Raw genomic sequence first — 61,704 nt, forward strand, 5'->3', positions numbered from 1 at the left:
GGCTGTGTTTGTGCTCACACGGTGTGCTCTACCCATCAAGCGGCCATGCACTCAGCACCACAAAGCAATCTTCCATCCTTGGGTCCCCCCTAGGGACCGCCCATCTTCTGGAGACTCTCAGTCACATGTCTCACTACCCAGCTCAAGGCGTGCACAACTTCTGACAGGAAGGCACTATCGCACGCTACACAGAGAAGGGAAAACACACCAGCATCCCTTCTGAGAGTGCTCTGCCCTCAGACCGTTCAGCCTTAGCTTCATGCCTGACTACCCAGGACAATTAAATAACATCTCGATTTCATCTATACTCTGTCAGGTCTCTGCCTGAGTGTCAAGTATGTTGCATGACTTTTTTCTGGGAAGCCTGGCCAGGTATAAAGAAATGTCTGTCCACCACAGACAGGCAACTGACAACAGATCAAACTAAGGATTCCACCAAAATGGTGAATCAGCGAGGTTATTGGTGTCACTGGGAGCATGGGTAATAAGAACAGTAGACAAAAATTTACCCTCAGGTACTAGTCTTACAGACACAAGCAGCTACACCTAGCTGTTGACCTGAATATTGGGGATTTGAACTCACGTCTTTATGCTTGCTGAGTAGGCTCTTCATTGACTGGGCCATCTCCCCAGTCCAATACTAAGTACTCTTGTTAAGACTTTCCCACGTATGTTCCTCGAGAAGACCAGCTTTTGTTGTTGTTACCATTTTTGTGTCTTTATTAATATCTACTCTGGGGCAACCCCGGCCTCACATGATGAGTCTGGAAGTCCCTGCCCTTTCTATGTGAACTCTTGTTCACATAGATCCACTCATGTGAACTCTTCCAGGCAGTGGCAAAGCCATCAGTGACCCTGTCTGAATGAGGCTTTTCTTTTTTGTGTGGTTTCTGTTCTTTATTCTGTTATTTCAATCTTATTTGTTGTCACTTATCTGCTTCGGTATTCCATGTCCTAAGGGTTAATTCTGGACTGTCACTTATGTCTAGAAAGTTACCCATCTGTTTAAAACCTTCCAGATAGTAGAGTATACATTTTCAAAATATTCCCTACTGATCTCTGGACTTCACTGACACCCTGTCCTATCGCCGTCCCCTGTGTCTAAGGCTAGTAAACTTATGTCTTCTCTTGTTTTTAAAATTATTTTTTGCCACAAATATGACAGTACTTCTTATGCTTCAGTTAGCAAACTCCTTTTTCTATTGATCATTGTGTTCTTGTGGATGGCATTTCATTACTTTCAATTCTGATCCTTATTACTTCTCTCTACAGTCTCTGGGTTTGATTTGTCCTTGTTTTTAGATGAGCATCAAGTACATCATTATGTTGTTTATTTGAGATATCTCTGATTTTTAATGTAAGGATTTACAGATAAAGACTCTCCTAGATCTGAGTTTAATTTTCTTCATCTGCCTTCTTTAGCTGTTGCTGCTACTAAATATTTCTGCCAAGGGGAGGGGTGGTGATGGAGGAGGACCTTAAGGCCAGCATCTCAAATGACCACACCCTTGAAGACTATTATCAGTACTGGGCCAGGGAGCAAAGGATAACTCATATGACTATGGATCAGAAGATTTCAGGTTTGATTCCTGGCTGGTTTGATATGTGCAGATTACTTGCTGGGCAGTGGAGGTGCACACCTTTAATCCCAGCACTCGGGAAGAAGAGGCAGGCAGACCTCTGTGAGTTCGAGGCTAACTTGTCTTCAAAGAGTTCCAGAACAGGCTCCAAAATTACACAGAAAAACCCTGTCTTGAAAAAAAAAACAAACCAAAAAAACCCAACACTTTTGTCACAAAACTTGCTTGGCCCACGTGCCTTTGCAGGGGTGAAGTTGGCCTGGTCCTCCTCATAGAGACATAGGTAGCAGTTTGTTGAAACATGGTCAAAGGAATGAGCCATGGTGAACAATGACTTTGGGAACTGTTAGAGAGGCTTCAAGAAAAAGGCAGAGGACATTATTACCGCAGAAACATTTTGTTCTTGGATGTGATTTTGTTTCCCCTGTATTAAACATTTACATCCAATTTACAAGACAAGTTTATTCTTGTTGGATGTCGGAACACAGCTATGGAACCAAATCTGGCGAAAGGATATGTTGAGTGTCGTCCTCAGTATACCCTCAATCCGGATATGGCCTTCAGTCTTTCTTTTATTCTGTCCCAGATATAATCTATAGTACACGCCAGGCAACTGTGTTTAAATCGGTCTGTCCTGGGAAAGTTCTGGGAAAGGGCTGCTCTATTAATATTTAACATGTGCTTCCTGACATCTTTGCATGTCTTTTAAATCAAACAACCTTCCCTGAATCGTTGCATTCTTTGCTATATTTGTGTATAAAAGTACACTGGAAATAAAGTAAGGTCTGTCCCGTTCTTTCAGGTTCTCAGGCCCCAGGTTCAGCAGACAAGATCTGCACAGACCAGCATAAGCTGACAGCAGTAAAATCCTGACATGGGAAAGAAGAAAGCCTGCTTTGCCGTGTGTGAGGTTGAGATAGTGAGAGCTTTAGACCATCCCAATGTTGTCACACTCTACCACACCACTGATCCTACACAACACCTGGATCGTCCTGGCGCGTGCCTCGTAGGTGAGCCAGGTTACAGAGAGTCATGGTGTCAGTGCAGAGTGCCACAGCGGATGAACTATGCCATCGTTTGGATTCTGCAGAAGGATGAGGCCTATAGACTCATAAACTATTTAAGCAGGTAGTGTGCGTTCTCCAGTACTGTCACAGAAAAGGAAATAGACACAGGTAATTAACAACACAAAACATCATGGTGGACAACCAGGGGGCATGAAATAAGTAATTTTGGTGCTCGCTCCAGCAGCACACACACTGAAACTGGAACAATACTGAGAAGCTTAGCATGGCCCCTTGGAAGGATGGCACTCAAATTAGTCAAATTCGCAAAAGGTTCCATATTTTTTAAAAAAATAAGTGATTTTGACCTGAGTAACAAACTCAGCACTGGGGAGAAGCTGATGGCCTTCTGTGGTACCATTGCATGCTGTGCACCTGAATTCTTTCGGAACGGTGTATGATAGGTGAAAGACCCCAACCCTAGTCTCCATCTTAAGATGTTTTTGTGATCAACTAGGCCAGGTAAAAACAGGATATCTGTGGGCGGCAGAAGCAGCCTTGAGAAAAACACCCAGTCCTTTGTGTATCGAAACCCAAGGGGGCAGAAACTGGCTGAAACTGGCTTAATCTAGACTTGTTTTTGGCCTGATGTTGACCCACCCCATCTGTTAATTTGAATTGACCAATGATATTGCTGTTGCTATGCTTCCCCGTTATGTAACCCTGAGACCCTATAAATGCTTGCTGGAAAAATACACAGGGGGCTCAGTCTCACTGGAGTACTGAGTCACCTGTTGGCGCCCTCGACAATAAAGAATCCTCTTGCTGTTTGCATCCATTGGTATGGCTTATTGAGTTTGGGGGATCCTTCCTGAATTAGGGTCTTTCAATAGGCTTGTTGTGGACATCTGGGGTCTGGGAGTAGTGGTTTACTTTATGGTTCCTATGTCTTGTCTCCCTAACTTAAAAAAAAGGAAATGCATGTGTAGGTAGAAAATATTATAAAATATTGTATTATCCCTTCTTAACTTTCTCTAGAACTTTATGACATGATCAGTCAGTGACTGGCCATTGACCCTGGACAGAGTCCCAACTAGGCCACATAATAAGACACCTGTGTATGAACCACGTGATCAACTTTATCTGGGTTCTTTAACAAGCAAATTCCCAACCAACTAGAACCCTACATGAATTTACAAATAGGTTTGTGGTGCAGCCTTCAAAAAACCCAACCTCTTTAAGACGGAAAAGCAGGAGGAGATAGCACTTAACTGTGCAGCAGTTGTCTCTGTGGAGAGGACAAATTGACAAGCATTTTAAGACTTGGAAGCAGGGTAGCACCATCGCCTCTGCAAATTCTCCCACCTTCCTTCTCTGCCTGAGGGGACCCAGTTTCCCTGCCCACCCCACTCGCACCTTGCCCACTAAAGGCAAGCTTCCATCATGACGGGAAGGATGAAATAGTGCACAGCATATCTGCAACTCTGTGCTGCCAGAGAGGAGCCATCCGGCATCATACTCTAACAGAGCATTCCCGAGGCTAGTCAGGAGGCCTCGCGGTGTGAGCAGCAGCTGGAGGAAGATGGACAGCACCACCATGCTTAAGGACCTGTCCATCTTCAGAGAGTTCATTATCATAAACCTCCTTCATCAAGTCACCCCAGAATGTGACCAGAGCTGGAGCTTAACACCCAAAGAGTAACACAAACTCCTAGGATACAACACCTCCCATCTCCAGGAAGGAAGCCCAGAATAGAACATGAGCACACAAGACACAGACAGCAGTTCTCCTCACAACCCTTTGCAGATATCACCTCAGGCACAGCTCCATGGCCAGCCCCAACGAGTGACAGAGTCTCTCTAAAAAAGCAGAAGGTCTAAAGAATCAAACTGCAAATTGCTTGCACAGATTGTCACTGCCCTCTGACCCCAGAGAGGCAGCGCTGACCAGGAAGAGACACCTGTCAGTGAATCAGAAAAACAGTGGAGGCAGGGGTGGGAACAAATAGGTAGAGTGGCCACATGTATGTCTGCATTTTCTCTGGACACTTTTAATATCCTTTTCAAATATGCATATTTAGGGAATGGTTCACTTAACATACCTGTCACCCAAGAAGGCAGTTCCCACAGCATCTCCCTTCTGAGGACCGTGAAGTAGACTAGACAACAGAAAATGGTGATTGGAAGCTAAACAAGAACGGTAGAGAAGGGCTGGTGAGAGAAAAGAAAAGGCCACCCAGGAAGAGTCAGCCAAGGAAACCGTCCTACTGCAGGGCCTGTACAGTCAAAGAGAAAGGCCATGTATTTCAATGTCACCCAAAGTCCTCCCCCCCCCATCTCTCTGCTTTTAAGTGTTGATAGATTGGCTGGGCCCCCTGGTGGCTGACGTCTGGTATGGATACCGATAGCCACAGCAGAGAACCCAGCCTATGTCCAGGCAGCTGAACCCTGGTCGAGAAGATCCTGTCTAGCATGAAAGGAATACAAACTACCATATGCTTGTCCGCCCAGAATCCCACTCACAAAATCATTGCCTCAGTACTGAACCTCAAATGTGTCCTCTTGAGAGTAGAGGTTAAGTCAAAAGAATGTCCACAGACATCAGGTCCAAAGGGCCCCTGTGAATCCCTGAACAGAGGCGCTGAGACATGTCCACCGATACTCCTCTGTCCATTCTGTATGTTTCTGGGTAATGGGAGATAGTTTCTGCATGAAATTATCCTTCCCAGTCAGACTATCCCACCATGGACAAGAGAGGCTACAGGCGATGCAGGCTGGCTCAGGCCATGGAGCTTGTAGTTGTTGGTCACAGAGTGATAGACAATTGCACAGATTTCATCTCTTTGTGCAAATCTCCATCTTCAGATTCCCATGAGCAGTAAAGCGTCACTTTACTAAGGGAGGAAGAGGATCAGAACTAGGGAGAGAGAAGGTGGACAGGCAGGGAAATGGAAGAAAAATGGCCATCGATCCCGAGAACCCTCATCACCTTGCATTGGCGCTTTATGTACAACAATATGGTCCATGTTACCATCATGGAATCACACATAGTGGCCCGAAGAGAACATTCCAAGCTATACATGCCTCTGTGACACAGAAACCATTTTTTTTTCTGTAAGGGAAATTCCCAGGAATCCACAGGAATGACCCCAGCTAAGACCCTAAGCAGTAACGAAGAGGGTGCCTGAACTGGCCTTCCCTCCTGTCTGTAATCAGATTGATGACTACCTTAATTGTCATCATAGAAACTTCATTCAACAACTGAAGGAAGAAGATGCAAAGATCCACAGCTAGCACTGGACTGAGATTCCAGCATCCAGCAGAAGAGAGGGAGGAGCAATAATATGAGCAAAGGGGTCAAGACCACGATGGGGACACCTACAGAAAGCTGACCTGAACTCATGGGAGCTCACTGATTCCGGACTGACAGCGAGGGAACCTGCAAAGGCCCAAACTAGGCCCGCTGAATGTGGGTGACAGTTGTATGGCTGGGGCAGTCTGTGGGGCCAGGATTTATCCTAGTGCTTGAACTGACTTTGTGGAGCCATTCTCTTTGGAGGGATCCCTTGCTCAGCCTAGATATAGCAGGGAGGGCCTTGGTCCTGCCTCAAAGTGATGTGCCAGATTTTGTTGACCCCCTATGGGAAGCCTTATCTTCTCTGAGGAATGGATGTGGAGGTGGGGTGGGTGGAAGGTGGGGAGCAGGAGGTGGGGTGGGTGGAAGGTGGGGAGCAGGAGGAGGGGAGGGGAAGGGAACTGGGATTGGTATGTAAAATGAGAAAAGATTGTTTTAAAAATAAATTTTAAAAAGATTATTTTCTTCCTTAATTTCTTTTATGTATTTAACTACACACTCACATGATGATGTGCTGATATGTGTGATAAAATACATGGCAAAATATTTGATGCCAGAATATGCCCATAATCTCAATGTGCCATTTGCCCTAGGAGACAAAAGCATTGGTAACTCACTATAATTTACTAGTCTTCATTATGAATATTTAATCTCAGACTTCTTTCTCCTTCTTGCTTATCTACATCTCCCCATCCTATGTTCATTTTTACATGTGTATCTAATATTAAGCAGGTTTGAAATATTTTTTCTCATGCACTTATTTTCCTTAGCAAATGTGTTCAAGGTTTACTGATTTTGCAATAAAAGACAGAACCCTCCCTCGGGTTTTCTAACACAGGTTGTTGCAGTGTGGCCCAGGCTGGCCGAGAATGAGAGCTCTTTCTGCCTCTGCCTCCAGCGGGCTGAGCTTACAGGGGGACTTCCCCTCCATTTATGTCTCAATTATGACCCTATTTGCTAGACATGTGGATGCCATAGGCGAGTATTCTAAAGATTTGAATCCTGCTTGAGTGGGCTTTGATTTGGTGAGAACATTTCTGTGGCTGACGGTCCTCTATTGTTCTCCAGACTCATTGTCTTCAACTGCTTCCGTGCTGATTTTTTGAAGATTCTCACAAGGGCCTAGGTTATGTCCCCAAGGCACTGTCCCTGAAATATAATCTTGCTTTCACCTGGTTTGCAGGTCTCCCTCTAGAAGAGGAGGCCTGGGTGGTCATGCAAATCCTGTTGAAGCAGCCCTTCTGTATTAGTCAGGGCTCTATCTGTAGGGGAGCAGAATGAATAGACTGGATACATAGACTGAATCTATTAGAGTGGCTTATAGGTCAACTGGTCCAACAAAGGCTGTCTACCAACTGAACATTCAAGAATCCAAGCAGTTGTTCAGTCCATGAGGCTGGATGGCTCAGCTGGTCTTCTGTACATCCAAATCCCAAAGAAGTAGGTTTTAAACATCAGTGAAATGAGAGTGAGGGCAAGTAGGCAGGGAGCACAAACTTTCTTCTTCATTTTTAGTTAATTTGATCATTTGAGGTATGAAGACTCACCTTAAATTTAGATCACTAGCGGTGATCCCTCACAGATATGCCCGGTGATTTGAGTTTTTAGTTAATTCCAGATGCTGTCGAGTTGACAACTAAGAAGAACCATCACACCTTCCTTCAAGGACACAGTGGGGTCTGAGGTTAGGTGGTCTTGATCTCCTGATGTTCTAGAGAGTCCTAGCCCTACCTTCTCATGTCAAACAATCCCTGTGGAAAGTCTCTCTGCCTGGAGTACTCCCTTATCACCAGTCCAGAAACCTGCGACTCAAGATCATAGAGTGGTACACGCTTTAAGGGAGGTGAAGAAATGGGTAGAAAACATCCCCCCAATTTCCCAACTCCCTCTATCATACTCAGTCTGTTACCACCAGGATGTAAGGATTACATAGTACTGGACCTGAAGGGCACGTTTTCCCCCATCCTTTTTATCAAAATTAAGTCGGCCCATCTTTGTATGTGAATGGGTTGATCCTGAAATGGGGAGATCGAGGCAACTAACCTGGATCTGATTATCTCAGAGGTTCAAGAATTCCCCTACCATCTTTGATGAAGCTCTCAACAAGGAATTCAGCCATTTTCACAGTAAGTACCTAGGTTCCCAGAAGTTACCCTACTTCAATGTGTGGATGATTTCCTGTTAGTAGCCAAGGACAAGGAGGACTATTTAAGAGCTACTCAGGGTCTCTTAGAAACTCTGGCTCAATTACAGAGTGTCCACAAAGAAAGTTCAGATTTGTTCACTTCAGATTACCTATTTGGGCTACAATTTTAGAGAAGGAAAAAGGATTTGGTCTAAAACATGCCTAGAAGCCATAATGAAAATCTCAATTCCAACCACTAAGGAAGAAACTCCTGGGGGCTGCTGGATATTGCCACTTCCAGATTCCCAGGTTTGCTGAAATTGCCAGGCCTACACCTGAGTACAAGGGCAGCACACACTTGAAATGGACTGAGGAACACAAACAGACCTTTCAAGAACTTGAAAGAGGCTCTTGTACAGAACCTCTGCCTTAACCTCCCTGACATCACAAAGCCCTTCCATCTTTACGTACATGGAAGAAAAAGCATTGCTAAGAGAGTCCTGACCCAAACCTTGGGTCCCTGAAAAGGACAAGTAGCATCTATCTCAAAAACACAGATCCTGTGGCCTCAGGATGGCCTCCTTGTTTACAAACCATAGCAGCTACTGTGATCCTTGTGAAAGAGGCAGACAAACTTATCCTGGAATAGACTCTAACCACAATGGCCCCACATCCTACAAAAACCCTATTAAAAGATGCCACTAACTGTTGGATGTCTAATGCCCACCTAACCCAATACCAGGCCCTTCACTTGGATAAAGACAGATTGACTTTTGACAAATGCATGACCATTAATCCCACCACCCTGTTCCTGGACAACTGCCCCGAGGAACACATCCATAACTGGAGATGCCTGAAGATGCTGGATGTCGTCCAAGAGACCTGACCAGACCTGACGGAAACTCCCTTCTCCATCAGAGACCCTGACCTCTTCACAGATAGCAGCTTCATCTGTGAAGGAATAAGGTACACAGGAGCAGTGATATTTACAAGTTAAAAGGAAATAATTTGGGCACAAACCCTACCCAGAGATACATCGTCCCAAAACGCAGAAATAATAGCCCTAACTTAGGCACTGAAATGGGCCAAGAGATAGAATTTAAACACTTACACAGACAGCCAATACCATTTTCCATGGCTCATGTTCATGGACAAATAAACAAAGAGGACTGCTAAACTCAGAAAGAAAAGGCACTAAAAACAAACAGGAAATCATCTAACTGTTGGAGGCCATTTCATTGCCCCCTCAGCTGGCTGCTTATACACTGGCCGGGACATCAGATGGACGGTAGCCTTCAGACCCAGGGAAACAATTTTACAGTAAAGCAGCAAGAGAGGCAGCTCTTGGGGACCTTTGTCCCCAAACCATCTTGGAGCCATCAGGTGTCCCTGAGACCTCACTACACTTCCATAAAGATACCCCCAAATACTCTCCAGAAGAGATGGAATTATACTCCAGCATAGGGGGCTGTCAATATTGCCATGGATGGTGGATCCTACCAGATGGAAAAATCTGTATTCCTATGCTTATTATAAGAAATTAGCCGATTGCTCTCCACACCCACTTCCCATCCAGAAAGTCTCAGAAATTATCTCCCATTATGTTTGGCTGCCTGGACATTGAGAGATACACAGAGACATTTCAGATTCCTGTTTGATCCACACTCGGGTAAATGACAGAAAGCACTCACTCCCATACGGACAGCAGAGGGAAGGTATAGTATCTGGCAAATGAAGAGGCAACCTGCAGGCAGCAAAACCCCACAACTCTCTGTGCAGGGTGGTCAAAAGAAGAGCGAAGAAGGGTGGAGAGATTACGTACAAGGCATATGCAAGGAGGTCAGAGAGGCTAGACTCCATAATAAAACACATCTCGTCTATGAAGCTATCAGATGGACAACTGCCAGATATGCTCCTCAGATTTGGGTGATTTTAGATGGGCAAGGTCATTTATTAACAGAACCAGGGGGAGTAAAGCAAAGATGGAGGCAATACTTTGACACCCTGTACAATGATCCTAATGCTGTCAATGTAGACTACAATGAGAAAGACTTCAGCAGCCACTCAAACACCAGAGACGATGGGGAAATATTAAATATTGACAGGAGCGAGATAGAGGAAAATATAGAGAGAGCGAACTGCAGGAAGGCCCCAGGAGTGGATGGCATCACGGTGGAGAAGGTGGAGGCGGCTACAGTAGGCTCAGGGGTGGAGGCTTCTCAGGCTCTTCAGAGAGATATGGGAGCACAAAGTGATTCCCATGGAACGGAAGCACTCGGCCATAATTCCCGTACAAGCTGGACTGCTCAGATTACAGGGGCATTAGTTTACTGTGCCATAGCAGCAAGATCTTCTCTGCAAAGGATCAAGGGCAGAAATGAGGAAATCCTAGTAGAGGCCCAGTGTGGATCCAGCGCTAACAGAACAATTGATCAGTTCTTCAGTTTGAGGCAACTGACAGAAAAATGTGAAGAATGTGGAGAAGACTTATATGTCCGTCACATTGACTTTAGGAAGGCATTTGAGAGCATTTGGAGGAAAGGACTTTGGAAAACAATGAGGTTCTACAGGTACCCAGAGAAAATCTTAAGAATACTAGAAAATGCCTATAAAGACACCTTTGCATCCGTCACAGTCTGGAGAACTAAGGGGTCAGAGGAAGACAATCGTGTTGCAGGGGTGCATCCTCTCACCTCTGTTCTACAGTACAGCCCTGGAATTAACAACAGCAACAGCCCTGGAGGACGAGGAGACAGGTGTGAGACAGGCGGGGTGTGAATCAATAGCTGTGTTTCGCCGATGACACAGCACTAGTTGCTGAAAGTCCAAACGAGCTGCAGGCCATGGAAAACAGAGCGAGTAAAATGGTAATAGCAATGGTGGTGAAAGTAATAATACTAGTAATAGTGAATAGTAATAGTAATAGTGAATAGTAACAGTGAAATAGTAATAGTGAATAGTAACAGTGAAATTGTAATAGTAATAGTGAGTGAAAACCTTGGTATGATGTAAACATTGAGAAGACTGAGATACAACACATGGGAAGGGCGCACAAGGATTTTAACACTGTAATAAAGAATCAGAACCTCAAGCAAACAGTCAGCTTTGTCTATCTGGGAAGAAATGTCCTCAGTTCAAAGGAGGGAGCTATTTCCGATGTCAAGAGGTGGATAGGGACAGCGAGGGCTGCATTCCAGGCACAAGGAAAGGTCTGGTCAGCAGGAGACATAACAACAACAACACAATTACAAGTCTATGAGACGCTTGTCTTAAGCTGCCTTCTCCATACCTCTGCAGCCTGCACAATGAAACACAGTAGCTGAATATGTTTGAGGTGGCATGTGTCAGGAGGATTCTAGGTGTCACATGAAGAGACAGACTGAGCAACAATGACATAAGAAACATCTCCACCTACAGAAGGAATCAAACTACAAGATACAGCAATGGCCATGGTGTGAGAACAAATGACGGCAGACAGCTGAAGACAGCACTGCTGGGAGGAGGGCCTGGGACAAGGTGAAGAGGAAGACCCAAAAAACCCGGACAGACAGCATAAAGGAAAACAGTGAAACCTTGGGTATGACAGTAACACAAGCAATGAGGACTGCCCAGGATAGGAACAACTGGAGGACTGCCATAAGCGCTGCCCATGCATGCTTATCATGGCTGGGGCAGGCAGATAGATGATAGATAGATAGATAGATAGATAGATAGATAGATAGATAGATAGATAGATAGGAAATAGATAGATAGATAGATAGATAGATAGATGATAGACAGATAGATAGATGATAGATAGATAGATAGATAGATAGATAGATAGATAGATAGGAAATAGATAGATAGATAGATAGATAGATAGATGATAGACAGATAGATAGATGATAGATAATAGATAGATGATAGACAGACAGATAGATGATAGATAGATAGACAGACAGACAGACAGATAGACGATAGATAGATAGATAGATAGATAGATAGATAGATAGATAGATAGATAGATGATAGACAGATAATAGATGAATAGATAGATGATAGATAGATAGATAAGATTAGATTCTGATGTTCTGAAGTTACTGTTTACTGTACAACTTAAGTTTCTGTTTCTCAGAATTAGACTGTGCCCCACCCCCATGACCACAGAATGTTCTATAGCAGATGTTCCAGTAAAAATTCTTTAACTTCCTGATCTCACTTCTATAACCATGTTTTCTCCCGCCCTATGAATTTGCCATATAAAAGAGATATGGGCTCAGGGTTGTTCTCTAGAACCCCATCAAAGGCAGAGCCTGAGCTGCCAACCTAGCTCAAGCATGTGCCAAATAAAGCTTTCTTTGATTTGGCCATAATTTGTAGTGGGTGGTCTTTCTCCTTGTATCTCTGGTATGAACAGCACCTGTGCACATCCTAGTGGCAATGCCTGTCTGCAGAAACTTGACTAGGAACCAATCCCCTGACAATCAGCAGAGACTCTGGCACACCGGAGAGAAAATCCAGAGATGCTGCTGCAAGTCCTGAGCCAATGTCTGAAGAGCCCTCAGTATCTGCGGGAAGCAGAGGGTACAAGCAACTTGCCCTGAGAGACACCTGGCCTGCAGCTGTCTACGAGGTGCCTAAACAACCGTAAGGGCTGGCATGGCCCCTCACAGAATCATCACTGTAGATACTCATGCCAACAGACTATGTCAGGGCTAACCCAAAAGGACACCCAGGATTCTGGCTACCACTTTAAGTTATCCAGTCAACCGAGGGACAACTCTAACCCCAAGAAACTGTCCGCCTATTTCAGCAGTGTTCACCGTGCAGCAGGGTGGAGATGGGCGGTTAGTAACAGTCCCTCTAATCACTGAAAGGCATCTACTGGAACTAAAAAACCTAGGCTCAGAGCCCTGGAGATGAGGGTCCCTTTAGAAGTTAAGGAGACTTCTGGAAGGGTCTGTTGCATTAAAAACACCGGCTTTCACACAACTTCCTGAAATCAAAGCTCCATGAAATGAACCCTTTGTTGAATCCCTGGCACACGGGGAACCAGGAACAGTAGATGCAGCTGGGAGGGGAACATGGCATGAGCTTCCAGTGTCTGCAGGGATGAGAACAGAGTCCAAGGTGTCAGGAGCGGAGCTGAGTGGTGGAAATTTAGTAACAACTGAAGGAGCTCGTTTTTGAGACAAGGCAAATAAGAGAAAAGGTTCAGGGGATGGAAACACAACTCAGCAAAGCAGAAGCTAACTGTAGGTGTACACATGGGCCCGTGAAAATCATTCAACAGTATATCCAACTTCTCTGAAAAAGACTTAACCCTTTCTAAAAAGAAATGTGGCAAGAGTTCAGTGAAGAACTGAGTCAGGGGAGCTTCCTTTCAGCTGGAAACAGGAGGGTGCAGGGATATCGAATGACAACTGAGAGCCCAGCCATCCAGCCAGCCCTTGTGGCTGAGCAAACATTTAAAATGGATAACTTTGAAACCAGAGAAAATGGCCCAGGTGTGGTCCAACAAGGGAAGGTAGAATCCATGCCTAAGCCTCTTAGAAACCGCTGCTCAAGGACCAGGGAGGCCCTCGAGCTACAGGCTAGAAACTTCACAGAAGGACCACTGAGGCCCTCGAGCTACAGTCTACAGACTTCACCAAAGGACCCAGTAAGGCCTTCAGGCTGAAGTCTAGATAGAAACTTCACAGAAGGACCAGTGAGGGAGGAAAATTAAATGATACTTCAGATTCCCCCAGGTCGGGCAATAGATTGGGTTATGTATACTGAAATGAGTGTCGATCATTGTCAACGTGACCAGACTCGACAAAGAGACCAGGCAAGTGCAGAGCAACCCTTGGACAACCCTGCCCCTGGCTCAACATCAAGTTCACCTGTCGGTTGCTCCCAAACAACACAGCAATTATTGGTCAGGCACTGTGACAACAAGTGCCCAGTCTCTCTCCCTCCCCTGCCTAAAGACATTTGCCCCACACTATGACTTGGGAATCCAGGCAGGAATGACTTTTGTAATGAAGACCATAAATTAGAAAACCTATCTGATTATACTTTGCTTTTATTGATAGCATGGCAAAGTGAAACCGCTCAAGATGATCTTACTTCAGCTTCAATACCATAGAATGAATCTCTGCCCTATGGGTTAATAAGTACAAGCAGAAGTGATGCAGCTCAATTTTCTTGCATTGCCGCATTTAGTCCATTAGCTACTATGGTAAGCCTCATGAATTTCCATTCATTCGATGACATCTTTGGGGGCTGCAATAACGCTTGCTGCTGTTTTAGTTCGGAAGTTAGCCAAATCTCGATTACCATCCTATCCTGATTGTATCTGGGTCATAAGAAGCTTCCTGGTGATCTAGAGCAGAGAATTCATCAAGTCTATTTTGGGTTGCATCAAGACCGAAGGGCCCAATTTGAGTGAGTGCTGTGGGTCAAGTGGGATTGGAATGCCTTAACCACACTTTTAGGGCAGCATTTACGGTTCTGAAATCTTGCCCCCGTGAAAGCTCACAAGCAGTGCAAGCAGCGGTAACACATCTCACTCAAGCACTGTGTCAGGCAAAAGACGATTCAACAAAATGTTCAGGGCATAAAACCTCCTCAACACCTGAAAATGTGCCAGTAATTTAAAAAAAAACTAACCTAGGCTCAATATCTGTGAGGTTCACTTTTAATATTTTAATCAATTTTGGTATACTTCAGATTAACCTGTTGACCAGGTTTAGAGTAAGAAAAAAATAGAAGGACCAGTGTGGCCATCAAGCTACAGCCTAGAAACTTCATTCAAAGACTGCAGAAGCTGCTGATGGGAAGGAAGGAGGAAGACACAGCCATTCGTGGTTAGTGACAGCACGAAGCCAAGTAAACGACACCCAGAGCTGCAGGCGCTCCCGGCAGAGACATCCTAGCCTTCCTAACACTCGGGTCCTCAGACAGAAGGGCACTGAAGTGGAAATGCCACCTCCATGAAATGCAGAGTCTCTGAGAATGAAAGAGCCACGATGAAAAGAAGGTAGAAGACACATCTGCCAGAAGCGGAGGACACTGAGGCAAGCAATGAACAAAGGGTTTCCCGGTGCTCAGAAGCTTTTAACTCCCAGGTCTTCACCAGAACTGTTGTTCCTGGGGTCATGGCAACCTGGGGGCCTCAATTTTCCCAGAGAGCCAGTATGGACACAAGGAAGGCCATCAGCAAAGGCACACAGGCACTGCTCCTGGTCTTGCACACCCAGTGTCTGCATGGGGTCCAGCACTCGCTGCTGGAGGTTCCTTTGCGACACCGGCCACTCTGCTTACAGGGGTTGATATGATATAGCTACTAGCCCTGAAGGGAACTGCAGAACAGTCTCCTCCAAAACCATCATTTGTTCCGCCTCAGAGTAAGTCTTCCAGCTTAACCACTGACCCACAGATCCAGGGCAACATGCTGGGGCCTAATGGCTCCACTGCCAGATCGAGCCATATTATAGAGCAGCCCTGGCATTCTATCAAGCAACACCCTGACACCTACATGCTACAACCTTTGCTCATAGTTTTCTCTGCCTGTGCTTCATCTCCCTGCCTTCCTGGAAAATGCTTTTTCTAATATTTCTCAATACCACACCAACATATCCTCTCGGATATTGCACCCCACTCAAGGCCAATGAGTAGGCAAGCAAACATGGCATCCTGAGAACAGGAACCTGAAGGGATGGAGTTACAGAAACTCTGGGGCTCCCATGGGCCTGTAGAGATGTTCTGCCATGAGCAGGTAGTCAACAGCTCAAGAAAGCCTATAATCTTGAGTCAGCTAGCTCTTTTACAGCTAGAAGATTCCTTCCAGTGCCAAGTTTCCGGTAAGGAGTTAGCAGAATCAATGCCAATGATGCCAAGTGCCAACCAATTAGCCTAGGCAAGAGCAGTTCTGCTGGTGACCTATGAGTGGCACTTCTGGCTGAGCCTTGGGCATCTTGAATGGACTTTGCTCCCTGCTCAGGGAAGGCACAGAGAGGCTTTCAATAAAGATACTACCACCTTTAGACTGGTGAGAAGCTGCTGTGTCCTTCCTGGTCTCTCAAAGAACAAGGTTGGAATGATACATCAGAAAGTCAAGATAGCTGGCCCCAGATGACTCTAATAAGACAGAGCAGAACCTCTATGGCCACATGTCAAGCCCAGAATCATGTCTTTGGGCAGGACAACATGACACCAGGGACCCTGAATAGGTTTGAGAGTCACAAATTGTAAAAAGTGAGATGAGCCAAGAACCACCCTAGATAACAGGTGTGGCCCCTGTTCCAATGACCAGGAAAGAACAGCACTTGCTGTGTGGTCAACTTCATTGACCAGAGCTCTGATCAGGGAGTTCTTGGACCTCATTCTCTCCACTCTGCTTCTCCAGGACACCAAAGCTCACATTTGCCAGATTTAGAAGATAGTCATTTAGCTTTCCTGCTAAACACATTGTACAGTAAAGTCACACACTGGAAACCTTAAATAGCAAGGATGCTGGAGCCCCACTATGCTTCGGATACCTCTGAGGAAGCCCCATAGCACTAAGGATAGGTAGATAGGTTTGTCAAAAGACAATTCCACTGTGGCCTGAAAAAAATGAACCACGTGTGCCCACATAGATTCTGGCACCTGGAAAGCTTCCTTCTCTGGGAAGCCATGTCCAGCTTTTCTGTTTCCTTTATTTTTAAGCTATTGCACAGGATAACATAGGAAAGATGAATCCTGGTTTGGGTGGATGAGTCTCGTTGCCTCATAGTATTTTCGGACTTGTGATAGAAACCAGTATGGCTTGAAAAGGGATAGCTGATACCACGAGTTGAGTCGCTATGAAGGCGATCTGAGAGAGCAGAAGTCAAACTAGTGCCGAGCTGTGTGATTTTCTGGAATCTGGATGCTTCAGAGAGGTGCTGTTGGCCTGGCCCACCAGCACACAGAGGGAATTAGGTGATGTGTGTGAAGCAGAGACCCTGACCATGGGTTAGTCTCCAGAACTTGCATGGCCTCTGGGTATCTCTGTGAGGAAGCCATTCAAAACCTTCTAGAGCAGCCTGGACAGAAGGCCTGGCGATGGACAGAACCCTTCGAGGCAGTATTTGTCAGCCTGTCAGTCCTTAGCCAGGTTCCAGACTTCTGTCTCCTGATCAGTTTGGAAGTTAGCAAACTAATCTGAGGGAGAGGCATTCCAGGACATTCCTTCCCAAGAATCTGGGACTACCTCAGGGTCGTGAGACTGCCTGAAGAATTTGGAAGTGGAAGAGGGGTTTTGGTTTGGAAACGGATAGGTAGATAAGTGGAACACGGGGGACAATTATCCGAGAAGTCCTGGTACCATCACCTCCTCACCAGACACCCATCTCCCTTCCCAAACCTTCCTCATGGGAATCCAGGAAAATCGCTCAGGGTACTTTGAAAATCTATGAAAATAATAGCTCTGAAATGAGGTCCGTCTTGCTGATGACAAACCAGGAAGGAGTATTTCCACATGCCCACCACCCACAGTCGGGCTGGTTAGAACTCATCCCTGGTAATGAGAAACAATGATTTCACGGCCCGAGTGGACAACTATCATTAAAGACATTTTCCTCGGCATAAAGATATGTCCGACTGCGGTACTTAGGAGTGGGAGAGCATTCACACTGTGCGTGTGTGAGTAAAGGCACGGAAACTAGCAAGATGAAGAATTACAGGAGTAACTGGAAGAACGGTTGGTGTGTCACTGATGGCTTTCTTTGTAGTTGCAGCAGGGTTCCATTTTTTGAGGCCAAAGAGTAATTGGTAACCACTGACAAGTTAGGTGTGCCCATACCTTCTGTACTTAGTTCTATGTAGTTGCCATTCCTGTGGTCTCTATTGAAAAAATAAGCACTTGTAACCTCATGAGATCCATGACAGAATGCTTTGCTTATTAGTCTTTCAGTCTAGAAAACCTTTGGTGCATTTACACATATAGCTGCTGCCCCAGTACAGGGGGTGAGTCTTATGGAAGTGGTGTGTCGTTCTGCCACATCGACTAGAAGTCAGTACACAGACAATATAAAGAATGAGTATGTTAAGACCTATTAGAAGAAGGGTGTCCTAGGATTAGGATATCCACAATCAAATGACAAATCACTCACCAGTTAGAGTACAGCAGGTGTGAACGTTTGACCTGTAAGACTAGCTGAGAAAGGGATGAAATAGATTGCAGTCCTTGGGCCAGAGCTGCGGTCAGGCTCTACCTGGGGTCATACTATGAGTTAGCAGAACGACAGGGATGAGGTCAGAGCATGCACTGCATTTATCTGGCTGCTGCTTCTATCAGGCTGCTGGGTAGCTTCTGCAATACGTTTCCCTCAAAAGATGGGGCTGCTTTGGGGATAGTGTGTGTGTGTGTGTGTGTGTGTGTGTGTGTGTGTGTGTGTGAGTGGAGTAGGAGTATCTCCTATGGAGGTTGGGTAGACTACTGACACCAGCCTCCTCCTGGGTACTGTGCTGACAAGGCAGGGAAGGTGGATGATGGTAGCTGAGGTGGCAGTACAGTTGCTGCCTTGACAGGTGTCTGTGAGTGACAACTGGTCATTTTCTTTTGGGGGAGCCTAGCAAGCAATGATCACTACCTGCTCCAGGAGTCTGATAGCTTCCAGTAAAGCCATGATATTAGGTGGGGCTCTGGGTGGGCTATTTGGTAATCCTTTTCTGAGTGGCAGCATGAACAACATGGAAGCAAGAGCGGAGTGGTGTGTGACACACAGTGTCCTGTTGGCTTGTGGCTGAAGCATAAGGCAGAAAGATAGTCAGATTTTGGTGCCACTATGGGTCTGGCTAGCTAGGGAGGGGGAAGAGTTACAGGGAATCCAACTCCAGTAAGGCTCAAGGTAACCAAGTGTAGTCCAGGTTCTGGCCTTGGCCATAGGTGAAGCACAGGGGCTCAGGACCAGGGAGGATTGTCCTGGAAGTTCTGACCTGGTTTCATTGGTTTCCAGATAAGGATTCCAGGCAGCAGTGTTGGGGTGAGGGGGCATAGCTTGAGTCTGGTAATGAGACAGCTGAATTCAGGGTCCGACAAGGCCTAAGGCCCACTCCTCACACACATGCCATCCCCAAAGCAGCCTTTTTTCTTTGGTATTTTAAGACAGGGGTCTATCCTGGAACTGACCAGGCTGGCCTTGAATCATAGAGATCCGCCTGCCTCTGCCTCCCAAGTGCTGGGATTAAAGGTGTGTACCGCCACTGCCTGGTGGGGGTCTAGGGATTCTAAAAGTCAGGTCTGGTGTTTGCGAATGTGGGTATCCAAAACCCATGGGAAAGCCTTGGGCTTTAGTGGATCTATTACCCAGCAGAGTGTGAGAACGAAAATTCTTTGAGTTCCTACTACTTTGGAGGTTCTAGACTATGAAAGAAGCTGTGGCCACGGAGACTCAGTATATTAAGAGCCATCTCTGTGATACTGGGTCTATTATTTTTGAAGGGTAAGCTACTGGGCAAGAAATTAATGCCAGAACTTGAATGAAGACCCCCAAAGCAACAATCCTCAAGGCATGACAACTCCTATTCCCAATACTGACCTTTATAAAACTTCTGTCAACTAGGTTCTTGTATGCAGAAAAAACAAAATAAAAATCCAAACCCAATCTTAATGACCTTAACAGGAAGCTGTCTGAAATCTCAGGCACCTGAACAGAAAGATGTGAAGTACAGCTGGACACAGTAGTATGGCCTACAGTCCAGCTAGTCAGGAGGCTACCGCAGAGGGATCACTGTTGGCCAGGAGTTTGAGCGAAGCTGGGCAACAGGGTAAGACCCTGCTACAAAATGAAACAACACAACATACTGAACAACACTGGCAATTAGGGAAGAATTACATCCAAATGCCTGGGAGCTGAGGGATGTTGTAGGTGGAATCTCAAGTGAGGGCCCTGTGACCCCATCAACCCCTCTATTAGAAAATGACTAGAGTACACGACCCTGGTACTGAACACCTGTTGCAAGCAGTCGCTACTGTTCTGATGATAGCACTGGCGGAGATGCTAAGAAGACAGCATTCTAAAGTGACCAGAAGTCTCCCAAAACCTTGAAGACTGCAGATTCTTGATGCAGAAACCAGCATCACCTCTCTCCCGGCCGCCTGGCCACTGAGCTCACAAACTCATTTGTGTAATGACGGGGTGGGGGCAAGGATAGAAAGCTGACTAGCAGCCACAAGTCAAATCATTCTATTCACTCAATTATTAAATTCCTCTTCTCCCTACTAAGGCCACTTTTAGGGAACCAGTCATAGGGAACACAAGTAATTTTATATCACTTGCCACTCAGAGAGGTCTATACAGCATCTCGTCCTCAAATGTCCTTATCATGCATACAGAAATCAAGCTGAAACTGACCTAAAAACTTCCCCATGGCAGACCAGTTTTCATGGTGCCACAAGTGCAATGAAGGTCAGAGAGAGGAAAACAACAATGGCGTCCCTGAATGGCTGCAATGCCAATCTGCCAGGCAAAATGGGCCCACTGGTTCAATAGTGACATAAAGGTTTTACAGGTTAACCAAAGACTTTTAGCTTGGATTTGAGGTCTGCTCCACAGGCAGGAATTCAGGCTTAGTGCTATAACTTTGTCAAAAGCCCATGGCTTGTGAGTGTATAAGATAATGGCTGAGCCTACTTCTATTGTTTTACTAAACAATGTATTATCAAACTGCTGTCTAAATAGTTATGCTTACACCCAAATATTAGGGCTGCCTTCCCTCAGCCGGAGAAGCTCAGTAGTTAATGCAGAAACTCCTAACTGGCCAAAATGCTGAGAATAAGAGTCAACTGAGTGCTCAGCCCCAAAGGAGACATTTATATCAACTCCTCCCCCAGTTGCAAGGCTCGGGGAAGATCACAGAAGAAGGGAGGGAAGTTGTAAGTGCCATAGGCTGTCCCCAGAGTGCTGGGAAATGCTGTGTCTTTAGGGCACTCCACCACTCAGCTAGTGAACTCATTTGCACAAGCTAAGTGTCAACAAGGTCTGTCAGCACAGCAATAGGCAGCACTAATCAGACTCTGAGTTGTCAAACAGAAAAGGAGGGGACATGGAAGGGGAAGGGATGGGTTGGGAACGCCAGGGGGAAGGGAAGCTGTTGAGGTGCATATGCTGAAGATGCATGGTGTGTATGCATGGAATTTTTGAAGAATCAAAAATCCCATTAAAAATTTCCCTGTAATCTACATTATGCTCATGCAGTGGAGTCTCTGACCCTCCAGAGCCCATGAATTTGGTCATTTCTTCTTACAAGCCAGTTGCAAACAGCTTGTATCTACTGTGAGGAGAGAATAGCCTAGGAAGGACATATGCCAAAAAAGGAGATGCTCTAGAAAAAAGGCAATTCCAGAAATTGGCCGTGAATCTGCAACTGACTGCTTTTTGGTGGTGCCCAACTGTTCTGTCACACAGAACAATTTGTAGACAGGACGCAGGACTCTCTTCCTCTGTGAGATGGGGATATGAGACAGAAGGGAGTGGCATGGCATGTGTCAGGTTAACAGACCCCGTGGCTGCCTCCTACTGTAAGGTCTGTCTCACAGAGAGTAGCAACTGTACTCTCCATGGATGCTGGGACTCCACTTATGAGTCATTCCTACAACAGTGGTGAAAGCTTTGTCTTTCAGACCCTTTATGTGGGCGGCTCTTAAATGACAGTCCCCCTTAGACAACTCTCTGCCTGAGTCTTCAAACCCTTAAACCACAGCATGGTAAGCATTTCCAACTCACTGACTAAGGACCAATCTTGTGGTCTATGTATCAACCAACCTAATCTTATATCCAGTGGCCTGCTTAGACTTCTGCTGTACACCTAGAAGGAAAGCAAGACTGCAAGGGTGCTTCTTGAACACAGTCAGCACGGCCTTGCTTGGAGCTGCCTTAGAGAAGGCACAAGAGCTTCCCTAGGACGGACGGGAGACTCCTCTGATGGTGCTAGGCAAAATGCATCACTACTAAGGGAGGATGCTTCTGCCATCAAGGGAAAGAACAGCTCTCCCAATGTGGGGGAAAAAACCTCTTTCACTGGCAAAGATTCATCAGAATTCTTCTCACTGCCTGCAATGGTCAATTTCTTGATTGACAACTTGACTATATCTGGTATTAACTAAAACCCAAGTGGCAGGATATACCTGTGACCAATATTTTTTGATTAAATCATTTAAAGTGGGAAGATCCACTTTTAATATTTAATAGAGATCTCTTGAGGTGAAAAGATACAGCTTAAAAACAGATCTTTTCAGGTTTCACATCTCCAGCAGCCTATGTAAACGACATGGAAGAAGGAAGCATTTGCTCTTTGCCTGTTTGCTCTCACTCCCACTGGATGTCCATTCCTTCACTGGCAATAGAGCCTACTTATGTGGGATTCTGATGGACACTAAAGACCCAGCCCCGTGGACTGAACGGCTACTGGATTCTTAGATTCTTAGAACATCTGTGGGCAGACAGTCATTGTTGGACTATATTATCATGGAAGCTTTAGATCATGGAAGCTCCCAGTGTTTCACCACAACTTCCCAGGAGGGAAGTGAGACACACAGGTTGTTCCTAAGGTCATCAAGCAAAACCCAGGATTGCTACCTTCATCTGCTACACATTCTATGTTTTTGCCAGAGATCAAAAGATGAGTGAATATTTCAGAATTGTTATGTTTTTTTTAAATTCAAAGTAAGTAAAATAAATTTAAAAGATCTGGAGAATAGTGGGAAAGTGAAGAAAAGTTTTGAACTGAAGTGTAACATTTAAGAGAAATTGGTATCACCAACAAAATATCCATTATTTAAAAAAATCATTTTAAGTTTACATTTCACTGCATTATTGCAGTGTACATTTCTACCTCTGATTAAGATACTTATATATTGTTTATGTATTGATATATATATTTGCAATTATCCATATTGGAATGTATACTTGTACATTGTTTACATTTGGAGGGCATTGTCCTCATTTATTGCACAGTTGTTTATTGTCTTAGTTTTTAAGTTAGATAGGTATTGAGAATTATATAGATCAATAGTCATCTATGTTTGTCATTTATAATTAGACTAATAAGGTTCTTTAGATACATAGAAATTATATTCAGTATAGATAGATAATCTGCAACCTCTTCAAAGACCTGTAGAAAATGGCCTTTAATCTAACTCAGAGTTCCGTGGTAGTGAGACACAATTGCTCCGGACAACACCGATCTAGTCCCGAGAGAATGTTGAGCACCAAAGACACTCCACCTGGAGCCTTTCTTCTTGGCAGAACTGGCCTTTGGGCAAAGAAATGCCCATACCTCAACCACTGACCGAGATACAGAGTATCCGTAAATGGATAAAACAGCACTGTCATGTCCTGCCAAGACAGGGTAAGATAGGTTTGAAAAGTTTCTTGCCTTTGAAAATGGTGTGTCAGTTACGTTAGGCCTTAGCCAAAGTTGGCTGCTTCAATGCTGCAAACGTGACTTTGGGTGATTGCCCAGATAGCCAGTTGTCTCTGTGATTTGTTGCATGTTTTGGAAGTTGTTTGATTGTACTTCCTAATTACTCAGGTAACATTATTTCCCTTCTCAGTTCTTCAATGGGGTTGAAGACTATTTAAATGTAGTTACTTTCCTCTCATGACTTGGCAAAGTTATTTATGTTATTTATTATACAAGACTTAAGCTAGTTAGAACAGGATATTTGTTCCTATTCTATATAATTTCATAGTAGGTGTAGAACTCTCTTACTTAAACCAAAGGGGGAGGTGCTGCAGGAGCTCCTTCTGCTCCTTCCACCAATAGTCGCTGAGATACCAGCCCACCACAGTGTGGTCTCCCTCTCTTTAAAAAAGCAGCGGCAGCCCTCTGCTTGCTCTCTTGCTTCCGGCTCCACTCTGGCTCCTAGACTCCTTTCCTGATCGCACAGAGAGCTGTTGTCTGTGACAGTGATCTGTAAGTTTTTCCCCTTTAAATAAATAACCATTCTATTAACCATAATTCCAAACTGGTGTGGGATTGTTTGTGACTTATGCCTTCAGTGTGTATCCTATGAAAGTCCCTATTCTGGAAACTGAGGCTCTGAACATCCTTTCCCTGTTTGAACTGGCATTATGTTTAAGGAAGACAAATGATCCTCACTTCGGTGTGGATACTCATGAATTTTAGTTGCCAGAGTTTGTGTAACATTGGCCCAACACAAGGCTCAAATTCCTTTCCTCACAGCAGATGCAGTGTTGCAGGCTTCCAGACCTTAGTAGTTCCCCAGACATTAACATAGCTGATGCCATGATGGAACTACCATCCAGGCCTTGGAAGCCAGCGTGTAGGCAGCAGCACCTGCTAGAATAGAGAACAAAGACGTAATCTATCAAAGTCCAAAGTTCTGGGAAAGTTCCTAAATACACGAATTTTGCATTTTGGCTTCTTCTGTTTGATTTCTGGCTAAATTTTCTTGCTAACTGTGGATTGTCAACCCAGGATGTGGTTTTCAGGCTTAAAAGCTCACCCTGAAAAAGGCTTAAGACTGCACTCAGATCTCCAACACCCAGTGTAGTTGCTGGCTGGCTAATAAAGGATTCTTATTGGCTTGAACCATGCCTGAGAGGTCTTTCTGGCAGATACCTCACAAATGTAGCATCAGGAATTCCACATGCACAGACTTGAGTGCTGGCCCTTGACTCCACAAATCAACATACCAATGTAAAATGCTTATCACTGTCAGTGACCAATCATATCATTTCCTCTAGTGCTGCTGGTAATAGGCTGGTCTCAGTGGGTATCTCTCTCCATATCTGTATACCCAGGAAGCAGATAATTGTACTGTCCCCTTGTCACTCAATGATGAGGCCTCACAGTGTTTACAGATGTAAACAATTCGTAAAATGGAATTGGCAAAAAAGATGAAAGTTCAGAAAAGAAGCAGGAAGAGCTACTGCTGGGGTCAGATGCGATCTCGACCAGCATGGAGTTAGGGAAGGGTAAGTAAGTGACTGTGCAGTGTGGGCACCAACCCCCTTCAAGAGACTCTACTTGGGCAGTCAGATAATTTCATGAGGAATGTGGTAGTAGCAAAAGAAGAAAGATGACACCATCTAAACCTTCACATTAAAGAAACTATTACAGAGATCTCCCAGCACCAAAAGTACATACAAAGGGATTAGGTGTTGACCCAAAACACACAGAGGATGACGATTAACTACATAGAAAAGATGTCTGCCTTACAGAGCGATGACATAAGAAGTCAACCATTGTTCAAAGTATTCTTTGTATGCTTTTCTCCATAAATAAAGGTCAAAACTCACAATGTCTAAGATTTCAAACTGCAGTGTACTATACTAAGAATAATTGTTTTGTGTTGTTCTTTATTTACACATTTATTACCGACAGTATGGTTTTTAAGATTGATTTTTTTATTTAAAAATTTTATGTCTTTATGTATGTATAAAGTGTGTGTGTGTGTGTGTGTGTGTGTGTGTTTGTAGGTGCACAGGGAGTCCAGAAGTGCGAGTGGATCCCTGGATAGCTGTAAGCTATGTAGAAGTGGGTACTGGGAACTAAACTCGGGTCCTTTGCAAGTTGAGTATGCACTTTTAACTGCTCAGCCATGTCCCCAGCCTTGAAGGATTTTAATGTTTGTAGAACCTCATAAGGTTCACAAGGGGCTGAGATGACTCAGGGGGTAAAGAGTCTGATGGATAACTGTGAGGATCTGAGTTGGTGTCACCAGAACTCACATAAAGCAGCTCATGATAGAGGGAGTCAGTAAGTTCTGCTGTTCCTCCAGCAAAATTGAACCCAGTTGTATAAAGATGAAAAAGAATGACTTTTATTCCTAAGTTAGGATGGGGCTTATTTGAAAACAGCAACAAGGTTTGAGAGTTTGGTTAAACAGGAAACCAGAAAACGGTGTAGCTATGGAGCAAGAACTGTTGTGACAGTCAATCCCATGGTGAGCGTCAAAAGACCCCTGATGTGCTCAGATTGAGTTTATTCCTCACACTCTAGCGAGGGTCCAGAGTCAGGGCCTACAGCCCATTCCTGGGCTCCAACTCAGTACCATGAATCTAAACCCACCTCTGCAGCATCAAAGCCTATGCAGAGGAACAATCAGATATTATGGGTTAGTTGCCGTGTTGGGAGGGAAGGCATTAGGTAGCAGAAATTAAGGGTCCAATGTGACAGAGGAAGGAGAGAAAAATGAGGAAGTATGCCCCATTTAATAATTTTCTTGCCATTTGTGAATTACCCCTGAATTGATATGCATGCCCTCAGTAGACGAGAACCCCATGCCAGAGAACTGTCACTTCTGTCTCCTTCCCAAGTCATGACCATCTTTCCTTGTCACTTCTTGATCATAAGCAATAGAAACAGCCCTGAGAAAAGACCGCCTATAACTTCTAAAAATGTAGATTCCGCTTGGCCCACAGACTCCTAGCCATCCACTAATCTAGAGATGGTCTCCATGGAGACCATGAAAGTCGGTGCTCCTTCCATCACCCCGTGGTCCACCTCCTCCAGGTCATCTAGGATGCTGTCAGTACTGTTGCCGAGTCCTTGACCTTGCAAGTCACACACCTCCTGGGAGCTGGGAACTACCCAAGGTTTCATGAGACTCCTGAGTATGCAGAGCGATGTGTGATAACTCCTCCAGACTCCATAAACCTGATGGTGTGTGGTCTTACCTGACCCTCCGGCTGGCCTGGCCCCTTTTATAACAATCCTTGGACTACCCTCCCTCAAACCTACAGTCAGATCTTCTGTCTCCTGAGGACACAGACAGCAGAGACAGCAACTCTCCGCAGTACCACGGAGCTGAGGAGCAGAGCTATGAGGACTGCAGCAGTAGATGCCTCCAGTTCTGGGGAGAAAGGGGGGGGGGTGCAGAATGAGTCATTAGAGAAGCAACCTAGGGCTTACTTCAGAGACAAGGACGTTGTTCCCTGTTAACATGGACCTGTAGCAATCTATATGGGTTTGGTGTCAATGTCAGGACTGAAAGTAGGCAACCATGCAGTTCCTGCCACCAACATGCTTCCCCCATGTCATGCTGGGGTATGCCACTGTCAACTCTCTGACCCAGCGCCATAGAAGGGACACTATGGTTCTCACTGCTGCCTCTTTTTTTGTTGAATGTGGGCTTCTGCCCTACCTGGTCTGTGGGCAGGTGCTTAGGTATCTGCTGCTCCCAGGGCTGCAAGTGATAAAGGCTCCCACAGCTGAGCTCAAACCTACGGATATTAAGGAAACATCATGACTAAATTGATGGGCTGTAAGCTGTAAACTGAAACAAACGCTTCCTGTCTATTCTATTCCCTAAAATTTCAAGTTTGGCTCTTACTTTGGAACTAGGCAGTCACAGGGATGAGCAGCTCTGGACCCTCAGGGCCAGGAGGACCAGCAGAAGCAGCTGGAGGATGTAACGGTGGAGTCCTGGCTGCTCAGTGACAAGGGCTCCTGTCAATCTCTCCAAGATCCAAGATGTCAGCAAATCTCCTGTGTTAACCCAACTGCCTTAGTTAGGGTTTCTATTGCTGTGAAGAGACGCCATGACCAAGGCAACTCTTATAAAGAAAAACATTCTATTAAGGTGACTGAACTTCAGTGGGTTCAGTTCATTATCATCCTGGCTGTGAGCATGGTGCTGTGCAGGCAGACATAGTGCTGGCTACGTCTTGATCAGAAGGCAACAAGAAATGGACTGAGTGGACTGGGCGTGGCTTGGGCATATCGCCCACCCCCACAGTGGTGTACTTCTTTCAACAAGGCCACAACTACTTTAATAAAGCCGCACCAAATATTGCCACTCCGTACGAGTTTATGGGGGCCAATTGCATTCAAACAACCACACTGACCCGGGGGCAGAGGAAACTCAGAAAATCCTACAATGGCAAGAAGTGCAAGGCCAGGCTGGGAAGGGGGGCCCGGCTCTCCCCCTACACCAACCACAGAGCTAAAGTCAAGCAGCAGCTGCAGAAGGAGCACTGTGCCCATTGCACAAGGAACTGCCAAGGCCTAAGAAGGCACACGATGAAACACAAAACAGGCTGGGAAAGAAAAGTGTAGGTTTGAATTCCTGTAAATGACTCAAAAACTCTATTTGAGGGTTCCTCTGGGCAGCAACTATTGTGGGACTACTGATAATCTGAGTAAAGCGGGGTCTTCTTTACCATACTCTTCCTGGCAGACTCTCCCTACAAACCAAGGATGACTTTTATAACAAAAAATTACTACCAAGTTGTTTAATGTGTCATTGTATCATGAACTTTTACTGTTTTTAAATGTGCTACCAGGGGCTGGAGACCTGGCTCAGCAGCTCAGCTCTTGCTGCTCTGTTGAAAGACCTGGATTAGATCACCAGAGTCTACATCAGAAGGTTCACCACTCTAACTGCCTGTAACTCCAGCTCCAGGGGATCCCTGCCCTCTCCTGGCTGTCATGGGCAACTGCACATACCCACAAGTAAACACACCTGTACAGAATTAAAAATAAAACAAATCTTGAAAAATTAAATGTGTTTCTGCGGTAAGAGAAGACAAAATACTCGTCAGGCTGTGGTGAGAACACTTGCAGTTTTGTATGCTTTGAAAAGACATTTAGTATGTCTCAGAGAAATTTGCACACAAGGTACTTCAGATTACAAGATCTGCAATACGGCTGAAAACCAAGCACATTTTTTTCCTTGCAGAAACCAAATACTTTTACATGCAAAATACTACGTGTGTTGTGTAAGATATCATCACTTTTACAAGTCTGTGTTTTGGACTTAACTGTTTTCTCACTCTATAATGTGTCCTCTTTTACTGTATAAACTATTTTATTTATAAGTATATCAACTCATTGCTTTTTTTTAAAACAGTCTGGAAGCCCTCAACAACTGATGACTGGGTTCCCTTATCTTAGGATAGTCTGTGTAGACTGCGTATTTTTTAAATCAGAAGTGGTCCTCACCCTGTAATTCTCAGCTTACTGATTATAATGGATAAACACCTGCCTTGGTTTTGTTACACTGGCCCTAACCTCTACTGCAATGTGAATTAATTGCCCTGCTAAGTAGGAAGCTGTGTACCTTTTATTTGTTGTTCTTCACATTTGAATTGTTCTCTAAAGACAATACTATATTTACACCTTTTACAGACCTTACTGTAGCCTTTTCCATCCATGTAAACAAAATGTTTTCCTACTACATACAGACACACACACACACAGGCATGCACACTCACACTTTGATACAGACATGCCCAAATTCAATACTGAGATAAGGGTTGGCAGAGGATGGACAAATGAGCAGGGAAGTTTCCTAATGGGATAATTTCCACGGTTACAGGTCCATTCTGACTATATACATGGCTCAAACGAAAAATCCTCAGCCTCTCCACTTCCATTTCTTCTGTATTAGGCTTACAATACTTACAGATGAAGAAGCAAAGCATCATGATTTATCTCCGTTTTCACCGCTGAATTAACAGTTTCTTCCACCATAGAAACCTATGAAAGAGTGCAAAGCAAATGAAATAAATTCAGTTTGAAATTACATTTAACAAAATTTATATGTAAATTAATCTCTGCCATGACTGATATGTCATGACTTGTTAGCCATCAGACTTATTTCTGTCCGCACCATAAACAAACTTCCACCCCTTGTCTGTCATTTAGCTGAGGAAGAGGGCAAGGACAGTGGTCTTTACCCTATTTCCTAGTGTTGAAGGCATACTCAGGACTCTACCTGTTCTGCCCATGAATGCCCAAAGCCCTAAGTACACTCTCCCCACAAAGTCTGGCTGTTACAAAGTCGGCCTTAACCTCTCACCTGAGAAACTGGTTTTCAGGAAAGTTCCAACCATTCATGCACAAGAGTGGTGCACACCCTAAGCTGTGTGCATAATCAGTGTGGCTTTTATTGAACACCTGCCTCTGTGTGAGTCTGGGTTATTGGTACCTTCTATGAACACAACACCTATGTGACAGATCTGCAATAAACTCTTGAGCACTGCATTTGTTTCTAATGTTCTTCACGGGCTCACACATCACATGCATTCCCACAACTCAATGTCAGAGAAATTAAACAAGTTCTGTGGACTCTGGAGGAGACCTTGTAGGCTTGGCTCTCCTTTCCTTGTAGTCACCCACCCTCCACTTCTCTGTAATAAATCTTATCCAGGTGTAACTGTGTGCTGAGTCCTGTATATCCTGCTAGAGAATCACCAGACCTGGCACCACTGTGGGAACGCGCGCATCATGGGAGGCGTCGGTGTCTCACCAGATTCAGGGGCTTGACATCTGTCATCTTCCACTCATTTCACTTTTGTTGTTTCTTCCTGTGTCTTCCTAGAGATCACGGACAAAGCACATCATTCAGTGAGTTCTCCAGTGGTCCAGATGTTAGGACATTTGCTCCAATCTTATTCTCAAATGATTTTGCTCAGTGTCTTCCTTTGGGTTAGATGATGACTGTGAATCAATTAGTCCTTTTTCATAATGCAATTCTGGAACATTCTCCAGTTTATTGCTAGTGACTGATATATGTTTTACTTGCTGTAGGACAATGATATTGTACACAGTAAAGATTTGTCACTCATATTAGTTTAATAAAATGCTGATTGGCCAGTAGACAGGCACAAAGTATTGGTGGGGCAACCAGACTAGTAGAATCCTGGGAAGAGAAAAGGCAGAGAGAGTCACTCACCAGCTAGCTGCAAAGGAAGCAAGATGAGAATGCCTTATTGAGAAAAGGTACCAAGCCATGTGACTAAATACAGACAAGAATTATCGGTTAATTTAAGTTACAAGAGCTAGTTAATAAGTCTAAGCTAATAGGCCAAACCATTTATAATTAATATAAGTTTCTGTGTGTTTTTTGGGACTGATTATCTGCAGGAGTGGGCGAGACAAACTTCTGTCTGCATTTTGTGATGAATTTTGCTTCCAAATTATAGATGAAAAGTTTAATCCCTCCCTGTAAATAAAGCATTGAAAAGTTCAAAAGAAAGCCCTTTATAGTCCACAAAATTGCTATTCTGAGCTGGTCAGTGGTAGTGCATGCCTCTAATCCCAGCACTCAGGAGGCAGAGTCTGGTCTACTGGACAAGTTTCAGGACAGGCTCCAAAGCAACAGAGAAACTCTGTCTCAAAAATGCTATTCTGATTAAATTTACACACTTAATATTGTTTTGATAATTCAGCAATTTGTTCAGAGGTTCAGAGTGCATCATGTGAGTTCTAGAGACTATGATATCCTTTTGATTGTTTTGGTTTGCATTTACTTAAAATAATAAAAATTATATCAAGTTATTTAAATCTAATAATGATAACCAGAATAGTGAAAGATTCATCTATTTTAATCTAAATATGCCCTTTTATATATTTGCATCTTATGTGTGATTAAATCACATCTACAGAAGTCAGGCTGCCAATTAGTAACGATTAAGGTTAAAGTTGGAACTTAAAAACACCTACAAATCTTATTTTTATCACACTTTCTCCCAAGTGTTGATCCATTTCCTATAGGACATACACAGACTCTGTCCATGTGAGAGGGGAAATAATGAAAAAGACTTCAGATTAAAAGTGTGGATGAATTATTGCTGTGAAGATAGTGACCCCAAATTTAACTCTGGAGGAATTTCAACATGAAGAAAACATTATTGGTGACAACTGAAAACATTTTTGAGCAATACACCAGAGGACCAGGCTGAGTGTTGTGCAAAACTGTCTTCCAGGCCTAGCATGGTTGTGGCATGTTAAGTTCACAGCAACTGTAATGAATGCACAAGGTTGAGCACATCAACTTCCTACCATGGAGAGGCAATTCCCCACTTCTTCCTGAAAGTTCATAGGCAATTAATAGTTGCTATGGGGAAGGGCTCAGGAGACCACGACAGACCTGAGGATCTAGAGGCAGTTAATGGTTCTGCGAGAGGGAAATACATTTTCTTCAGCGGTGTGACCACAGGTTAAGGTGCCCAAAGTAATAATAACCTCTTACTTATGCTTCTTTGAAAAAAATCTAATGAAACTCATTTGAATACATATACATACGCTCACATACAGGCACAAGTGGGGCACATGAACCTCAGCCTTGGGGAGCAATTTACAGCTGACAGCGGCTAGGAGATGGAAACTCAGTTTTCTTTAGGAGTGTGGTCCATGGTAGTAGGCTGAGCATGCTCCAGGGGACGGTCTCACACCCATGTGTATATGGGAATCACTAATTACACTCAATGGTTATATAAAAACAGGGGCTATACTCGGCAGCAGTTAGGAGCACTTGCTCTTGCAGAGGACTGGGGTTCAGTTCTCAGCACCCACAAAGGGACTCATAACCATCTGTGATCCCTGTTCCAGTGGATCTGACCTCTGCAGGCACTAGGCACACGTGTGGTGCACATATGTACACTCAGGCAAAACACACACACCACATTTTTTTAAACAGTAAATACATCAGGTTGTGGTGGGGGTGGAAGGAGAGAGCACTGAAAGAGACTCCTGGAAAGTGGGGGCATTTCGGGGTCAAGGTAAAAACTTGGTACCAGGGAATGTCCTAGGAATCTACAAGGATTATCCTAGCTAAGACTCCTAGCAATAGTGGCTATGTAGCCTGATCTGGCCATCTCCTGGGACCAGGCAAGACTTCAAGTGGAAGGAGTGAAAAATCAACCCAGACACATAGCTTTCGATTTGCATTCTGTCCCAACTATGGGATGTGCTGGGATAATGGTGGCCTAGAGATTAAAGAAGTGGCAAACCAATGACTTGTCTAGCCAAAAACCCATACCAGGAGAGTAAGCCTACCCATGAACAGCCTGAAACACCAGGACCTACAAGTTGGGTGATGGAGAGACCTAGGATAGAACCAACCATGACTAGAGGACAAAATGTCAATGGAATGATAAATAACAATTCTGCTATATACACAGATTGGTGCCTTGGTCAACAGTCATCAGAGAGGCTTCATCCAGCAACTGATGGAAACGGATGCAGGCCTACAGTCAAACATTAGGTAGAGCTTGAGGAATCTGTAGAAGAGGGGGGGAATGGATCGTAGGGACCAGAAGGATCAAGGCCACCACAAGAAAACCTACAGAATCAACTAACCTGAGCCTATAGGGGCTCACAGAGACTGAACCAACAACCAGGACGCCGCATGGGACTGACCTAGGGACTCTGAATATATGTTAGCGTTGTGTAGATTGTTCCTCTTCTGGGAACAATCCCAACAGTGGGATCAGGGGCTGTCTCTAACTCTTTTACTGGCTTTTGGAATCTATTTTACTGGATCGCCCTGCCCAGCCTTAAAACATGAAGAGGTGCTTAGTCTTACTGCAACTTGATATGCCATGTTCCATTGCTACTCATGGGAGACCTGCCCTTTCCTGAAAAGAAATGGAGAAGGAATGGTTGTGGGGGGCAACGGGGAAGAGGGGAGGGACTGGGTGGAGAAGAGCAAGGGAAATCTACTGCCAGGATGTAAAATAAATTTATTTAATTTTAAAAATAAAAAAATAAATACATTATATTTAAAGTCAGATGTGAGCTGAGCATAAAAGGAGGCAGGAAGTTTGCAGGCAGGTGTGTGGGCAAAGACCAAAGGTCACCTGAGGTGTTTTTCAGAAGCCGTTCACCTTGTTATTGTCCACCCTGTCTTTTGTGGCAGTCTCTCACTGGCACCTGGGGATCACCAACTCAGCTAGACTGGATAGCCAGCTAGCTCCAGAGAAGACTGTCTCCCTCCTCCCAGGGCAAGGACAACCAGCACAAACTACCACACCCAGGCTTTATGTAGTTTCTGGGGATCACACTCAGGGCTTCATTCTCAAAACCAAGAACATTTTACCAACTACCACAGCTCCTCAGGTCCAAGGTATTCTTCATAAGAAAAGCTATTAAGATGGTGTGTTTTTGTAGGGTAAGTTGCATGCTCCTGAAACTGTGTTAAACTCTAACTCCAGAACCTGCTAATGCAACCTTGTTTGGAATTAGGGTTGTATTAGTTATTCAGCATAACTGGGATAAATTCCTGATGAAAGTAACAAGGGAGATGAGTTAATTATTTCAGCTTTCTAAACCAGTGTTTGCACTTACTTGGTCATGTGAGCTGAGCGCAGGGCACAGTGGCGGCAGAGAGCAGAGCGTAGCACACACCGCTGTGCGCACACTTTGCAGTGGCCAAGAGCAGAGGCCGTCTATGAGATATGTCCATGGGCTAGAGCCATTAAGAACCACTGTCCCTTGTCTGGAAGTTTCCAGAATCTCCCAAAAACCAAGGCTGGAGAGAAGAGCAAACAAGAATTCAAAACATTGAATCTATGTGGGACATAGATTCAAACCATAATACGGATTTTTGCAGATGTAACCAAGATGAGTTCATGAGATTAGAGTGGGCTCTAATCTGGTGACTTTCCTAGGCAAAGTGAAAAAAGACACACAGCAGGGTTTGATGGGAAGACCGGCAGATGACATAGCGATGATGGTGGGTCTACAAACCAAGGGACACCTGGGATTGCCAACCAGCATCTGACGCTATGAGGGAGGTGCATACTCTCTAAGAGTTCATTTTACCCAACCATGACAGGACCTTGATTTTAGACTCTTAAAGCCCCAGTCTGTGAGACAGTACATTTGTTTTACTCCACCAAGTTTGTTTCAGCAGTCCTAGAAAACTCAGTCTCTCCCTTCCTCCCCCGACCCACTCCACCCCACTTCCGCCATGGAAATGACTTCTGGGAAAGCAACATGACAGCTAGAGATTAAATTGCCCGATATCCTTCAGTAATAAAGAAGAGAAAAACACGAGTTGACCTGCTTCAGATGTGCACAAATCCAACAGACAAGCAAAGCTGTCCGCTGCTTTACAAAACAGTAATTGAAGGAGACAGAGCTTCACTGTCTCCCACACCTAGCTTAAGAAACTAAGGAGTGAAAAATAAATAAATAAAAATAAAAGAAACTAAGGAGTGAATATAGGAAGTTCACAAAAAGTGTGGGGGGGAGGGGTTTCCTGAAGTGAATACTTGTGTTAGGTAGAAAACAAAGATTTCAGACATTCACTGCATTATCCACTTTTTACCTAAAATAACAACGTCCCAGTGCCCACGACCTTGAATTTCACCAAAGTCCTCCATGCCAAGCAGGAGCACTGCCCACCAACTGCTTCATCCAGAGACCTTTGTGCCAAAGCAGCAGCTTCTCAACGGCTTCACCCAGAAGCCTTTGCGCTCGAATGTACGGTCCACCAACGACTTTACCCAGAGACCACTGTTGCTGCCTTGTGCAATGCATGCCCACTTCTTTACCCAGAGGCCTTTGGGGCCCAGTCAGCAGCAGGAACAGAAGCATGTAGTGCCTATTTCTCCCAGATGCCATTTCGGCGAAAGACTAACGTTATCACTTCCGCCAGAAATGCACTCCAACTTGAGGTGGCAGCGAGCACACAGCGAGCCTCAGTTTCCCAGGGGAGCAAGAGGAATTGCAGTGATGGCTTCCTGAAAACCTTCAGTGACTTGGAATAAAGTTCATGCCCCATCAAGAGCTGTGTATTTCAATGTAAATTCCAGATGTGCCAACTGCACAGATGTTTAGGTTCTAGGAAAGAGAGAATTCACTCATTTGTGGTAGAAAGTGAAATGTCGGCAATCTAGCACAGAAAATGAAGTCTAAAGTTCCAACAGCGTCGCTGAATAAGTGCTGGGCACAGATGAACAGTTGAACGCGTGCACTGTGCCCAGTCAGCGCTTTCTTCAGAAGAAAACCTAGTTTATCAAAAGCAGCGTTCCCAAACTGTTCAGTATAGTCTTCATTCTCAGAAAGGTTTGGAAGATCCAGACACCATTGTTATCAATTATCACCATATATTAATCATGGTTTGGAATACAAACACTTGGAGATAAAGACTGCTGTCACAGCATATTCTTCGACATCTGTGGGACCTGAATCCTGGGGTGACATTCTGGGTTGTCCACTAAGCAGCTATATGGGCACAGACAAGTTAACTGCGCTGTATTGCCTGGTTCTTCTTTATAATGTCTAAATGCAATCTACCTCCAGTGATGTTACCATATGCACAGTGCATAGAATAATGCCTCACGTCTGTATGGTAGGCCCTGGGAATGCTAACTCATTTTTTAAAAAAGAATTTCCTATATATGTACATGAATATACATATATATACACATATACATATATGCGCACACACACAAATAAATATGTAAGTACAAGCTGCTGAGTTCATCTAGTGTTACTCATATAATGTTTTGGGGGTTGACAACTGGTATTGGATACTCCATTAGAGAGACCCTCCCCGGAGAACACTGATTCTCCCTGAGAGTCATTAACTGCCTCTAACTCTTCATCGAGGGACCTCATGAGAATGCTCCCACACATGTTGGCACATCAACTGGTGTGGTCATCATTCAAATCTTTTTTAGGCAACCATATTGTTAAGAGTTCATGGGCCGAGCTTCCTAGAAGATACACTCTTTCAGCATGTAGCAGTAATAATCAAAGAAAAGGAAGACATGAAATCAAGAGGGGAGACACATAAATATGGAAAAAAAATGAGTATGGTATACATACAGGAATTTTAAAAAAATAATAAAAGCAAAAAAGTTTCTCTCATATGAGGATTTAATGGAATGTTTTCCCAGTGGATTTTAGTGCCAATAGAATCCATTTTATGGAAATGGTAATGAAAAGACCCACTGTTTTCATTTTATCAAGTAGTAGACGTAATATTGTTTCTTTTGTTGTCCTGACAGACAGAAAGCTGCATCTAAATCTATTTGCTATGATATTATTAGTAGCTTTGTTGTCTGTCTCTTCATGTCACTCTTCCTAGTCATGGTTGAATGTGTTTGTAGTGGAAACACTGTTTTTAAATAACCTAAAAACTTTATAAGCAGTAGAAATGATAACAAATCCAGAGGCCTTTTTTCTTTCTTTCTTTCTTTCTTTCTTTCTTTCTTTCTTTCTTTCTTTCTTAACAATTTTTAGTACAATCTTTTTTCATTTTACATAGCTATCCCCATTTCCACTCCCTCCCTTCCTCCCACCCCACCCTCTCACCCCATCCACTCCTCAGAAAGTTTAAGGCTTCCCATGGGGCAATAACAAAAGTCTGACACTTCACTTCCAGGCAGGACCAAGCACCCCCCCCCCCATATTTAGACTGAGCAAGGTATCCCTTCAATGAGAGTATGCTCCGAGAAGCCAGTTCAAACACTAGGAATAAATCCTGGTCCCACTGCCAGTGGCCCCATAGACCATCCAAGCCTCACAACTGTCCCCCACATTCAGTGGGCCTAATTTGGTCCTATACAGCTTCCCTCGCTATTAGTCCAGAGTCAGTGAGCTCTCACTAACTCAGGTCAGCTGTGTCTGTGCCTTTCACCATCATGGTCTTGACCCCATTGTTCATATTATTCTTCCCTTCTCTCTTGGTCTCTGGTAGCTTGGCCTAGTGCAATGTTGTAGATCTCTGTATGTGCTTCCATCAGTTGCTGGATGAAGGTTTTATGATGACAATTTAGGTAGTCACCAATCTGATTACAGGGGAAGGCCAGTTTAGGCGCCCTCTCCACTGTTGCTTTAGAGTCTTAGCTGGGGTTATCCCTGTGGATTCCTGGAAATTTCCCTAGTGCCAAGTCCAGAGGTTTTTATATAAAAAGACAATAGTTTAGATATTCTTAATAGTTTACATATTTAATGTTTGCCTGAAAGGATTTTATGGAATATCTAATAAAAATTGTTTTAAAATACTACTTTTTAAGAAATACATTATAAAATTTATACTGATGCTTTTAAGTGGAAAAGATATTCCAGTACGTAGAAAGGGAATAAGAAAGAACTTGAGGGACTGACTGTGGCCACAGTTCACATTCACACCGGAAATATCATAATGAATTCTTTTACTTTGTATAATGAATGCTACACAAAACCCTGACCCCGCTCTTTCCAGATGTATGCCTTCAAATACGTTGTCTCCCCTCTCCAAGTCTTGGTTTTCTAATCCATGAAACGAGGCCATAAGGCTAGATAGGGCAATTTTGCTGGCTACTGACGCACACAGACGCTCATCAAACTCACATCTATCTCCATAGTTACCATCTCTTCCCTTTTGTGAAATTTCACCTGGATCAAAAATAGTTTTTGGTTTCCTTTTTTGCTTGTTTCTGGAGCTGAAGGAGAAAATTTTGAAGCCCGTGTGGCTCTTTGGAAACTCCTCTTCCAGTCAGCTTGCTCTGACTCGCTTTTTCTATGCATCGTTGCTACATGGTTATAGTGTCTCTGTTCTGTCATAAAAAGAACAAGTTTTCCATTTTATTTCCTCAGTGTGATGCTTCCTGCAAAGATCGCAGTCCAATGTCAACTTACGGTCCAATGTAGAGGTGTTCCCTCCTGTCTGAAAATGCAAACTATCAAAGGTCAGCACAATCATGATAAAGTCAACTGGGCAGAATCACAACCTAGATGCCAGCTAGTGACAGCTACATGAAGTGTATAATTCTCAAAGTCATTGGAAAGTCCAGACTTCTGCCCTGCGTGTCAGACAGAGAAAGTGGATCAGAGTCCATGGCCAGTGAGAAAGGCAGCTGGAATTTGCTCTCATCTGCCTGGTTTCTGGTTGTATTCTTCACAGTTTGGGATTAAATCACCTTGGGCAAAAATGTCACCATCATAAATGGATCCTGTGATTCCCTAATGTCAAGATTCCTTTATGTCCTGGCCCACACCTCCTGTGATCACAAAGGACCTCTCCTCCAACTCAGCTGAGAGAGAGACCTTCCCAAGGTAGACGGGGGTCAGAGAGTCAGAATGGGGCCACCCACAGTGGGCTAGGCCCTCCCAAATCAATCCTATGGCAAGACAGTTTCTCTTGCAGCCATAGCCATAAGCGCTGAGGACCCCAGGCAGCAAGGTTTCGAGGCTGGAAAGCGCAGCACAGATTGCAGGCTATCCAGCACACCCCGTGTCCTCTGGTGCTCCAGGTTATGATGGTGGCTATATAGTCACGAGAGACAGACCAGTCCCGTGCCTGGAGAGCTCCTCCGGTGTGGTCCGAACGTCTTCTTCAGCCTGTACCGCAAAGGAAGGAAAGCAAGCCCACCAAGTCATTAAAGGAGAGAACCGCGCTGCTAAACCGTCCACCTACACACCAAAGACGAAGCCATAATATGTTCTATCCCATCCCGCGCACGCGCACCTTCTACAAAATGTATACTGTCCGACTCTCGCGTAATCTCTCGGCCGCACATGCTCACGAGGCCCTGGCACTTCAGGAGAGTCAGGTGACCCCGCGACCCCGCCCCACGGCTCCCCGGCCGGCCTCGCGCATGCGCGGTGCGGCCGAGGCGGCTCGCGCGCGGCTTGAGCGGCGAAGCGATGGGGCTTAGTCGGGTGCGCGCGGTCTTCTTTGACCTGGACAACACGCTCATCGACACGGCAGAAGCAAGCCGGAGAGGCATGATGGAGGTAACGTCCCCGCGCCGTCGCCCTCCGCGATCGGCTTCGCGCCCGCAGGTCCTCCGCTGCTCGCCCCTGGAGCTGCTCTTCCTTCCCGCGCGCGCGGGGCGGGGTGCTGGACTCTGAACTGCCACGACTGCAGAGTCGCCGCCACCTGCGGCCATCCGGGCTCGGACTGCCCGGGACGACACCACGCGCCCTCCTCTCGCGGCAGTCCCCCGCGGGAGGGCCTGCGGTGGGTTGCGGGGAAAGAGGCTCAGACAGGGTTTTGGCCCAGGAAGTTACATAACTCAGAGAGGCGGGCCTGGACTTAACCTACAGCAGAGTCATTTTCCCCGCACGCTTCAGTCTGACTGGCAGGACTCTCTGGTGTTGAGACCCTTGGGACGTAAAATGCTGAGTGGGCATTCTTTTAGTGCGGCGTTGCTGATCCGCATCCTTCTTGCTGTAGCTACAGATGCTGTCGGACACCTTCTTTGTCTTCTCCAGACCTTAACCCTCCCCTACTTTCCTTCCTCTGCCTTCAGCTTCAACGAGAAAGTGAAGGAGTACCAGATGTGGAAAACACACTTATAAAAGCCAGCCCTTTCAATATTAAGGGTCCTATGCTTCATCAGGTAGTGTTTGTTTATCCAGATCATAAACTTTCTCCATTTTTTCTTGCCGCATTTCACACATGCAATTCGTGTCTGCCTCATACTTTTAATGTTTTTTTTTTTTAAATTTTTGCACAACCCCCCTCTTGGACTGTGCTTTTCTGCACAGCTGTGTTTTTAGAAAACTACATCCCTTATCTCCATCAGGGCTCTCCTCTGTATTTCCAAATCCGTTGGCAGGTAGCTTTTGTCTCCACCACTTGAGTACAATAAGCTTGCCAAGTGGTTAGATTACTCGCAAAGTGCCAGCGTCACTAGGTATTTGGAATTGGTTTTGGGTGTGTGTGTACATACGTGTGTACGTGTACGCACGCACTTTCTTGGTTCTGAGGTTTGAACCTAAGCCTTGCCGTCCTAAACAAGAGTTTTTCACGGAGCTGCTTCTCCCCACATTTGGAATCAGTCTTAAAGGAAGCTTTCCACACTGTTGGTTGTCTCTTGTATTTTGACACCCTCTCCATTATCTCTACCGGCAGACAGTCAATACTTAACCCACATTCTTACCCAGCTAAGCCCAGTGTTTGGAAACTCAGTTTTTGTTTTAAGCTGTTTGTGGTTACAGACTTTGAAAACCTCACATTGAGTTTAAATCACAGTCCTCCCGGTACCAAGTGCCTCAGCAGGTCCCCTGTTTATGCTTAGCCTCAGCTCCTCGTAGAGTTTGAGTGTTAGTCTGTGTTAAATGTCAGGTAGTTTCAATACAGTGCATGAGAAGAATGTAGCACCCAGTGCTCGCTCAGTGAACCATGCCCTCATCCACTCTTGTCTCCCAGACCCCCTTACTCTTACCTTAATTGCAGAAACGCTTGACCTCTGTAGAATTTTAGTGTGATCTTGTCTCCAGGCTGACCACATCCAGTTCACCCTCCACATTCCTGCCTTGGTGAGCTTTGTTTTTTTTTTGTTTTGTTTTGTTTTTTGTTTGTTTGTTTTTTAAAACAAAAATTTACATGGGAGACTAAGGCAATAACATCACTTGAGCTCCAGAATTTGAGATCAGTCTAGGCAACACAGTGAGACTCCTATCTCAAAGCAACACCACCAACCCGCTGTATTTCTCTACGGTGGTGACGCCATGTTCATTTCTTATGCTATCTCTTATTGCATCCGTCAGAGGATGTTATCATTGATTGTTGCAACTCGTGTGCCTGTGGCTGACTCCTGAGTTTCCTGAAAGGAAATGTGCTGTCTTAATTGTCTTTGTTTGATATGAATTAAATGCTGAATGAATAATAGGTGGTGGACAAGAGTTCAAATCTCCAGTCTTGGTTCTTTTATTTATAAATCGTCTATGAAATTAGCACAGTTAAATGTTGTAAAGACTTTATAAGGTTGCAACAGTCCTTATAAATTTTTACCTATCCCTAGTCCTTACAAATTTTTACCTGTCATAAGCCATTCCGAATGTTTTTTGATGGTGGTGCAGGAAAGGCCCTTGTTCTGCTGTCAAGCGCCACCCTCAGCCACCAGAGCACAATGCCTTGCTCCCGCTTCTGAAGATCAATATTTGCTGTGGTGTGGCTGACTTTTGAAGCAGGTTGTTCAGTATAGGTAGTTGGTTGGTGGGGTGTGGGAGATAAGGGTGGGGGTGGCTATCATGAAGTATATCAGTGATCAGGTGGCTGCTGGCATGAGACGTCATTCCGGAATGACGTGGTAGAGCCTGCCACCGTTGTCACAGGAAGCGGTGAAGGTGTGGTGTTTATCCAGTCTGCCTCTTGTTGGTTGAATACTGCTCTTAGGGCAACGCTTGAGCCCCAGTCTGCATGCTGGATGCATCTGTGGATAAGCCTCTGTGGGGAAAGCGGGTGAGAAAGGGGTTTGGGCAGCATCTGTTCAAGGGCCCTCCAGCACATCCTTGTCTCCGTATGCCTTCCGTTTTGGCTCAACTGGCTTGCCCCATTGGGGTCAGAAATCCATGCCCTTGTTGCTTCTGTGTGGAATGAATTAAGCTTCCCATGTCCATGTTACCTACTTGTCATCTCTTGTTTTAGGTATGACTTTTGCCAAGCCTTATTCAGCTATTGACCAGGTGGTAGTGGTACATGCTTTTAATCCTAACATTTGGGAAGCAGGAGCATGTAAATGGAAGTTTCTCTCCCGCCTGGTTCCACTGCTTAGTACCAATGAAACACACAGAGGCTTATATTAATTATAAACTCTTTGGCCTTTTAGCTCAGGCTTATTGTTAACTAACTCTTATAACTTAGATTAACCCATAATTCTTATGTATGTTTAGCCACATAGCTCGGTATCTTTTCTCAGTAAGGCATTCTCATCTTGCTTCCTCTGCATATGGCTGGTGACTGACTCTCTGCCTTTCCTCTTCACAGAATTCTTAGTCTGGTTGCCCCACCTGTACTTCCTGCCTAGCTACTGGTCAGTCAGCGTTTTATTAAACTAATATGCGTGATAAATCTTTACAGTGTACAAGAGCATTATCCTACAGCAGAAGCAGGCGAATCTCTGAGTTCAAGGCCAGCCTGGTCTAAAGAGCTAATTACAGAACACACAAACCCTGTTCTGAAAAACAAGAAACAAAACAAAAATTCAGTTTTATTTCCATAGTCCTTGTCCACTTAACTGTTGGTGGTACTCCAACTGGCATTAATCAACAACAGTTGTCTGTCTGCTTCCTTTTCCTGTGGTCATGCCCCCAGGACAAGGGGTCAGTACGTACTATCAGGCCAAAATGTCTGCTGTGGAAGCAGGCAAGTATGGATTCAGTTCCCAACTCAGGAAAATTTTTTAGCAATTCTAAGGTTTTTCAAGACACTGCCTTGTCTTGAAGGGGAAGTTATAGAGTTATAGCAAATGTTAAGAAGGTGTGTGCTAATTTAGCCATAAAGCTAGCCACATTTCAGTCTTCAGTAAATGTTAAGATAGACCAAATGGGTACAATAGGGCTGGGGCTGTAGCTTGGTGGTATGGTATACCTAATGTAGACAAGGCCCTTGGTTCCATTCCCAGTACTTTTGTGTGCATGAGTGCATGTATGATAGAAGTGCTTTTCAGAAGTTATTAGAATGTTCCACTAAATTTAAGCAAAATTCTTATTTTTGTGCCTTCATGACCAGCGTGAAATGTGGTAGCCTACTGAACCAGTGAAAGCTTGTTTTTTGCTTTATGTGAAGAATCATCATAAAACAGATGCTGATTTTTAAATATGGGAATGAGAGGCAGAGAGGGACACAGGGTGGAGGTGAGGGACAGACAGATGATATGTGTATGATTGATTGTCTCTGGGGGTGGAGAGTTCTAAATTTGGTATCTCTAAAACTAAGGCCAGTTCCCTCGAGAGAAGGTCTGGTAGTGGGAAGAAGTCTCTGCTTCAAGACATGGCTGCTAAAGACAAGATATGCTGACCAAGTTATCTTCTTCTGCCTAGGTGATAAAGCTCTTACAATCAAAATACCACTACAGAGAAGAGGCAAAAGTCATCTGTGATAAAGTTCAAGTTAAACTCAGCAAGGAATGCTTTCATCCTTACACTACATGTATTACAGACGTGAGGACTGCACACTGGGAAGAAGCCATCCAGGAGACCAAAGGTGGTGCTAACCACAGGAAATTGGCAGAAGAATGTTATTTCCTGTGGAAATCTACGCGTTTACAGCATATGACCCTAGCAGAAGATGTCAAAGCCATGCTCGCTGAACTTCGCAAAGAGGTCCGCCTACTGTTGTTAACAAACGGTGACAGACAGACCCAGAGGGAGAAGATTGAGGCTTGCGCCTGCCAGTCTTATTTTGATGCTATTGTTGTAGGAGGAGAGCAGAAAGAGGAGAAACCAGCACCTTCCATATTTTATCACTGCTGTGATCTCCTTGGAGTGCAGCCAGGAGACTGCGTGATGGTTGGTGACACACTAGAAACCGATATACAAGGAGGCCTCAATGCAGGACTGAAAGCCACAGTCTGGATAAACAAGAGTGGAAGGGTGCCGCTGACATCATCCCCCATGCCTCACTATATGGTTTCCTCAGTGCTGGAATTACCTGCTCTCTTACAAAGCATAGATTGCAAAGTCAGCATGTCTGTGTAACACACAGAAGAACACAGCAACCAAGTGCAGAGCCAGTTTACAGGGTTAACAGAACTAATAAACGCCAAGGCATTCTGTGTTTGGTTCAGTTCCTAGAATGTGAGTGAGGGATTCACTGCCATGATGTGAAGCCTCCCAACCCTGCTGCTGTTGATAGCCATAGGCTGTATTCCTATCTGAGATCCAGGTTTTTTGTGTAGTCCAGAAAACTTGAAGAAGGCAGGGTAGCTTGCATGTGGATATGCATATACTGATTTATAGCATAGATATTTTTTTAAAAAAATAGATATTCTAAAATAGAGATTCAAGCAACTGAATTGGGTTGGTATAAATACTAAATCATACAAATCAAAGCATTTCATAGTGAAATTTTACATATTTTAGATAAATTTTTTTGTTAAAATATTTTGCCTACTTTTAATGTGAATGTTCTTATCTATTATCTAATTTTTCTGCATGATTTTTGGACTAAATTTGGTGTGAACATGACAAATTGTTATAATTTTTTAAAAACTATTAAAAATGAACCCATGGTGCTCCTTTTCCATGCCATTTTCATACTTCTAGAGTGAGCTTGTGACTTCCATAGTCTTTATTCCTAAAGAGTAAAAATTTCCTATTTTCAGGCACACAGTAGAGAGGACTGGGCCTTGTGCTTAGGTTCAGTCCTTGCCACATGACACCGAAAGGCTCTCTGGATCCTCAAGAAGAGAATTGCCTCCATGTGTTCTGACCAGACAGCCTCCCTCCTGGTCTGACCTCTGGTGACCAGGTGACCACATTAGTATAGAAAGTTATGTGTTGAAAGCTTGGTGTGGTGGCGCACACCTTCAATCCCAGCATACAGTCCTCACACCTTCAATCCCAGCATACAGTCCGCACACCTTCAGTCCCAGCATACAGTCCGCACACCTTCAATCCCAGCATACAATCAGCAGAGGCAGGTGGATCTCTGAGATCAAGGCTGCATAGTGAGAACCTGCCTCAATAAATAAATAAACAAACAAGAAGAAAGAAAAGCACCTGGAATGGCTCTCACGGTTACCTACCTCGGTCTTGAACTATTTTCCACAGAGGAGGCACTGTCTCGGACCCCGTAGTGCTTGCTTGGAGCTTGATTAATGTTCCATGGCAGCCTTGACAACCAGAGAACGCCCCTCAGGCTGTTAATGAAGCTCTACCTGTTTAGATGTTAGACCCCACCCCACCCCACGACCTCCCACACTTCATTTTGCTCCTTTTCCCATGTCTGTTACTAACTTTTTGAGATGTTTCTTCAACTTTATTTTGCAGTCTTTTTAACCCTTCCCCTGACTACTTTCATATTTAAAGTTTTCAAGAGCTTTTTCAGATTTCCTGAATTTACTTTTCCCAGTGGACAAAAGAAGTCATTGATTCCCACCCCTAACCTGAAAGTCAGCCTTGCCTTACAGAGAAGATCGTCAACTCAATACCATTTAGTCATGGATGCTAGCGCACAGCCCTCTCCTGGATGAAGGGCAGTTCTCTCCTTTGGCTTTGGATCATGTTGTCCATCATGTCAGGGAAGGTGTGACAGCAGGAGACAGTGGTCGCTGTGCTGTCCACACTCAGGAAGCAGAGGACAGTGCGTCACAGCTGGGCCATCTGGAAGGGACCCGAGGCAAGGAAAACCTAGCCATCTCTTCTCCTCCATACCTTCTGTTCCTTTAATATTTACTTAGTGGGGGAAGCCTTCCTCCAAGGAAAACAAAACACAAACTAGTCTTCTGCTTGTTCCCAGAAAACTATGTGGTCACTTTCAAAGAAATGACTCAGCAATCTGAAGGGCCCAGCCCAAAGGATTGGACCACTCTCCGCTGCAACAGTGAACATTTCCAGAGTCTTGTCAGACCATCAAGACCAGCACTGTTGGGGGATGAAGAGTGGGTGGTTGCATCCCTGCCACACACATACACACTCATCCCCTACTGATTGGTAGGAGCAGGACAGACGATTAAGCCGGCCCCTGTCCTGAGGTAACATGTTGCACAGCCTACAGTAGCCTACTGAATATGTGGACTGCCCTTTCTAGCCAGCTACAGGAGGGGGTTGGAAGGGATGCTGAACCCTCACCTGAGATTCCAGTTATTTCTCCCAGACATTTGTATGCAATTCCGCTCTCATTGCAAGAGGCCTTAGCTATGGTATATAGGCCTGAGAAGATGAACTGAGATGGGATCCCATCTATGTGCCTGTGGGAAAGCCACCATCCATGCTGACTGAAGACTTTCTAAGTGCAGCTGCTTTGGGGCGTCACCCAGACTCCTCCAGGAACCCCTTTCCCATGCTCTGCGTATAAGCTCAGTAAACTCTCTGGCTCCCCAGGGTGAACTTGGGCAGAATAGTACTTTGGTTTACTGTTGGGACAGAAGCTGTTTCTGTCTCACCAGGGGAGGGATTTTCACAGCAGTGCCTGTATCCCAGCCTTGGGATGAAGACAGGTGACCATTGGCCAGCCAGCCTCGCTGGAAGAGAGAGCTCACATGCAATGAGAGACCTCGTCTCAAGAGAACGAAGTGAATAGTGAGAGGCCAGGGCACTTGAGGTCTTCCTTGGCGTTCCTCAAATGTACATGGGTGTGTGTGCGCCCATTTTTGTGTATGCTTGTGTGTGCACACACAAGTGACATGGAAATGCATGAAACTGAAAATCTTCAAAGCAAAGAAAGCAGTCATCAGAGTGAAGAGACTGCTCACAAAATGGAAGCAAATTCTCTGCCTCCGATGCATCTGGCAGTGGAATCATTCCTATATGAGGAACGAATGAGTAAACCAAAGAATCCAAGCAATAAGTGAGGAATTTAATTGGATAGTTTTAAAGAAAAAAATAATGGCCAGTAAATATATGCAGGAAAAGTTCAACATCCTTAGCCGTTGGGGGGAATACCAGTTGAGACTACATTTCATTGTAGTTGGAATTATATTTGAAAAAATAAAAAAAACAAGCAAAGCCAGTCATGGTGGAAGTGGAGGTTCAAGAGTTCAGTGCCATACTTTGTTTGCCTCATAGTAAGTTCAAGGCCAGCTTATGCTATGTGAGACCCTGTTTCAAAATAAAATAAAGAAAAATAAATATTTTTAAAGAAAAGAAAAAAAGGAAAGAAAACATAATGCGTGTTGGTATCCCTCTACACTGTTCGTAGGAATTTATTTTTTTGATATCTTATTTTTCATTATTCTAGGTAATTTTTTTATTTGTTTATAAAAATTTTCACTTCCTCCCCTCCTCCCCATATCCTCCCATTCCCCCCACTCCCTCTCCTCCTCTCTCTCCAGTCCTAAGAGCAGTCAGGGTTTCCTGCCCTGTGGGAGGTTCAAGTTCCTCTCCTCTCCCTCCAGGTTTAGGAAGGTGAGCATCCAAACACACTAGGAACCCAAGAAGCCAGTACATGCAGACAAAACAAGACCCAGTGCCATTGTCAATGGCATCTCAGTCAGCCCCCATGTCAGCCACATTCAGAGACTCCGGTTTGATCACATGTTCGTTCAATCCCAGTACAGCTGGCCTTGGTGAGCTCTCATTAGATCAGTCCCCTTGTATTAGAGGGTGAACGCACCCCTCGCGGTCCTGATTTCCTTTTTCATGTTCTCCCTCCTTCTGCTCCTCATTTGGACTTTGGAGTGTTCGTAGGAATTTAAATGGGTGTAGCCTCTATTTAGGTTCCTCAAGAATCTGAAAACAAAGCTGGATGTGGCAGCGCACACCTGTAATCCCAGCACTTGGGAGGCAGAGGCACGAGTATTTCTGTGAGTTTGAAGCCAACCTGGTCTCATAGGTAGTTCTAGGTGAGATATGGTCTCACACATACACAAAAACCCTAAGAATTGTGTGATCCAGCTATATCACTCCTGGATATATGCCCAAAGGAATCAAAGTCACTAAAAACCAAAAATACTTGTGCATCCACATTTGTTGCAGTTCTTTTTCTTGGTGATCAAAGATGGAACCGACCTAAATGCTGATAAGCGGATGGGGCTATAAATCATGATGTTTTGTCTTATATGTACAATGCAGATTTAATTTTAATAATATATGTAGGACATGGGAATAGAAGGGCTACTGTGGTGGGGGAGAGAGTGGAACTTGAAGAGGTGAGGAGAGTGCACAAGAGTGGTTAAGGATAATGAGGAAAGCAAATATGTTTTTCTCATGCAGAATCTGCATTTAAATATATTTACATATGATATGAAGGAACATGGATTATTTTCAAGAAAGAGGAACAGTAGGAAGAGACACATTAGAGTAATGAGAGATTGAATATGAATGGTAAAATGATATGTATGTAAAAATACAATAAGAACCATTATTTTACACACTAAGATATATAATTTTGCAAAGAATTCCTAATTAAAACCCATGGTATCATTTAAATTGTAGGCTTCAGTATGAGCTCATTTATTTAACATACAGTGTATATAGTTAGTATAGGTTGGTATGAAGAGGATAGCCATCTCAATAACCACACTCACTCTGATCTTTGTTTCTAAACCTGATTCTCCAATGAAAAATCAAGGCTTTTTAAAGACATGGCCTGATGCTAGTACTGAGACAAGGAAAATATGAGCCTAGAACATTGGAAAGTGCCAAAAATTGAGAAACACCCTCCTAAAGGGAAAAAAATGAGGGCATCTCAAGTGAGCATTTTGAATGGGTCTCTAGTGGATAAAGCTGGAATAATTTGAACTATGAAATCACAGCCTTTGATTCTAATCAAGAGTATAAAATAAGTATATAGGCGTCCATGCTGACATAAATAAACAATTAAAAAAATAAATGAATGGGGAATGATAGGCCTTCCTTATAAAAAAAGAATACTAAATAATATATGTAAATAATTCCCCCTCAAGGAGAAGGAATTTAATTCTCTCCTAGAGGGTGGGCTGGATTTGCTAGCAAAGAATAGAATATGGAAAGCGACCTTGAGATTCTATAGTGGAGGAGAAACCTGGCAGTCAACACCTGAACCAAGAGAGCCAAGCAGTCAAGACTAACATCACCAATAATATCATGTAGCTAGACCACACCTGTGGTAGCAGCAGTGCACACCAGCAGCCCTGTGCACACTCACATGTTTAAGACCAGTCTAGCAACAAAGCAAAACGTTGTCTCCAAGAAATCTCATGGGTTTGGGATACTACCTGATACGGTGCGACAACAAAGGCACGTCTTTCTGTATTCTTCCTCAAAGCCCTCAGTGCTAGTCTAAGCATCAGATAGCACCAGACAGACCCAAACTGAGGAACATTCCTGGTCTATTATGTAGTCCCTGCTGTGATGGAACTCACTCTGTAGATCAGGCCCACCTTACACTCTCAGAGATCCACCTGCCTCTGCCTCCTGAGTGCTGAGATTGAAGGTGTGCGCTACCACACCCGGCCAATCTTGCTTTCAAATAATAAAGTTATGTGTTTTAAAGCACACCGTTCTGATTGCTTTTATCTAATTATGGAAGGTGAATGTGAGCTGACAGCACAGCAAAAAATGAAAAACAAAATGTGGTGTCTGTGACTGTCTGTCAAAGCACAACTCTCTGAGGATCGCTGGCCAGTCTTGCCTCCATTTATCTCATGGTGATGGAAATTTCACGAGGAAAAGAATGTCTGTTTCAAGCAAACAAAAAAAAGTTGCTTACAATGTACTTTCTGTTAACTTAGGTAATATATCCTTCTGGAGTCTTTGATGGAGTTAAAAAATTTATAGTTACAGTTTTCCTTAGTTATGATAAAAGGTAAAGTATATATTAACATTGTAACTGTACAAAAAATTGTCTGTTTCATAGAAACTGTTTTGCCAAGCCATAGTCATTGAAGTCATTGCTGGAGCACATATAATTTATCACTGAGTTAAATAAAACATGGAGCCTGACTGCTTATCAGGCTTCCTGCTTGGTGCTGTGGGAGGTGTGGCGCACAGTTGTTCCTCATGGTGGAGACTTTCAGTTTAGTTGGGGAAAGTGAAGCCTAACAGAGGGGCTTTGGCAGCAGAGGACTTAACAGAACAAGACAAAACATTAGGATAGTTTACTCAATGGATGGGATGTTGCAGGTCCTGGCCTAGTGAGATGGTTCGTCTGGTGAATGTCTTTGTCAGCCAAGCCCGAAGTCCTGAGTTCAATCCCTGGGACCCACACAGTGGAAGGGGAAAACTGACATACCCCTAAATTTTCCTCTGACCTCCACACATACGTTGTGGTGTGTGTGCTAACACCCTACCCAAACACACACACATATGAAGAAATAAATGATAGTTTTTTATGTGGGCATAAAAATACAACCCAATAAGATGGACAGACTCAAATCAATGGAAGGAAAGCTTGGTGCACTGGCATGAAGTACACTCTCCTGAGTCATCAATGCAAGATTTTCCTGGAGGAGGAGACCCACAGGGCTATGATGTTTTGGGGAAGGCAAGATGAAGGTTAGTGCAATTGACTCCCACAATCTTAAATGCAGATCCATTCATGGCCATGGGGAAAGGAGTTCAACCAGTTTTTAGAAAGAACAGGCATCAGATTCCTTAGAGCCAGAGTTACAGGTGGTTGTGAGTTGCCCCTTATGGTAGCTGGAAACAGAACTTGGGTCCTTTGACAGAAGAGCATGTGTTGTAGAATATCATTTTAAGGTGAGCTGCTTTTGTTTATGCTGCATTTGTTTACCTCTGGGAAGCTGTGATTCTTTGCCTGTCTAAAACACCTGATGGTCTAATAAAGAGTGGATTGGCCAATAGCGAGGCAAGAGAAAGGAGAAATGGGGCTGGCAGGCAAAGAGAATAAGAAGGAGGAGAAATCTGGAAGAAAAAAAAAAGGAGCCAGAGAACAATAAGAGGAGGATGTCAGGGGCCAGCCACCCAGCTACACAGCCAGCCATGGAGTAAGAGTGGAAGTAAGATATACAGAAGGAAGAGAAGGAAAAAACCCAGAGGAAAAAAGGAGTCAGGATAATTTAAGCTAAAAAAAAAACTGGCAAGAAACAGAACAAGCTAAGATCAGAAATTTATAAGAAAGTATAAGCCTCCATGTGATTTATTTGGGAGTTGGGTGGTGGACACCCTAAAGGACAAAAGAACAAATAGCAAAGATCCCCAACGACTAACAAAATAAAAGTGAAAGACAAGTGTGTTAACCAGTGCGACAACTCTCTAGCCTCCCATGCGTTGTCTTATAATCCAGGTACAGCTCCCTTTCTGGCTTCTTCCCCAGCTAAAATGTTACACCTGGTTACTTCCTGATCAGTTTTACTGCTAAGTCTGTCACTGGCATTATGAGCCCAACATTTCCTTCCCTATCTTCATTATTTGGCTCACGTGGCTTCTACCAGTCAGGTTCAGATTCTCTGATTGACCTTTGGGAGTGTGCAGAACAATTCCTACATCTGCAAAGTGGGTCACTTGAGTGAAGAGAGCTCAGTTCTGCAGACAGTCTGAGTTGTGTGGTGGATTCAGGGCAGCTGCTGCACGAGAGAGACACTGGAGCAGATGGATTTAGCAACCCAAGGGAAATCCGTTTAATGAATATGAAGCCTAAGGTAAGAGACCTGAACATTCACACACTGTTGTGTTAGAGTGGATTCATTGCCCTCAGTATTCACTTTCTTATTTTGCAGTCATTCTGAATAAAGACTCTGTATTAACCAAGTGTGGTGGCACACAGGCTGGGAAGCAGAGCAGAGGATCATGAATTTGTGGCCAGTGTAGAACATGGAATGAGACATTGCTTTAAAGCAGACAAACCAGCAAAAATACTAACAAAAAAAAATGTGTTAATGCACTATCTGTTAATTCTTTTATTTGTTACTGAATTATTTAATTCACTATTTATTGATTCTTTTATTTATTACTAAATGATATTTAATTAATTCTTTGAAAATTAGAATTATTTAATTCACTATTGATTCTTTTATTTATTATTAAATGATATTTAATTAGTTCTTTAAAAATTAGAATTATTTCATTCACTATTTATTGATTCTTTCATTTATTACTAAATGATATTGAATTAGTTCTTTGAAAATTTCATACATTATGTTTTTACAATATTGACTCTCTTTCTCCCAGCTCTTCCCAGATCTCCCCCATACCTCCCTGCCCATCCAACCTCAGGTCTTTTTTTTAAAAAACAAAACAAAACAAAACAAAAAACACATCAATTCCAATTTGTGCTACCAAATACTCTTGGGTGTCGGGTCATCTCCTGGAGCATGATCAGCCTACCAGGGGCCATACCCTTTAAGAAAACAGAGTCTCCCACTCCCAGGAGCTAGCCATTGCCAATAACTCCTCAGCTAGGAATGGGGCTTTGGGACCACCTCCCCTCTTCATGCTCAGGTTTTGTCTGGCTTGGGTTCATATGTACAGTTACCCTGTTGTGTCCAGAAAATACTCTGTCACTGTAGTCAGCCACTGCCTCTGGCTCTCTGTTCCTCTTCTGCAACAACCCCTGAGCCTTGGGAGGAGCAGGTATGATAGATGCCCCGTGTAGGACTCATCACTCTAAAGCCTCTTGTTCTCTGCATCTTAGCCAGGGTCTCTATTTATTGCCACCTACTTTCAAGAAGCTCTTTTGCTAAAGTGGAGAGATGCTCTAGTCTATGAGTATAGAAATATTCATGACTTGGTTAATAGTAGTGGGTTTGCTGGGCATGGTGGCACACACCTTTAATCCAGTACTCAGGAGGCAGAGGCAGGTGGATCTCTATGAGATTGAGGCCAGTCTGGTCTACAGAGAGAGTTCCAGGACAGCCAGAGCTACATAAAGAAGCCCCGTCTCAGGAAAAAAAATAGTGGATTGTCCCCTAGGTCCTATGATCTGTCTTGCCACAGGTTCTCCCTCCCCCTTTTTTTCATTACTTAAAAAAAATACCAATCCAAATTCCCACTCCCTCCCCTCCCCCCAGTCCTCTCTCTCTCCCTCCACAGACCCTCCCTCCACCCCTCCAATCTTTAGGGAGTGCCATGCACCCAGTCCTGTGGAAAGTCCAAGGCCCTCCCTACTATGTCTAGATTGAGCAAGGTTTGCATCTGAAGAGAATAGGATCCCATGAAGCTGGTATAAGCAAGTAGAGACACATTCCAGTGTCAATGTCAGTGTCTGGCCCCTCAGTCTGCCCCAGCTGTCAACCCCCTTCAGGGGGGCTTGGTTGATCCCATGATCATTCACTCCCAGTCCAGTTAAAGTTGGTGAGCCACCGTTAGCTCAAGCAAACTGTCTCAGTGGATGACCCCTTCATGGTCTTGAATTCCTTGCTCACACTCTCACTCCTTCCACTCTTCAACTGGATCTTGGGAGCTCAGTCCAGTGCTCCGATGTGGGTCATTGCCTCTGTTCCCCATCTGTTGTTGGACGAAGGTTCTACAGTGATATTTAAGATAATCATCAGTCTGACTACAAGGTAAGATCAGTTCAGACACCCTTCCTCTATTGCTTAGGGTCTCAGCTGGGTTCATCCCTGGGAGTTCTTGATTGCCACAGGTTCTTAATGATGATGTGGTGCCAGATATCTTGGGGTCCGGGCCGTAAATCCAGCCAGAAAGTATTGGTTACTCCTCTAATGTCTGTGCGTCTATTTCACCAGCCGCCGTGTCTTGCCAGGCCAGGCATTACTATAACTTGTAGGACTCACAACTGGGTAAGACTGTTGATTTCTTTTCTCCTTCAGTAGTATGCCAGGAACCTTCTGGCACTGTGAAAGCTAGTCAAGGAAGCTTGATTATTTTTTCATGTTCTATGACTCAGGTATGTGGTGTCTTCAGCAACAGGTATTACCATCAAGTTCCGGAGGGTCACCAAGATTCATGGTAACAGCCTGCGATGGTTGAGGGTTTATGGGACGAACTGGCTCGCATCTCTAAAAGATTCTTGGCACTGGGTTTTTATTTGCTATCATTCTCCCTATTATAGGGTAATTCAATTTAAACTCATTTTATATATTTATATGTATGTGTTTTAGGATGTTTCTGCTGTACTAAGTTTCTATATGACGTTTTCAAAAGGTCTTTAGTGTTAATTACCTTCTCTGTACTCCTTTCTCTATCCTGCCTAGTATCCCAGGTTGGCCTTGAACTTTTTGTGTAGCCAAGGTGACTGAACTTCTGATCCTCCTGTCTACACCTCCCAAGTACTGGGATTATAGGCATGAGCCCCACGGCTGGCTTATGCATTGTTGGGAGTTAAACACGGAGTTTTGTGCCTGCTAGGCATGCAGTCTACCAACTGAGCTACATCCCTACCTTATCTTTCAATTTATTGATGCTTAATCCCACTTCCATGCTTTGGAAATACACAAATACAATAAACCTGCTGTTGTTTGGATGCAGTTTGTCGCTGAAGTCTCAGCATGGCCTTTTGGGATGGGCCGGCCCTCTCTGTTAGAAACTGAGACTGGTCACTTCTCAAACCTAAATTAATCCAGTCATTTTCTTGTGAGAAGTACACTTCTAATGCAGTTTGAACATGTGGTTGTTCTGACGCTTCATAGGCCAGAGGCTTGCTTTATTACTGATTTGGTGATATTTATTACTGATTTGGTGGTATTTAGAGGTGGTATGATATGGGATTCCTCTGTGTATGCTGTGAATGTATTTTATTGCCATTGGTTAATAAAGAAACTGCTTTAGGCCAATGGCTTAACAGAGTAAAGCCAGTGGGAAATATGAACAGAAATGTAGAGAGAGAGAGTAGGCAGAGTCAGGGAGATGCCATGTAGCCAACGAAGGAGAAAGACGCCAGCCCACTGGATCCTTACTGGTAAACCATGAGCCTCGTGGTAAAATATAAAATAATACAAATGGGTTAATTTAAGATATATGAGCTAGCTAGCATTACACTTAAGTGACTGGCCAAGCAGTATTTTAATTAATACAGTTTCTGTGTGATTATTTTGAGTCAGGGCAGCCAGGAAACAAACAAGTGCCTCTGCCGCCTACAAAATGGTGTACCAACGTGGGGCAACTGAATCCATATAAAACCTGAGAGAGTTTGGGAAGGAATTCTAGACACAAAAGAACAGAGTTAAGTGCAGCTTCTTGGTAGCCACATTTTTTTTCAGATGGGCTCTGTTTGCTGGTGGCAACCAGGGTTGCCATGGCTCCTTTAAGAGAAATCTCCCTGACTTAGTGTTAGCAGCAAAAAATATGCAGGGCTTCCTTAAGATTCAACTTCCTGGTGTGTGCTGGCAGAACAGTTCTGACCCTTTCAGGAGACTGAGCACTTAAATGGGGTCTGTGAGCAGCTTGTTACTAATTACTTAATGGTGACACAGACCTGCTGTGACCCTGGAACTGGGGCAGTGTGCATGGCTCTCAGAGGCAATGAACATGCCTCTGCCATACTGGACTGGGTGGAGCCAACAGGCAGGGTTACAGAGTTGGTCTTAGCCATGCCCACTTAACATTCAAAAGAAAGAAAAAGTGTTCCTGAATAAAATAATAATAATAATAACAGATATGCACGCAATAAGGACAAATTCAGATGAATAAGACCTCTAAATGGGTCACAGTGTGAGAAAAATGTATGTAGGCTTGGGGGAGAAAAGAAAAAGTATACTTTTTTTGTTACAAAACAAAGTAAATAATTTTTAAAAATACAACAAAATCTTTAAAGAGACAGAGTACAGACAGTCATAGATTAAAGGAGTAAAGAAGATAAGTCACATAAAAATGGAAAATACACAGAGAGTCTAGATTATGTATATTATTTGAACTTTTGGACTGTAAATGAGCTATGCACAGAGAAACATTTCATTGTACGGGCTGCTAAGTTAAACCAACATATATATTTTAAAGGTACCTTGACTTCAAAATTTGAGTCTAAGGATATATAGTTTTGGAAAAGAGATTCTGCCTTTGTTTTCACAGAGGATGAGCACCTATGAATTCCTTCCAGACTAATGTGATTTGATGAAACAAGACCCCGTGAGAAGTCTCTGCAAACCCCAAAATTACTTTGCCCAACAAAAAGTAGGAAGTGGTTTGGAGAGAACTATGCCCAAATTCCCAAATATTGTTTATAAATGTGTCCTTTCACTTAAAGGGGGATATGATATAGAGATCAATACTTTGCACTGATATTGATCTTAGTCTATTGCTACAAATTTAAGGCAAATTTTGTTATATGTATTTCTGATCATGATTAAGATATTGTGTTTGTGCAGCTCATTTAAAAATATAATATACAACTAAGAAATACAGCTTAATACATACTCATCTCTAATAGTCAAGCTTGTAGTCAAGTTAGTTAGGTTTTCTAGATGTACAGAGATATATTTCAGATGGATAGGTATTCTTAAAGACTAATAGAATGTGGCATTTAAATGTTTTAAGAACTTAGGACTTTTCATGACAATGAGACACATCTGTTCCTGGCAGCACCAATCTTCTTCAAGAGGATGATGGGCATTGAAGAGGCACCTTATGGGGTTTGTTAGCCATTTGGGAAAGAAATTGCTCCTGCCTGGACTGCTTGATGTTATGCTATCCAGTTATGCTGAACTGGACATGCAGGACACACAGAAAAATGACTGCTGAAGTTGCCTAAAAAAGATGAGACAGTTCTTCAGGATTCCTTCTTCATGAGAGAACTGCCAGACATTTTCCGGGACACAGAAGAAAGCAATTGATGAACTTTGCCAGTACAAGGCATAAGAGATCTTCAAATTTCCTATTTCATGGAAATGTCTGCCAGATACTATGGTCCTGTAGGCTGAAGATGGATACCCCAATGTTACAGAAAAATTTTGGGTGTCTGTCAAGGTAGCAAGATGTTTCTGTCAATTCTAGAGTTTTGGAAGTTGCTTACAATGCACTTCCTGTTTACTTAGGTAATATTATTATACTCTTCTGAAGTCTTTGATGAAGTTGAAGAAAGATAGATATAATTACAAAAGATAGATTAGATATACAACTTTAGACTCACAATGATAGGATAGATGATAGAGTAAGTTCCTTAATTTGCCAAATGTATATGGACTAAATATTGTAACTATAATTCTTTCTTGATAACTGTTTTGTTATATGTAATTTTTATATGTAATTATGTTATATGTAATTTTGTTATATTATTATGTTAAATTATACTAAAAAGGAAAATTGGATCTGGTAATAGGTAGATTAGTGTGAGCTTACTCACACTAATAATAATAGTGAATAATAGAGTGAATACATGTGAGCTATTATTTATAAGCAATTTACATTGGTGTAGAATCATGTAGATTGATACAAATTCAAATTATATTGAATATGCTCATATTTCTGTTTACAATATTTGTATACCTAGGCAAAGTTATTTTGTCATGTTGTATGAATGCATGCCTTTACCTCTGCTTCAGACATTTTGTATGTTGATACAATTTTAGGATATCTTTATCATATTGTACTATAGATTTCTACCTTTGATCAAGATATTTATACATTGTTTTTATTTTGAGGTCATTGTCCTCATTTGCTGCTCAGTTGTTTAAAGATGGTTCAATATTCTATGTAAAATACGGCATTTAAATAAATTAGTGTTCTGTTGATGAGACACAATTCCTCATGGCAGGAATCTAGTCCTGAAAGGATGTTGAGCACTGAAGACACTCCATTTGGAGTTTGTTTTCTTCTTGGCAAAACTGGACTTTGGGCAAAAAACTACTCTTGCCTTGACCACTGACAAAATACACAGTATACAAACAGGACAAGCAGGATACAAAAAGAAAAAGACTCTCAAATCTTGCCAAGACAGTCTAAGATGGTTTTGAAAGTTTTCCTGCCTCTGAAAATGATTTGTCAGTTACTCTAGGCCTTAGCCAAAGACTTGGTAATTGCCCAGGTAGCCAGTTGACTATGTCATTTATTGAATATTTTGGAAGTTGCTTGATTTTACTTCCTGATTTCTCAAGTAATATTATTTCCCTTCTTAGGTCTTCAATGGGGTTGAAGACTAGATAGTCATAGTTACTTGGCCAAGTTATTTCTAATACAAGACTTAGACTCCTTAGGATAGGATAATTATTGAAACATTTAGCATGTGTTTCTTGCTTGATATTGTTTATGCTGGTTATAATTCTAATTTTTATACTTTATATTTGTTCTTATTATATATAGTTTTGTGTTAGGCTTAGAACTCTCTTATTTAGAAAAAAGGGAGGTGCTATGTGAACTCCTTCAGCCAATAGCCTTTAAGATACCAGCCCACTTGGGTGTGGTCTCTTATACTATAAATGCACCCATAAAACTTGTGTGCCTGCTCTCCTGGCTGCTGGATTCAGTTCCTGTTCCCTGTTCATGCAGAGGACTGTGATCTGTGAGTCTACTTCTAAATAAATAACCCTTTATTATACCCAATTCTCAACTAGTGTGGGATTACTTTATAGCATCCATCTTTAATCTTCCTTTTTATTTAGACAGAAAAGGGGAGGTGATGTGGGATTCCCCTCTGTATGCTGTGAATATGTTTTATTGCTATTTGTTAGTAAAGAAGTTGCTTTCAGCCAATGGCTTAACAGAGTAAAGCCAGGCAGGAAAAGCCAGGCAGGAAATCCAAACAGACATATAGAGAGACAGTAGGTGGAATCAGGGAGATGCCATGTAGGTGCTGAAAGAGAAAGATGCCTTCCTGCTAGATAATAACCAGTAAACCACAAGCCTTGTGGTAAAATATAAAATAATAGAAATGGGTTAATTTAAGATATACAAGCTAGCTTGCAATACACTTAAGTGATTGGTCAAGTAGTGTTTTAATTAATACAGTTTCTGTGTGGTTATTTTTGGCCAGGAACAAACAAGCAGCCTCCACCTACAGTGGTAGGCTGCACATAGAATTCCATGCTTGAAATCCCAGTATTTAAATAGCTGAGGCTAGAGAATTTCAATTCTCAGGCCAACCTAGGCCATATAGCTAAGCTCCTGTTTAAAAAAAAAAAACAAAGCAGAAAAAAAATAATTTTTAGGAAAGAAGCACCTAGTCTAAGGTAACCACTGTGGCCACTGCCCTTAGAAGATGGTGATATTGCTCTTGTGGGTTCATGGTTAGTCCTAGCAAGAGTAGGTTGAGATCAGAAACCCTTTTCACCGCTGGGCAGTGGTGGCACACGCCTTTAATCCCAGCACTCAGGAGGCAGAGGCAGGTGGATCTCTGAGTTTGAGACCAGCCTGGTCTACAAGAGCTAGTTCCAGGACAGGCTCCAAAGCTACAGAGAAGCACTGTCTCAAAAAACCAAAAAAAAAAAAAGAAAGAAAGAAAGAGGAAGAAAAAAGAAAGGAAGGAAGGAAGGAAGGAAGAAAGAAAGAAAGAAAGAAAGAAAGAAAGAAAGAAAGCCTTTTCACCAAAAGGTCGATATAAGTGAAGAAGGAAGTTCTTGCACCTCCCAAGTGAAGGAGCTGAAAGTTAAAAAGACAGTGCTGAAAGGCATCCCCAGTCACAAGAGTATCTACAGGTCACTCACTGTCAGAGGCTCAAGACCCTGTGCCTTCAGATGAGGCCCAAATACCCTTCCACGAGTGTCTCCAGGAGAAACTAGCTTGACCACTGTGGGAAAATCAAGTTCTCCCTGATCACAGAGCCATGAAGATAGATGGTAACACATTTGTGTCGATTGTGGAGAGAAGGCAACAAGCTCCAGATGAAACAGACAGTAGAGAAACTCTTACAACAATGTTGTTACTAAAGTTGATACCCTGAGAGGGCTGATGAAGAGAAGAAATCAAGTGCTCCCCTAGCTTCTGAATATGATGCTTTGGATGTTGCCAACAAATATTCTGCTAGCTTTGTATGTTTTCAACAAAACTGGGATCATCTAAAGTGAGTCCAGCTGGCTAATTTTAACTACACATATTTTTTCACCATTGAAAAAAAGAGTTTGACACCAAGTATGTGAAAAAGCATGGCCAACCCTAGTCGGGAGCACCTAATCTTAGATCATCAGTATTTGAAACTGTGAGCTCAATTAAACTCTTTTCTTTATAATTATCCAACTGCAATTATTTTTATAGTAACAAAAACTGGACTAAGGCAGCATCTTAGCTGAACTATCGCTCCATTTCATCCCCCTCCATGCCATGTCTTCCAGCTACTAGACTACCAGAAAGGAAAAGAAATAAAGGAAGGAAGGAAGGAAGGAAGGAAGGAAGGAAGGGAGGGAGGAAGGAAGGAAGAAAGGAAGACGGAAGGAAGGAAGACAGAAGGAAGGAAGACAGAAGGAAGGAAGGAAGGGAGGAAGGGAGGAAGGAGAGTATGGTGGCATTATCTATAATCCTGATATTTGGAAGGTTGAGGCAGAAGGATTGCCAAGTTCCAGACCAGCTTGGCCCACATAGAAAGACCGTGTCTTACAAAAGGAGGAAAAGGAGGAGGAGGAGAAGAGGAATGAGGGAAGCACGAAGAAATCACACAGTACAAGCCAACTGATATTAAAAATACTGGGCAAGAAGGCTGGGTTCAGATGTAGATAAAGGGAGGGAGGAAGAGAAGGACGGAGGAGGGAGGAGAAAATGTAAGCAGTCATAAAGTCTTCCATTATCGTCTGGGAGTGAATCTCAGTGATAGAGCACATACCTATAATGCACATGGCCCTGGGTTCAATTCCCAACACCTGAACCAAACGTCACTCATATCAAATGGTGAAGAAAGAGATTTTTTAAGACGGCAGATTGTTCAGGAACACCTTGAAACCTTTGCAGTGGTTCTGTCATTTCCTTCTCTGGTTCAGTCGGGAACAAAAAAAGACAAAATTCAAAGAAAAAGATATGGTCTGAGAACCAGAAAGAAATTCTGTTAGTGCTTCTCATTCTATCATACCTTGAGAATGCAATGTTAAGACTGGAGATGTACTGGAGCAGTTAGAGCACATGCTCAGCCAGCTGAAGGCTATAAGTTCATGCTCAGCACCAAAATAAATAAGTAAATTCATAAATTAATTAAAATTAGATAAAACGACAAAAGAAAATAAAATAGCAATATTAGTTCAAGAGTTTACTGAGTTACTGCCAAAACAACTGCGTAAAATGGAGGGAGAGCTGTGGCCCTCACACAGACAGCTGATAATTTTAAAATGAATGTGAGTCAGCCATGCTGGAGTGGAGAGCCGCCCAGTTGCTCAGCATTTGCTGAGCGAGAATAGATAAGGTAACGGCGTGGGCTGCTAAACCCATAGTCTCTGGGGGCAGAAGCCTTGTTTCCTAGATCCTTGGCTTTAAAATGACACATTATATCCACAAATGAAAGGGGATCCCATTTTGTCCCATGACAATGCAACTTTTCTTGTTGGGAAGGTAAGTGTCATCTGCCTGTCAGAGAGATTTGAAGGGGAAAATGTCTATCTCTATTGGGAAAAGCAACTGTCTTTCTGTGGGAAGTCAGGTAGTCTCAGAACCTGGTCTGAATGCCACTCCTTTAGTGAAGGCTTGGGAGCATGTGTTCTACCATTTGTGTTAAAAGAAGAAGTAGGAAGTAATTATTGTTTAAAACATACTTCCTTCTGGGGCCTGTGTGATGGCTTAGCTTGACACGGATGTTGCAACTCCATGAAATACATGTGACCC

General features: G+C 43.6%; 1 protein-coding gene, 1 long non-coding RNA gene and 1 pseudogene across 6 annotated transcripts; 2 read left to right on the forward strand and 1 right to left on the reverse strand.

Annotated features, from left to right (window-relative positions):
- The first annotated feature begins 2,815 nt into the window (after positions 1-2,815).
- LOC148120593 (U6 spliceosomal RNA) lies at positions 2,816-2,930 on the forward strand (annotated as a pseudogene).
- A 22,887-nt stretch (positions 2,931-25,817) lies between these two features.
- LOC125412568 (uncharacterized) lies at positions 25,818-39,205 on the reverse strand. Of its 5 annotated transcripts, XR_015739045.1 has the most exons (6): positions 35,081-39,205; positions 34,096-34,279; positions 30,275-30,667; positions 29,429-29,502; positions 27,167-27,245; positions 25,818-26,875 (listed from the first exon to the last, which is right to left on the reverse strand). It is a non-coding gene; the product is annotated as an uncharacterized LOC125412568 (long non-coding RNA). The 5 variants fall into 5 exon arrangements; XR_015739048.1 differs by lacking the exon at positions 34,096-34,279 and having other exon boundaries at positions 30,275-30,342; XR_015739047.1 differs by having other exon boundaries at positions 30,275-30,342; positions 34,096-39,205.
- Positions 39,206-39,325: 120 nt separating this feature from the next.
- On the forward strand, positions 39,326-44,708 carry Nanp (N-acetylneuraminic acid phosphatase). The gene is made up of 2 exons (XM_048456935.3): positions 39,326-39,480; positions 43,516-44,708. Exons 1-2 carry the CDS (start codon positions 39,391-39,393, stop codon positions 44,170-44,172), a joined length of 747 nt encoding a protein of 248 aa, XP_048312892.2. The 5' UTR covers positions 39,326-39,390; the 3' UTR covers positions 44,173-44,708.
- Positions 44,709-61,704: the final 16,996 nt, after the last annotated feature.

Source organism: Myodes glareolus, chromosome 10 (assembly GCF_982192425.1).
Source record: "Myodes glareolus chromosome 10, mMyoGla1.1, whole genome shotgun sequence".
NCBI classification, from domain to species: Eukaryota; Metazoa; Chordata; class Mammalia; order Rodentia; family Cricetidae; genus Myodes; species Myodes glareolus.

What these genes read in the sequence shown, in the direction of transcription:
- Nanp (XM_048456935.3), top strand. Translation starts at nt 39,391, where the DNA reads ATGGGGCTTAGTCGGGTGCGCGCGGTCTTCTTTGACCTGGACAACACG. An exon ending in GCCGGAGAGGCATGATGGAG is followed by an intron (nt 39,481 to 43,515) that starts GTAACGTCCCCG and finishes TCTTCTGCCTAG; the next exon opens with GTGATAAAGCTCTTACAATC.